The sequence below is a fragment of the Acipenser ruthenus genome, chromosome 1 (assembly GCF_902713425.1).
Source record: "Acipenser ruthenus chromosome 1, fAciRut3.2 maternal haplotype, whole genome shotgun sequence".
Taxonomy (NCBI): Eukaryota; Metazoa; Chordata; class Actinopteri; order Acipenseriformes; family Acipenseridae; genus Acipenser; species Acipenser ruthenus.
In genome coordinates, this window is record NC_081189.1 from 62,593,454 (window position 1) to 62,665,542 (window position 72,089).

Sequence of the window (72,089 nt, forward strand, 5' to 3'; positions counted from 1 at the left end):
ATACTTTTGACTTGTAAACAGTGTCAATATTCATCCTTGCATATTGAATAATTAGTTTCAACCCTATGAGGATTTACATTTGGTATAGAAGTAATGTTAAAGACCTATTCGTGGAGAGTAATTTTGAATCCCACAACTTTCCCAAAAATGGAATCTATCCAGAATCTATCATTACGTGCGTAACGTGGTTGCTAAATTTCCCTTGTTTCCTCCCTGAGTTCCATAAGAACATAAGAAAATATACAAACGAGAGGAGGATATTTGATCTCAAACCTTTGTCAAGTTGGGTCTTAAAAGATCCAAATGATTCTCCCTCAACATGACTAGGAAACCCATTCCATACCCCCACCACTCTGTGTGAAGAAATGTCTCTTCCCTCCTTCCGAAGTCTGGTAGGGGCATTTACAAATTGTGTTAAGAATAAATCAATTACCACTTCTCCCATTGCAAGCTCTGTCACTGCACTGCCAGTGGGGTTGTTCCAGTTGATACCTGGGAGGTTGAAGTGCCCCATTATTATGGTGTCCCTTTCCTTGCATGCATCTCTAATGTTGTATAAAAAGATATATTGTTGGCATTTATGGCTGTAGCAAACTGTTCGTATCAGACCTTTTTTTTTTTATCTGATACCTCATATGGGTAAAGCATAGGTTTGGGGTTCCACCTGTGTCCATTGGTGTTACCTCTATGCTGTGTCTAATATACTGCCACACTCTGCACACATAGACTTTTAAAAATGTTATTATTGTTGTGCACCGTGACTTGCAGAGTCTCTACCTCTTTACTAGTTTCTCCCTGTGGTCCAGCAGTGCCTTGTCTACTGTACGCAGCTGCCCTCGGTCCTAGTTTAAACAATTCCTCACTTCCAAGTCAATGCGCTTACCTAGTGCGTTGGCTCCCTCTTATTAAGATGCAGACTCATTTGTATCAGTGCAGTTTCTCTGCCGAAGGTTTCCCCATGTCGGGTGTATCTGAACCCCTGTGATGGAGCAAGGTCCCTCACATTGTAAAACCAGCAATGGTTAATATTCTTTATTTTGCTCTTACTTAAATTAGATTTTATTGTACTTTCATAAATGCTCTTATCTGTATTTTGATATTCTGGCATGTGATATTTTATAATGTGATAACTTGTAATGTGATATTTTATAATGCAATACTTTGTACTGTGATTTTTATAATATTGGGACCACCCCACTAAAAATTACCTTTGGAAGCTATAAACAAACTGGAATGTAAGCGAAGTCTACATTCTAAAAAGTTCAGTGCACAGATAGCTAAACTATGGAAGAATGTCGTAAACACCCATATATAATCAACAATAGTTTAAATATATCTTTCAGAGATTATCTTTTGATAATAAAACTATTCATAAGTACGTTAGTATTTCTCAATTTAGTTGCATATTATTACTCTCATTGTATACTGCAATGGGTAACTTGACGACATATTATTATTATTTATTCAGCTGCTGCCTTTTCCAAGGCAACCCATCTATTTATTAATTATTGAGTATTATTTATTTATTTTGCTTCAGTCTCAAATAATTCAAGATATTTAAATACATAGACAAAAATATTTGCAATGTTGGATTTATGCAACACACGGGAAATGAAAAAAACTAAATGAGATTTATACTGTATAGAGAGCAAGTAGCTGAAGCTGCTTCTGAATAATATAAATCTACACTGTACTGTTAACAGTAAAAGAAAAGTCTCCAGTACAGAGTGGTGTCAAAGGTATCTTGTCTTTTGTAATAAATCAAAAGCAATATTTCTAACAATTTGTGCATTTAACAAAGACAACACACTTCAAAAATATTTTTGCAGTATTCAATTTCTCCATCTTTTTTTGTGGACCCGGCATAACAAACCTACCGACAAGTACGTTGACATGAGCTCAAGTTTTCAGAAAATTGGTTTCTGAAAATGACACACCAATGTGCGGAGTTAAACAGAATCCTGCATCAAGCCAGACGCAATTTTATATATATATAATTAACTTTTTAAAAATGCTGGATTTCGGTATTAATGAAAAGTACAGACATGAACACAAACTGCCATAAGAACTGCCATGTTCTGACATTCACGCGAACAGGGAGTAGTAAATTAAAATGTTGTTATTTTGGATATAAATAACTTTAATGAGATATTTAATGAGAGCTCAACAATACACATTTTATACAATAACTTAAAAAGCACTGCATTCTGAGTAAATTTCCATTTTTTTAAACATTTTCAGGGAAAACTAACAAATACAATGTGGGTTTACTGAAAATTATAATGCCTGACACCTCTTTTTACCACATGCCACATTAAACCATAAATCCCCTTGATTTTATTAGGTTGGCCAGCAGTGTATTTCTTCTATCAGTTTCTTTGTTGCCATTTTGTCCTCGTTACTTTACCCTTTTAAAGCCCCTTAATTATTTAGACTACTGTCATTATTCATGTGAAATTTTATGGTTTAATTTTAGCTTCTGTAGTGTATGCACGGAAGGTTAATTGGGTCATGTAGTCCCATTATTTATGGTACCACCAGGACTTTATATTTAGTGTTTGTGTTACCTTAACCAGTTCCCCAGATGATAGCCTATACAGTTTGTATTATTTAAAATATGTGCATATGCCATCAACCTTATCATTTGTGCTAGTCTGACCATCATGTGCTTGACCATGGTATTCATTGCTGTGAATTATCACAAGCACTTGATTAAAATCATTCATTTTTTTATCAGCATGTTTTATCATCATGTGCCACCGTTATTCATAGCTGACAATTGTTAGAAATATGTTGAAAAGACAACTGGGATAAATGTGAGTAAAGGGAGGAATAGCATTCACTTATCATAATGCTGTATAAAGGAGGGGGTGTTTGTCTCTTACAAGTTTACTGTTTTAAACCATGGTAAAAGCCTAGCACTGTAAAGCCATGAATATATAAAGCAAAGTGAACTGATGGTAAATGCAGGCCCACATTGAAAAAAAACATGGCTATCCGTGTTAAATAAATATTATAGATATTATTAAAAATTACCAAATGTACTTTAAATTACAGTAATCCGTCGCGTATCCACCCGTCACATATCCGACATGATCAACCTCCTTAGTTTATTATTGAACAGAGAAAATTAGTTCAGATGTGCTCCATGTGCTGCGATTGCTGGTAGTGTCACGTGAGCTGTTCATTGTGTTGACTTGATATGTAAATAAATCATGTTCGCCTGCGGGGCGTATCAACTTCAACCTCCGTCTCGATCTCCTGTCTGTCACTCAACAGCGAATGCACGCACCCACATGGCAGATGGCTACTCTATCACAAGCATTAATATTATTATTATTATTATTATTATTATTATTATTATTATTATTATTATTATTATTATTATTATTATTATTTATTTCTTAGCAGATGCCCTTATCCAGGGTGACTTACAATTGTTACAAGATATCACATTATTTTTACATACAATTACATTATTTTTTACATACAATTACCCATTTATACAGTTGGGTTTTTACTGGAGCAATCTAGGTAAAGTACCTTGCTTAAGGGTACAGCAGCAGTGTCCCCCACCTGGGATTGAACCCACGATCCTCCAGTCAAGAGTCTAGAGTCCTAACCACTACTCCACACTGCTTCCCCATATCTAATACCATGTATCTTTCTAAAGAAGGGATTTAGGGGAGCTCCCTAATAAGCTGAATCTCAAAACAATAATTGTGTGAATATAGTAATTGTTACAGTTGTGTATAATGGTATTTAAAAGAAGAAACGTTTTACTCTGGTCCCACCACAGTCAGATATGCGACGGATTACTATACTTTATATTATCAGATCTTGGTGAGTAGGTGACCCTGGCATATGTAAAACTGCAAGTCTTGCAAATGGTTTAAAGTGCACAGAATTATTCAAGTTGCAGATTTACATTAAACAAGAGTTGGAGGCTAAAAAAGTTCATCCCAGCAGTGTCATTAGGGGAAGCAGTTGGTTGGGCACAGACAGGAAAGTGTATCTGAAAGCAAAGCTTGCAAACAGAGATTTCTTTAACCTTGTGTAGTACAAGATATATTATGAAAATGAAACTGAAAATGTATGTTTTCTAAAGCATGTTTCTTTCAAAGCAGAAAATATGAGACCTATATACTGTATGGCATGGAAATGGCACGCTACATGACCACACATATTTGCATCCATTGCAGGATAATGCAATTTCAAATTTTACTTAAATGTGCTATTTCTTTAGCTAGTCGGTGTATTTAATAATGCTTCCGAATGAAAGCTGGGTTGCCTACACTGCTATCACATGAAAATGTGACGTGAATGTGCCTAAAGTTTTTGGAAAGATAAGCAATGCTTTTCGAAAACCACAGACTATACATTGCTTACTGTATGTTCTTTTTGTATTTAATTTATGTAAAACTGACGCATTAACTCATACAGCAACCATTATCCAGCAAATACAATAATCCATGTCTTAAAAGTGAGCAGCACTAATGCAGATCATGGGAAAATAATAACATAATGACCAATAAACTATAACTAGATCGTTTTACAGATGCAAGCACAAGCTCCTGGTTCTGATTGCATCACAACCGTGACACATTCACCACCTTGTGGTTATTGAGAAGTATAGCAGCTACTTACAATAAGTTGCATTACAATATATATATATATATATATATATTTTTATTTTATTTTTATATATATTATTTTTCCACTTTTCTTCACTTATTATAGGGAACACTATTTAAATTGGTAGTTGTTTTACCTCATGTTTGCCATTCGTCTGAAAGGTTGAAGCTCTGATTTTTCACAGTAGTTTTTGTTCCTGTTTTTAACAAATTATATATATAAAAAAAGACTAAGTTTAAAATCACAAAAACAAGCTCCAAAATCAAAAAGTAGCACAAGCTCCTTGTAACTTCACATACACTGAGGATGGAAAATGTGTATTTGCCTTTGCACCTAAAAAGATTAACTGATTTTCATGTAAGATTGGTATATGTAGGCTTGTCACATCAGCAGTAAACAACATTATACCTTGAGGCAGCTGGTTTGGTGTATTTCGCTCATCCTATAAAATCCTAACTGTTACAGAAAAAAAAAAATATTGCAGCTGTCAAAGAACAGAGTTAAACACCAGATATCCCCAGAGACAGCTGGTCTCCCCAAGCAAAGCAAACCTTCTTATACAACATCTATTTATACTAATGGGTTTTTTTATATTCAGGTGTTTGTATGTATCGGAATCAGCTAGCAGTAAATATGCGACTGTGATGAAGAGTCAGATTATTATTACAAATTACTATTGCTATTTCATTCCAATGTCCATTTGTATTAATTGAGAATCGCCTTTCCTTTCATTAACTGTAAACTAGCAGAAAAATCTTAATGTCTCCTCAATCGACCCTTTGTCAGGGATTGAAATTCATATCCAGCGCCCAATGCTTGTTTATCAGCCCCCTGCTAAATCTGCTCTGAACATATCCCTTTACTAAGGGGTACCAACAAATGTGTCCAGGCCATTTTAGAATATCTTTGTAGAATAAGCAATAATTCATCTCTTTTCACAGCTTCTTTGCTTTATTCTATGACATACCAAAGGCATGCAAGTATACATGATAAAAATAGCTTTTAATTTCATCACTTTTCAGGAGGAATGAAGCATTATTTCAATGAGCTGTAAGGGTACCAACAAATTTGAGCACGTCTGTATATATATATATATATATATATATATATATATATATATATATATATATATATATATATATAGTAATATGGCATGGGGTAGGATAATTGATGGTCGATATGTTTCTTCGCCTTTCCTGTCATTTGTTATTCAGCACTAACGAGCTCAACAAGAGACAGGTGCCACGAATCAACGCACCTGTATATAATACGCTCTGACCGGCAAACTGGGTCTGTGTGTAGTGGAGGAGAAAAGGACTTGGAGGACGGCGGGCGTAGAGCGAGTGAGCGAGAAAGATAAAGGATAAAGAAACGAACAAAAAGGATTACTTGGCAACGACTTTGGAACGGAATTGGACCTCGATTAGTGGATTGGATTATTGGACTGCATGAGAACCCGAATCCGGTAAAACGACCCGTTTTCTGAACCTGAACCACGAGACTGCCAATGATTGTTTGTTTTGGTTAATTATACGAGTTAAAGATAATTTCATTTTGTTTTATTTTTTTGTTATTAAAAAAGAAGTATAAACTGCTGCCTTATTGGAAGGCTATAAAAACCTGAAAACAATTAAACATACAGAAACCGTGCTGTTTGAAATCATATTACAATCTCTCTGCATTCTACCTGCATTCTCCACCATATTACAGTGGTGGATAATGTAGGTATAGATTGGGTGGATGTGAGCAAACACCAGTACATAAAGCACAAGTGAATACATCATGGAGGAACTAATAAAGCAATTGATCACAGCCAACCTGACTCAACAGGAGACAAACCATCAACAGACTGAAACCAACAGACTGATGATAGAAGAGCACCGAAATACACAGCAGTCAATAAGTGTAGTGATGCAGAGACTAACCACGGAACTGGCTGCAGCACGGACAACTGGGAAAACTATTTCGGCTACGCGTTACAGAAAATGACAGAGGAAGACGATGTTGAAGCCTGTGGCAAACATGACATATCGGTACTGTACGTTTAACAGAGAGCCACTTGCGTATAAAAGCTGAACAATTAGCTTGTTGAGGAGGCTTGCTGGAGGTCACTACGGGTGCTGTATGGAGGTTGGCGGTTCCTGTTTGCTATGCAGTCTGGGATGGAAGGCATTGTGTGATGTTATCAGGAAGTTTGGAGCTGAGTGCTGTGACTGATGGCGTGTTCGAACGAAACAATTTTGAAAAGGAAAAAGTTTTCTATATTATCAGCGGCTGCATGAGGAAAACGTTGACTAAACTACTTGCCAAGTATTTGGAACAAACTACGTGCCGGAGGCCAGATGAACAAACAAGGTTAACTAACCTGTTTGTTCCAGCGGAACAGGTCGTACAGCTTTGAAATTGGGGAGTTTGGTTTTAGGTCATTGAAAGGATTCCCGCATCGTTGTTTCGATTGCTAAAGGGAAATTGACATTTTTGTGACTGGTGCAATATCCAATTCAGTCGCTGTAAGGAAGAGAAAATAATTCGAATATAACTGACTTGCAGCATATTAAATGAACATTACTCTGTCTATCAGAACTGCTATAGAATTACCGCCAATCCTTGTGTGTTACAGACTCGTGTGTTATTTTCCGTACTTTATTATTTTTCTTCTATTTATTTATTTTGTTTTGACCAGTAAATAATTATAAATATTGCTTTATAGTATACTGTTGTTTTTTTTGTTTCTGTATTTTATTTTAGTAAATTGTTAATTAACTTTTGCTTTGTTGATTCATTGTTGGGTATGTATATTGCGTTGTGTGTGTTTGCTGAGACTATTGAAACCCGGCTTGCAGTTTAATAGTAAACAGTAAATTGGCTCGTGAGGGTATATTCCCGCAACCACTGGCGTTGATTACTAAAGAGGTGTCTTTGGTAACACGATGGTAAAGTTAGTTTGTCTCTTGGAAGGACCGTATTTAAAGCAGGTTTCCAATAGGGATGAAAAGCTTTTCATTGTTGTGTACTGTTTGTTACTACCATAGCAATTAACTGTTATTTTTATGTTTGGTTAATTAATATTTTGTTCTGTACATGTTTTGTTTCTTTGTTCTGTAAAACTTGTTTTTTTTTATTTTGTTTATAATTTGGTTTCATTATTTTGGGGTAAATGGACTTAAAGCTGGAGCCACCTAAATATATATATATATATTTTACCTCATAAGCAACTTGTTTGATCATTCAATTAATTACTAGTCCCCTTTTTCTCTGGTCGATATAGGACTTGAATAGGATAATGGGTTTTCTGGTCTTCTGGTCCTGGTAATGTGGTTAAGTTAAATAATTTGATAGGACATTTATTACTATCTGGCACCCCAGAGCTTGACGCCGTTACAAGCCTACCTGAAGACATTTGAGCGCACCGCCGAGAGAGAGGGATGGCCAAAGGAAAAGTGGGCTGGAACCCTGGCACCATTCCTTTGTGGAGACGCACAGAAGGCCAGTTCGGATCTAGAAGCCGAGGATGCCAGGGATTATGAGAAGCTAAAGAAGGAAATCCTGGCCAGGCTTGGCGTCACCACAGCATTAAGGGTGCAAAGATTCCACGCCTGGACATATCACACTGAGAAAGCACCCTGCTCACAGATGTATGACCTGATCCACCTGGCCAGAAAATGGCTGGAGCCGGAAGTCTTATCCCAAGCCGAAATTAACTTACGGATTGTGCTGGACCACTTCACAAGGAGCCTTCCATATGAACTGAAAAAGACGATGAGCCAAGGGAACCTAAGTACAGCAGAGGGCGTGGTAGACCTAGTGCAAAGATATCACGCCACTATGGAGCTCTTAAGAACCAGCAGGATGGAAAGAAGGACACCAGAGAAAAAAACCCACACGAGACGCAGACCGCCGAATTAACCCTTTACCACCACAGAAAGGGTGGAAGGAGGAAACTAAAGGACAGGACGAAGGACCAGTTCCAAGAAAACAGGAGTTCAGATTCGAACCAAGACGTGAAGCAAGGGGGCTGGTGGAGAGAGACACCCGGAAGTGCTACATATGTGGAGAACAGGGTCACCTGTCTTGGAGCTACCCTGTAAAAGACGAACCGATGCAGACAGAGCCTGCACCAACCAAACAGTGCAACATCACCACTGCGCTCGTCAGGGAACCCGGTCAAGGTCCTCACATAAGTCCAGTGAGAACACAGAATCAGGAAGTGAACGCACTTCTTGACTCTGGGAGCATGGTGACGTTGATTACGCCAGAGTTCGCTCCCAAAGCTTTGAACACGTCATGCAGACCCATGGCAATTACTTGCATACATGGTGACACCAAGGCTTACCCTACTGCACAGGTGGAAATTACCACCCAAGAGGGAAGGTTCGCAGGAACAGTGGGTGTGGTCAACCAATTACCATATCCAGTACTGATTGGACGTGACTGTCCTTTCTTCCAGAAATTGTGGGCAAGTCCGGAAGATTCCAGAGAGTGTTATTATTCACCCCCCCAGAAAATAGAAAAAGAAAAAAAGAAAGAGAGGTGTACCTGGGTGAGGAGGAAGTACAGGCAAGGCCGGCTTTTGAAGGAGATGAAGGAACTCCTGAGATTAACCTGCTGGAAGAGGAAAACCAAAGCACGGAGTTAAATAGAGTAACCATGATCGATGTCAGTACTCCAAACCCTCCCCTGATTCAATACAGGGGCCACTTTGGAACAGCACAATTAGAGGACCCTACACTTCAACACGACAGAAGTAAAGTGCAAGTAGTAGACGGACGCCAATTCAACCCAGACAGAATGCTTACCTACCCCCATTTTGCCCTCAAACAGGACTTGTTGTATCAAATAAGCAATACAGAGACGGAAGTAATCGAACAATTACTTGTACCCCAGCCTTTCCGAAGAACGGTGCTAAACCTCGCACACAGTCACTTGCTCGGTGGACACCTGGGCATGGACAAAACAAAAGAGAGATTGTTCAAACGTTTTTTTTGGCCTGGAGTACATGCTGATGTAGAAAACTATTGTCGGTCATGCCCGGACTGTCAGCAACACACTCTTCTTCCTTCCTTCAGGAATCCATTGATTCCACTGCCCATCATCGATACCCCTTTCAAACGTATTGTGATGGACCTAGTGGGACCGCTGCCTAAATCAGCGAAAGGGTATCAGTACATACTAGTAGTGATTGACTATGCCACACGATATCCAGAAGCCATACCTCTACACACCAATGGCCACGAAAGCGATTGCCAAGGAACTACTCCAGATGTTTTCCCGGGTGGGCATACCCAGAGAGATTCTGACTGACCAGGGCACGCCATTCATGTCACGGATCATGAGAGACCTCTGTCGGCTCCTACAGGTCCAACAACTGAAGTTTACCATCCACAGACGGATGGATTAGTGGAGAGATTTAATAAAATATTAAAAAGCATGCTTAGGAAAACAATGGAAAAAGACGGGCAGATTTGGGACCAACTACTGCCATTTTTGCTGTTTGCCATTCGGGAAGTACCACAGGCAGGATTTTCACCTTTCGAGTTGTTATGTTCTTATGTACCCAGGGGACTGTTAGATATAATGAAGGAGTCATGGAAAAAGCAGCTGTGCCCCCACCAGACCGTCACTGAACATGTGGAAACAATGCGCGAGCGCATAAATACAGTGATGCCCATTGTGCGCGAACACCTGCAACAAGCACAAAGGCGGGTGTACAACCGCCCTGTTCCCCCGAGAGAGTTCCTACCTGGTGATAGGGTATTAGTATTAGTACCTACATCAGAGTGCAAGTTTTTGGCAACCTGGAGGGGTCCTTACGAAGTGATCGAAAAAATAGGACCAGTTAATTATAAAGTACGCCAGCCTGGGAGGCGAAAACTAGAGCAGATCTACCATGTCAACCTCCTGTAAAAGTGGGTAAACAGAGAGGTGTTATGGAGCCACATCTCCTGCATGCCTGAAGAAGAAAACCCCCAAGACGCAATAACCATTGGGGACTTGGCTCCAGAACAGAAACAGGAAATTAAAGAATTCTTGGAACAGAACAAGGACGTATACTCACCGCTGCCAGGGAGGACCCGTCTCATCGAACATGACATTGTGACCCCACCTGGAAAAAAGGTACACCTAAAACCATACCGAGTACCAGAAGCATGAAGAGTAGCTATCAGAGAAGAAGTGAAGAAAATGATAGAATTAGGAGTGCTAGAAGAATCACATAGTGCCTGGTCTAGCCCGATAGTACTGGTAGCAAAGCCTGATGGGAGCATCCGCTTTTGCAATGATTTTAGGAGACTCAATGAGGTGTCTAACTTTATATATATATATTTTTTGCTCATCTTTATCACCCTTGATAAAGATGAGCAAAAAATGCTGTATAAAATAAACAACACAGGTAATGAGCTATATTTTATGCTCAAATATATGGGAAAACCATATTCTTTTATTCAAATACAATTGCTCAGAAAAAAAGATTTTTATTAAGTAGTAATAAAATATTTTCTCAAAAAGATAGGTGTCAGAATTATTGGCACCCCTAAAGATTCTTATAAATAAAATCAAACAAAATTAAACCTGCATTAACATTCTACTTCTTTAAGTTCTTCTCAGTCTTAAGGAACTGTATTGTGGCCTTCCATGGCTTCCTGTTTCACTGGGGTATAAAAATGAGGTAACACGCATATGAAATCCTCTATTTCTGGGTCATTATTTTAAAGGGCGAAACGAACCCAAGCCGCAAGGTTCGTTTACAATATATATACACACTGATGCACAATGAAAACAAAACAGTCTAAGTTTTACATCAATAGCTCAATGGACACATATATAATGTTATTTGCATTTTAAATAGTGAGCAGATAGGTTTGTTGATTGTTTAAGTAGTACTGTTCCTTGGGATAACAAATTCCTGAGCTCAAGTGATGTGAAATGGCAGGTGCTCAGTGTTTGTTATTTGAGTTGAGTTAAAATTGCCAAAATGAGTTGATTAAGAAACTGTATAAATAGCCATTCGAAAAGATATGATTTTAATTAACGCAAGAACAGTGAAAGATACGACCAGGAAGATCGCCTGGTTGCTATCGGCATGATTAAACGCAGCCTGTCTGTGAGAGAAGTTGCCTGGAGAATGCAATGTTCTGCTTCAACAATCAGCAGAGAAACCAGGAAACCGGTTCTGTGAGGGACAGGCCTCGTCCTAGAAGGCAGAAGGTCACCACAACAGCCCAGGACTGTTACGCTGACTGTTGCGTTGTTCAAGCCAGCCAGTGGGGCAACCGCGACCAACCAACCTTCGCCAGCTGGCTGCAGCTGCAGAACATCTCACAACAGTCTATCCAGAGGCTGATCAAGTCTATGCATCAACGCTGCCAGGATTGTGTTAATGCTCAGTGAGGTCATACCCGATACTAACCTTGTAATGTTTTCATTTTTACAGTGTGTCACTTTTCATACTGAAAACATCATGATTCTTTGATCTGTATTTTTGTTCACATTTTCCGTGATTTTGTTTGATATCTCTGTTTAAAATATTTTATTAAATCCATCAGACCTGAGTGTTGCGTTTCTTTTGTATTTCGATTGTATTTAGTGCTTCTTTTAATTAACGGGCAGTGCAAACCACTTGCCGTGAATGTGTATTCTAGATCTGCCCTATTTGTTAATAGACAACACGACATAGTAGTGTTGTCTAGTTTATATTTTCCTTCTGGTATTCTGCCTGGCTGATCCCACCTTGATCAGAAGTAACGAGTGCCCCTCCCGGGTGTTACATATGTTCAGCAGCAATCTGCCACATAAATTAAAGTGATTTTTTTTTTTATAAATATAATAATTTATTCAGCATATGCAATTGACATATCCAGATCCGATCATGATTTCATATTATTTCATCAACAGTATACAATAGAAAGTATCAACAATATATATGCATGTTAAAGTTGTGTGCAAAAGTATGTATGTATGTTCAATAAAGTTTGCAATATAAACCCTGTGTGGGAATCGAACTCAAGACATGCTTCTAATGCAGGTTGCAGACGCGGTAGCTTTCACACCACGAAGTAGTATGCAAGTTTGCAAGTAGTATAGCAGTAAAGTTACAGTTTTTATAACAACTAATGAGATAAGATTTTGTAAATAATGATTATGTATTATCCCGACTGTATTGAACGTTTTCATCTAATTTTGCAAACTATCATAATAAGCTTGATTTGTTAATTTAGTATATTGTAATGTGTTCATGTTTAGGAAGTAGTATTCAGGGTAGGGCTGCATTTTTTCCACAGACCAAACCCGGACATATTTCTCAGTCAGCAGTGGTCTATCAATACTGCAGTATACTGGAATACAGTTTACAGGTTGGTGATTCCCAGTCCTTAAATAAAATATGCCTTTACCATTAACAGAATGCATTATGCTACATGTATTATTTTACTGAACTAATATGAAATCACAGAAACATTACTAATAAAATATTTAAAAGTACAATAATTGCAAAATGCATCCATCTACCTGTAATTGTAGGCAAATTGAAAACTGAACAGAAGTCTCCTTGGCTTATCTTAACCGTTTAGCTGTCACTTGCCGAAGCTGATTTTACAGGAAATAGACAGATTCTAGTTACTGACGCTTCGTAGAACAAACGTTTTTCTTTTTTTTTTTTATCCGCGTACAAAGTTATGATACTCTTATACCAAACATGCTGTATACCTTGTTTTAATTGTGCGTCTATTTAACGAAAGATGTTACACATGTGTCACAAGGCTGGCTGAGTGGTGACACGTCAGACCCGGAAGAAACAGACAGAGACAGCGAGGTTGGTGAAGCTGAGCACTTGGTTGTGCTCAGCATTTAATAAACAAAACAAGAGAACACAAAAACAGGACACGGCACTCTACGCCAAAATAAAATAGACAAACAAAACGTACTAAACACTAAACAGACAAACGAACAAACATGGTGAGTAAAAACAACTATCAATTTAATTTACTTTATTTTACTTTCTCCTTCTCTCTCTCCCGTTCTCCACTCACCGAACACTCAACCCCGAGTGAGTGAAATGTGCATCTATATATACTGTTGTGCTGGGATTCAATTACTAATTAATTATTCACTTGAATCCCAGCACGTGAATTAATTACGTGCAACCTTGTGCTTAAATACAATTACATCTTAAATAACTCTGCACACACCCATTTATATCCTGTGCAGCCATCTCTATACACCAACATTTACACACAACACGCAACATATAACATATAACACACAAATGCACACAGGGGCGGGGCACATTGCCACATATACCCCCCCTTGTGCGCAGCACACATGGCCTCAACGACCACCTCCCCCCTTAAAAACCCAGCAGTCCAGGACAAAGTCTCGGGCTGGGAAGGGAGGCTTCAGTGGGTCCATGGCTGGCAATGCTGTCAGCACACCTGCCGGTAGTGGCACGGCTGACAGCATGCTGGTCCATTCCTGCAGCGAAATTGCTGCGGGGGATGCTGGTCTCCTGACCTCTCCCCTTTTTTTCGTAGCCGGTAGCTCCCCTTTCTGGGGCTCCGGCCACTGTACTCCCTGTGGTGGAGGTGTGGGAAGCAGAGGCAGCTCCTGCTGTTCTGCTCCTGGCAGTGGCGGAGGCAGAGGCAGCTCCTGCTCCTCTGCTCCTGGCAGTGGTGGAGGCAGAGGCAGCTCCTGCTGCTCTGCTCCTAGTGGAGGAAGCGGTGGAGGTGGCAGAGGCAGAGGCAGCTCCTGCTGCTCTGCTCCTAGTGGCAGAAGCAGTGGAGGTGGGAGCAGCGTGTAGTCTCCTGGCGATGGAGGTGGGAGCAGCGTGTAGTCTCCTGACAATGGAGGTGGGAGCAGCGTGTAGTCTCCTGACGTTGCAGGGGACTGGTGCGGCTCTGCCTCTCTTGCAGGGGACTGGTGCGGCTCTGCCTCTCTTGCAAGGGACTGGTGCAGCTCTGCCTCTCTTGCAGGGGACTGTGGTGGAGGCAGTGGCGATGGGGCTGATGCAGGCCACTCAGAGGGAGGCTGTGGCGGTGCTGGCTCCCTCTGCTGTGGCGGCTGGGCTGGTGTGTGCCGTGCTCCCTTCATCAGCATAAATAGAGGCTGCTGGGGGACACCAGCATCCTGCCCTTCTCCCCCCCAGAAAAATTCAGGGGGTTGAGCCTGTAACTCCTCCCCTTCTGGCTCTCGGGATGGCAGCGATGGCTCCTCCCCCTCTAGCTCTCGGGACGGCAGCAGCAGGTGAACCAACAGGCATGCTTCCTCTGCTGGTGGACACGGGGACAGCAGACATTCTTCCTCTGCTGGTGGACATGGGGACAGCAGGCATTCTTCCTCTGCTGGTGGAGGTGGAACCAGCAGGCATTCTCCTTCCGCTGGCAGCTTGGGTCCTAGGGCTGTGGAAGCACAGACTTCCCCCTCTTGGGCTATGCAAGCACCGACTCCCCCCTCTTTGGGCTGTGGACGCACCGACTCCTCCCTTTTGGGCTGTGGACGCACCGCCCCCTCTCTCTTGGGCTGTGGACGCACCGACTCCTCCCTCTTGGGCTGTGGACGCACCGATTCCCCCCTCTTGGGCTTAGGACGTTCGGGCTCCCCCCACTCAGGCGTAGGATGTTCGGGCTCCTCCCACTCAGGCGTAGGATGTTCAGGCTCCTCCCACTCAGGCGTAGGATGTTCGGGCTCCTCCCCCTCAGGCGTAGGACGTTCAGGCTCCTCCCCCATCTCTAGGAAGGTGCAGCTGGCCATGAATCCTCCTGCTGGAAACCCTGCTACCTGGGTTGCTGTTCCACTTATAGCTGCCTCCAGGTAGCTGAGGACCAAATCCACACCTTCCTCCAAGGTGTTTGGGGTGTTCCCTCTCATAGGCCTCCCATCTCTCCCTGTCCATCAGCACTTGGTTGTGCTCAGCATTTAATAAACAAAACAAGAGAACACAAAAACAGGACACGGCACTCTACACCAAAATAAAATAGACAAACAAAACGTACTAACCACTAAACAGACAAACGAACAAACACGGTGAGTGAAAACAACTATCAATTTAATTTACTTTACTTTATTTTACTTTCTACTTCTCTCTCTCCCGTTCTCCACTCACCGAACACCCAACTCCGTGTGAGTGAAATGTGCATCTATATATACTGTTGTGCTGGGATTCAATTACTAATTAATTATTCACTTGAATCCCAGCACGTGAATTAATTACGTGCAACCTCGTGCTTAAATACAATTACATCTTAAATAACTCGTGCTGCACACACCCATTTATATCCCGTGCAGCCATCTCTATACACCAACATTTACACACAACACGTAACATATAACATATAACACACAAATGCACACAGGGGCGGGGCACATTGCCACACACGTTTATATATATACGAACAACACAGAAATACTATATATAATTCATATTAGTACTGTATTTGGTAACAAACTTTTGAAAATGTATTTTTTCTTAATAACATGTACCAGTAAGTACGTTTTCTTAAAAGGAAAATAATCACGTCAAAGTGTGCTCGGTCACCGGTGGTGCACAGTAGGGGTCACAAATTCCAAGAATCTGGCACATCATAAATTATATCTGTGATGGAAGGTATAAGAAAAATACTCAAAATATCGACAGTATGTAGCCTGCTGGGGCCTGTTGGGGTCACGTGACTGCAACTTGGATTGTTTACATCACGTGGATATGTTCATTGTCTTCAGCATTATTCAAATGCTGGGGACAAAGTAGAATGTACAGATCAGTACTAAACAGTCTAAATAAGATAGTGGAAATCGTTTAAGAAACTAATGTATGTCAAAGAAAAGGAGACAGTGTTGAATTCTCAAATGCTCTGCAACCCCCGTAAACAACAGCACACATTCTCCCCATTCACTAACGGCATGAACCATCCTGTTCCCCTTACAATACAGACAAGACAAACTGAACAGACAATATATAGGAGGCTGTGTGGTCCAGTGGTTAAAGAAAAGAGCTTGTAACTAGGAGGTCCCCGGTTCAAATCCCACCTCAGCCACTGACTCATTGTATGACCCTGAGCAAGTCACTTAACCTCCTTGTGCTCCGTCTTTCGGGTGAGACGTAATTGTAAGTGACTCTGCAGCTGATGCATAGTTCGCACACCCTAGTCTCTGTAAGTCGCCTTGGATAAAGGCGTCTGCTAAATAAACAAATAATAAATAATAAACAACAAGTCCTGCAACAAAGCAATTGTCTGGGTCGTTACAATGTATTTTTTTAAGAATTTGAAAGTAAAAATATATGGAAGCATGACAACCTTTGTTTACAAAAATCTTCACTAATATACAATTGAAGAAGAACTGTTGAATATGTGGGACACATGCCCTGAATATGATAATACATGAACGTGTATTAGAAATGTAACTGGATTCATTAATGAAACTGTGTATCTTGAGAAACAGGGCAAACTACTGTGTCTTGAGAAGGGGGCCTCTGGCTTGCAGACATACTGAACTATGTCACCTACTGATGAGAGGACTGGGGCCTGAACTGGATTAGGCTGAGTGGACAGTTGAATTATGTACAGATAATTCACACATGCAACAACAACCGTTTTGACGCAAGGAGGACATAAACTAGTGATGTCCCAGTGGAAAAGGACATTAAAACATCAAAGGACTGGGAGTTTTTAAAAAAAAAAAGCAAGATACACAAATGATCTCATGAAAGTGGCTATTTAGCAGAGTAAAAAGACTATAAATATCCAAGCAAAACTCAACATTTTGAGCTCCACATCGAATGCTAAACAAGGTGCTGTCACTCCGCTAAGCAAAGCTGCAACTCCGGGACTGTCTAAAAACGGAACCAAGACGGGACTCTGCCTGAAACGGACCCAAGAAGAGGAAGCAACCTGCAAGCGAGTCACTACCACAAGCAACGAGACTTAGGCCCAGTTGGAGGACTGCCGTAAAACACACAGTGACTGTTATCAGACAAACCAGTCTGGGTCTGCTGTACACCTAAAACCACAGTATCCAAAAGAAACTGTGCCCTGCTACCGGCGTAGCTAAAGATTCAGTGAAGCGGACAGAGCAGACAGGCGCTGTTGGACTGAGTCGGTATATAGTTAGACTGATATACCGAGGACTGAAGACTTTGTTGCAGCTGGTTGTTGATTCTATCGAGAATTGAAAGCTTTGTTGCCAAGTTTGATCCAATGTGGTACTGAAGATTTTGTTGTGAGAGGAGAGCTTTTTGTACTAGACACTGGACTGTGTGTGAGCAAGGTACTAGCTACCTCACAGCCTGCTTGCTGCTGAAGCTGCTGTTTGTGTGTGAGGAGACAGGCGGTGTCATATTTCAATTGCCTGCTAGCCAGCATGAGTGTAGTGTGTTTTTTTTATTGTGTTTTGTGCTTAGAGACTAAGAGATTTACTTTCTAGCTTTTCTGATTTCTGTTTATTACTTATGCACTTAATAAAATACTATTATTGATGAAACATTCCTTGTGTCTGCGCGTGAATGTGTGTTCATAGTAAATCCTCGATCTTTGTAAGATGTCAATTAAATATTGTTAGTAAGAGAACTAATCAACCCAGATAAACTATTAAACTATTAACTATTAAATTATCAATTATTGAATTGTTCCTACAAATATTTATTTTCGGTACAGTATTAAATTATATATGAAGATATATAAATAAATAAATACATACATTTTTATGTATTCATTTATTTCAATATTTATATTAATGTATTTATTTATTTATGTTTTACCTTTACCAAATATATAGGTTATCCTTCAGCATAGCTAATTCTCAGAAATGATGTTCCTTTTTTGTCCAGCGGGGACCACAAATAGCGTTACTCTCATCGACCAGTATAGAGACAGGAAATTGTACTTCTTTGTGCCAATAGGGACCAAAATGAGCGTTACACTCACAGGAAACCAAAAATTTTCAGAGCTCCAGCTCAAAATCTCAGAATCCGTCTCCTGACAGATCTTGTTGGCTGAAACAGCGCTAGAATGCTCTCATTCGTTTAAGTAACGGTCAATCATCAGACCACCTGTGCACTTTCATTTGCCAGCTGTCATTCAAAGCGCCTACTTTGAAATTAGCGGGTTAAGGTGTACGTAAGCTTTTGCTATTATAGGTATATACGGTTACAGTTACTAGTTTGATTTGAAAATGGGGCGCAAAGTCTCTGTGGCAGGACAAAGCGGGCCAGTCTGCCTTTCCTCCAGTGAGTCCAGCTGTGCTGAAGCAGGAGAGGGGCAGAGCTCAGAATAATAAGTGCAAGTTAGATCTGTTTTGTTCTGTGCATATTGTTTTTACTTGTAAATGTATGCTATAAAAGTCTGTGTAATACACTTTACATGCTGCATTTTCTACAGTTTATTTGAGACATTTTTTTAAAAATTTGTGTAGGATCTACAGTATATCTATACAAGGTATAGCTTCGCTGTGACCAAAAGTTATTTCAATTAGAATGTTGGTAACCATGGTTTTGTTGCGTGTTGAAATAGTATAAAGGGGTTTCTCTAAATGAGACAATTCTCAATGGCACAATGGCATTTTTTTTTTAAGCATAAAAGTCGATTTCACCCATGCTCTGCTTGAATTGAAAAATAAAGATTGAAAAAAGTGGTAAATTCTTTAAAAAATAAACGTCTATATTAATCATCGATTTGGCAAAAAACAAAAAATTGAATAGTAGCAAGCCGTAATCCAAATACCTGTTTCAGTGTTCGTTTACCAGTAAATCAATAACAAATCATTTCCTCCAAACTCCTCACATTCTCCCTCAACCAACACTTAAATGCTAATCAATTACATTGTTAATGACAATTGACAAGACATTAAATTGAATAATTAATTAATGTGAACTGGAACCAACCCTGACTCCAGTAGCTTCCACATGGCCCTAATGCCCCCATGTATTGTCCCTGCACCATAAGAAGTATTTATTTTAAACTGGACTTTTTTTTTACTTTCCCTTATTTGACACACAGTTATTATTTACAAAGCATATTGTTAACCCAACTTAAAAAAATCTAAATCAAACTCCCTATGTATTCAAGTAGGTTGTCTTTGAAGTTCAGATCTATTTTTGTTGTCAAATGCTATATAAGCTGCTGAAGTAGTTTCAATGTTTATTAAAAACAAAACTCAATATGTCCAGTAATACCCTGTGTAGAAAACGGTCACTATGTTTTTGATTATCTAGTATTGGTTCTAGAGTACATTGTTATCACACTGATTTCAAATTGACCGTTTGTCTTAACAATGTTAAAAAGCAGCACTCCAGCTAGTTGCTATAGTGACAGAAACACTGCTGCCACAACGCTCCACTAAAAAGTAATATGTGTTTATTTACAGTAACCTATGATCTTCCCAGTCTCAAAGTGCATAGTATGAGAATAAAGTGACTGTCTGAAATGCAGATACATCTACAAATATAATCTCACCATTTCCAAGGTGAGGATCCCTGTAGTGTTTAGGGATTTTATCACAGAACACTACCAGCATCAAAAGAAAACCATAATGTGTTTATACTTTAAACAATTTTAGAAGGTCGTCAATTGAAACAACTGTGCTAATAAACACATTTTGTACACACCATAGCATTGATGCCGGTTTTTTTAAAAGGTCTTTGACAATTTTTAATACACAAGAACAAAGCATATTACTAAAACACACGTTTTTAGGTTACTTCCAGTGGTTTAAAAAAAAAAACCCCACACACACACATTTGGATTTCATTCTGGCTATAATGTCATTTATCAACATTATGTTAGCACTTTCTGGCCAAATTAAGGAGCAAGTATTTTTCTAAGTAAAGATCAGCATGAAAAAACAAAACAAAACAAAAAAAACTGCTGTCTGTGACAATAAGGATGTAATGAGGAAATGTCTTCCTCATACAGGTACTGTGATCATACTGGGATGATGTCACTGTGGGCTAAGCTAAAACTTGTGGTACTGCTTTTCATTCTGAAAGTTACCTGTCATTTTTAATTTTAACATTTATTTAACACAGATTTTAGCTCGCTGTCACTAGGTTTGAGACTGACATTCCCATTTGTGACCTGGAGCTAATTAAAAATAAATGTAGGAGACCTCATTTAAGATACTGCACAGTTAAGTGTGGTGTAGTAAATTAATGGTAGATGCTGTAGCATCATTAAAAACATTTCTAGGGAACACCATGTCAAATCCACTGCTCTATAACAGCTTTTCCCTATTCATCCCCATGTTTGCATCAGAAGAACCTATTGTCTGCAAGAACATCACAGCCTACACAAGAGGAGATTAATGTGTATACAGTTATTGTTCTAATCACATACTTCAATGCACATCATTTCTTCATTTTAATGAATTGTTAATAAGCAGGGGCACCGGTGTATTGCAGTCACCTCCGTGTTAAACTGCAAAACATTTACATTTGTTACATGATAATTATGCATTAGAAGTAGCTGCATTTTATAATGATAATTGCATTTTCAATGAAAACCCAAGTGGCAGCATTTTTTGCTCTACACCGTGTTCTGCAGATGCTGATGAGTGAATTATCTATTAATTTAGTACCATGATGCTTTGGATTTACACAAGTGATTGTGCTGATTCAACTTCTTAGTCACATCAAATGCTGAAATGCCACTTCACGCAGCTGAGGCGTGAACATAATAACACCATAATCGTGGAAGTCTGGAACCAATTCCCCAGTAATGTTGTTGAAGCTGACACCCTGGGATCCTTCAAGAAGCTGCTTGATGAGATTCTGGGATCAATAAGCTACTAACAACCAAGCGAGCAAGATGGGCTGAATGGCCTCTTGTTTGTAAATTTCTTATGTTCTTATGTTCTTATACTCATTTGGTTTGGCTGTTGCAATTTTAGGCACCAAACAGCATTGAGAGCCTTATGCTATGAGTAACAAAAAGGTACAATTGATGTTCGATGACTGCATGCTATTACAGCCTAAAATCTGTCAATACAGGCAGTCTTCTGAGAATTTAATTTAGAGATTAATTTGTGCATCTGGGAATAGTGGTAATTTTCATCTGAAAGCCCAGCTATAAAGAACAAAAGATAGCAGAAAATAATTAAAATAAGATGAGAAAGTTTAGTTTCTTTCTATAATTTTTAATAAAGCATTTAACCAGCAAATATTTTTGTTCTGAATATTTTTTCAGTTTTCCTGTGATTCTTTTTGTATTGTTATTACTTTAAAATGCCAGGCTGTGATGGGGTGCCAGCTCGCCTCTATAATTTGTGTTGTTATTATTATTATTATTATTTTTACTGTTTTTATTATGTTTTTTATTATAATTCTTGTTTGGTTTGGATCGGTGGGGAGGGGGTTAAATTCCTCCCTGCGAAAAATACATGTGAGAATGTGGCTAGAGCCTTAAGTGCTTAATTGTTAATTATTGGTTGATTGGGCTCCAACCACAGACTATAAAAGGCAGGTTAAATCCTTTGTTTGTGGAGTGTGGTTTGGAGTGGTTTTGTTTGAGGAGAGACACAGAGAAAGGGTTGTCTGTAGAAATACTTGTTTAATTTGATTTATTTTATGCCAGTGTTTTGTTTGAAACCTTTTGTTTAGTGTTTATAACTTTTGTTTGGCCCTTGTTTATTTGTGTTTTTTTGGTCAATTCAAGTATTTTTATTTCACTGCATTGTCTGACTCCAAGTCTTTCCTCTGCGGCTATCCTGTCACACAGACAGATTCAGCAAAACCCCCAACTATCTAGCCTTCTGTCAAGTGCAAGTTAGGTTTGTTCAGTTATCTAATGTTTTGTTCTGTGCATATTATTTTTATTTGTAAATCTATGCTATAAAAGTCTGTATAATACACTTTTATATAGTGTTTTCTACGCCTTACTTGAGACCATTTTTTAGTTCTCAATGGCATAAAAAGTTTGGTGGGTTTTTTTAAGCGTAAAGGTCGATTTCATCCATTCTGTTTCAACTGAAAAATAAAGATTGAAAAAAAAACAGTAAATTCTTCCAAAAATAAACATCGATATTAATCGTCGATTTGGCAAAAAAATAAAAATCGAATAGTAGCAACACTAATTATAACTAATGCCAACCTAAGACTGTTCACGTGGCTCTGAACGTTAGTGAATAATAAAGATGATCATCAAAAAATGAAAACCTGTGAGCTACGACGACGACTCCTACAGAAGCTTTCTGTGATTTGGGCCATTGAAGGCTGTTGCTTGTCACAATGCTTTGTACACTTATGTGAGATATATCTATAATGACACACTTGCAACATGAAGTACTTTCCCAGTGGTGTTATTTTGCAAAACTTGCCATTCCAGGAACACCCTGATGGACACGTTGGTCAATGCAGCCAGCCACTCTTTTGAGGGACAAGCCGATTGCATGGGCATTCACTGTAAAGTCACAGAGATCCTTTGCCTTCCTATAATTGTTGTTGAATAGTTGCGCACAACTAGCAGATTTTCAAATGTTACTTACATTCACATTTTTTTTGTCCAGTCAGTGTATAATGGAATAAAATCTCCAAAAGTCTATTTTGCCTGTTTTTAAGGTTATTTCTGAATGGAATGACCAAGTAAATTAACATTTTTTGTTATATCCCCAATTGTTACCATTGTCGTCAAGTGTTTCGGGCCTGCAGGTTTTCTGAACATATCCCATTTTGTAAATTGACACACCACTGTGGACAGAAAAAAAAGCCCCAATGAAAGTTTGAGCTAGACACCTGAAATTTGAGGGAAAAGTCAGTTTGTATTAAATCAACATGACTATAAGATCATACTACAACACAACACTGTAATTCATGTTTAAATTCTTGACTTATTCAATATTTTCAATATCCACTCCATATTCTCCTTTAAAATAGTACTGTGTTTGCTCTATAAATGGCCCTGATTACAGCAGTATCTGAATCTTTTATGTTTTCAAAAAGGGATTTTTCAGAAAGCCACAACCATTGTTGCAAAGAGAAAAACTGCTTGGTCAGTCCAATCTGCAACAACACCATGGGAAATTCTCACCTCTAAATTGTTAAATGTTGTGTTTAGCTGGAGGCTTCTACTTTATTGATATTGCCATTATGTTTTCTGTACAATCCATTCATCTGCACAGACAGAACACCCCCCCCCCCAAAAAAAAAAAAAAAAAACACCATAACATATGTAAAATACCAGTAGCTTTAATTAATTTAATATTCCTATGTCTTGTAAAAATGTAAGAAAATTAGCTATGTTTTATTATTACTATATTGCAGGAATTACACACTACTGACAATAACCAGTAGAACACTGCGTTAAAAAGCAAATACATGCAGTATTATCTGTAATCGTTGAACACAATTGAATGTTAGTTTTTATGTACTGTATGATATTGTAATCAGATACTACTGAATGTTAATTTGTTATAATTATGTACAATACGATTGAATGTAAGAAGGCAAAAGCATTAGTCACACACGCTACGGTACACTTGACAACCATCTAGTCGCAGCATGACTCCCCAGACTGAGGGGCGCCAAGCTCTGTCTGATTTTGACTAATCGGAGAGTTTTGATAAGGAATCCTTACTTTCTATAGGTTGCCTACTACAGGGACTAGGGGCGGAACTAGGGCTATTTAACCCCGGGAAATGTGAATGAAAAGTACTGAGCTCGGTGCCTGGAGTCAGACGCAGGGATCCTTTTGATTCCTGTATTGAAGATTGTTATTTTGTGTACCTTTTTACTATTTGAATAAAGCATTTTAAAAACCAAAGAAGACAAAGAGATTTCCATTAAACATAAGCGTGCAAAGCAGAGTTTCAGAATCCAGCGTTTCCCGAGTTAGAGACGGAGCGGTGCGGCAGTAGAGGGTCCAGCGTGTAAGCAGAGTAAGCAGCCAAAGATTCCTGAGTCAGAGACTGAACAGGCGGCGATGTGGTTCTCATCAGCAATACAACACATAACACAATAAGCAGCAGATCCAGCGTGTGAGCGGTGAGGTAGCAATTCCGGAGTCAGAGACAGAACGGTGGCGGGTCCAGAGTCAGAGACGGAACGGTGCCGGTGCGGGTCTCAACAGCAACACCACGCAGTAAAATAATATAACTAAATACACCACATCCAACATCCGACTACAAAAAAATATTGTTAAATAAATTCAGTTGGGTTATTAAAAAATATTTAGTTTTGCCACTGTTTAAAATATTGTTTAAAAAAGCATAAACTCAGAAAAATCAACTCCAAAAAGGCTGCTGCGCTGTTTTATGAAGAATATGCCACCTATGGTCCCCGAGGTGAAATGGCACTTGAAGTTAAAGCCTAAGGAAATATATAAAAGTCTAATTTAAATTATTCTTGGTCATAACTCGTTAGTTGTCTTTAGAGCAGAAAGAACCCTTCTGAAGTGAAGCCTTTTTTTATAGTCGGCTCAGTGGCTAAATATAGTGACTTCCACAGTTTTCCATTAATATCTCATACTTTGAGGTCAATACAAAAGACACGAGGCTTAAAGATAAAAACATGTTATTATTATTATTATTATTTATTTCTTAGCAGACGCCCTTATCCAGGGCGACTTACAATCGCAAGCAAATACATTTCAAGTGTTACAATACAAGTAATACAATAAGAGCAAGAAATACAATAATTTTTGTTCAAATGGGACAAACCACAATTCAATAATATAGCAGATTATAGTGATAGTTACATCAGGATATGATTAAATAGTGATAGTTACATCAGGATATGATTAAGTACAAAATACTACAGGTTAAACACTTGGCAGATTACAGTATTCTGAAGTACAGGATTAAATGCAGTAAAATAGGGGGCAGATAAGAGCAAAATAAAGCACATTTAAATGAAGGGTGATAGTGTCCCAGGATACAACAGAGGAGTTCTACAGGTGCTGTTTGAAGAGGTGAGTCTTAAGGAGGCGCCGGAATGTGGTCAGGGACTGGGCAGTCCTGACATCTGTAGGAAGGTCATTCCACCACTGCGGAGCAAGGGTGGAGAAGGAGCGGGCTCTGGAGGCAGGGGAGCGTAGCGGAGGTAGAGCCAGTCTTCTAGTGCAGGCAGAGCGGGGAGGTCGAGTGGGGGTGTAGGGAGAGAAGAGGGTCTGGAGGTAGCTGGGTGCAGTCTGGTCAAGGCATCTGTAAGCTAGTACAAGAGTCTTGAACTGGATGCGAGCGGTGATCGGGAGCCAGTGGAGCTAGCGGAATAGTGGAGTAGCGTGGGCGAAGCGAGGCAGAGAGAACACCAGGCGGGCAGCAATGTTGTAACATTTCTACTGACTGACAAATTATTCTATGCATGTAAGAGCACATTATACAATAGAAATGATAAAAGCGGCAGTCTCTTGAGAATCGTTGAACTCCTATCTTAATTATGGTTCTTGTGCAGAGTGTGCAATTTTTTTTTCCTGTTTTGGTATACTATACTGTTTGGTTGTTGTGAGTCAACGCTTTCAGTGCAGTTCAAGGATTTGTATAGCCATGCTCAGTGGGCTCTGGTGTCTCCTTCCTAGATGCTACATCTGGGTGCACTAGTAGTCTCATATAACTAAAATACTCAAAAATAGAAAAATGTTACATCACACTTTCCATTCATTTTTTGTTTGATGTAGGCATGTGTATTTTAAAGTATCAGTATGTATATATATATATATATATATATATATATATATATATATACAGTATATATATAGTAAGAGATGGTCACGGGATGATGTGAGGGAAAGGAATCAGAAACATGGGGTTACTGATACGTTCTCCTCACATCAGAAAATACGTACTCGAACATTTGTTAATAGCAGCCAGAGAACAGAGAATAAAAACTCAATTTCCCAGTCAAGAAAGGAACCTGTTTGTCTAACAGCTTTCAGTATTGTGCATAGGGTTACAAGGAAAGAAAAGTTACATACTTGTGTTGGTTTGTGGAGAGCTGGAGTACATACCATGGTGTGGTAAATAAAATAAACAGAGTAGCCAGGACAGTGATAAAGTAATCTTGCCAAAGCAGAGTGCTTACACTGGGTCAGCGATACTGTGAATGGGAAATAGAATTGCAGCAAAGTACCCGTGTTGAGAATCAAGTAAAACCAATAAGTATAAAAGGACCAAAGGACTGTGTTATTAACAGGTCGGCACAGCGTGTCTAAAAACCACGTGATACAAGACGTTTGTTTTGCCTTAGTTTTAGGCAGTGTAATTCCCTTTGGACTGTGCTGATAAAAATAAAAAGGGAACACTGTAGAATTGTATGAAGTAACAGAAAAGACCACACGTTTGCATTTAATGTGAACTGTTTTATTTGGTGTGGTAGTATTATACAGCAGTACACAGGGTGGACTCCTTCAGTGCTGCAGTACTTTGGCTATTCCAGGAGTGGTGCTGTTTCACCTAAAAGAGAAATGGCAAGGGAAGATTGTCAAGGCAGAGCAGAGCTCACTTGTGGATATAAAGTAGAGAACTACAATCCTTTATGATACTTACCTTGTGCAACCTGGAGGAGGACACCTGAGTGGCAGAAGGGAATGCTGGCTGGGAAAGACCTGTGAAAGAACAAGCAAAGTACGGTGGATTACACATTGTGGGGAGTGTAGATGTGGAGACTGAAGATATGTGACTTACCTGGGTGTGATCGTGGAATACTGCCAGGAGAACAGAGACTGGGCCAAAACAGAGGTTTGCAGTATTATGTAGTAAATAACTACAGATACTGCACTGTTGCGGTAGACCCACTTCAACTGCATTATTTTACCTGTGGAAGGCAAGTTTCTGCAGGGTTAGTAAGGGACAAAAAGAAAAGTTATAGCTGGTGCCGGGACGGCCAGGTTTTCTTGTTTTATTTTGGATTCTGAAAGTATTATTTAATAAAATTGAATTAACCTTTTCATCGAATCTGCTGTCCACATTCATTTTCTGGAAGACACAATTGGCTGCCACATTAATTATAGAGCACATTTTGTTCACTATATATATATATATATATATATATATATATATATATATATATATATATATATATATATATATATATATATATATATATATATGGTTGTTTAGTTAATTTTGTTGACTACAACAAATATCTATGCTACATAGGAAACCTTTCGGCTACAGATATATTGGGGGTTATGTTAATGCTAGTTCTATGGAACAAACGAACAACAATATTTAAGCCCTGTGACCAGGCTGGTCACAGGGATGATAATTATAAAACAAAAGGTTTAACAAAACAAACACTTCACAAAACATAATGGCACAGTGGCCAAAATAAACAGACAAAACAGACACAGAACCAACAGTCAATAGAACAAGTATCGTTCTGGTGTCAAGCCAGCACGAGTAGCAATTGTTATGATCTCTTTTTAGTTCCCTTTCACTCACGTCTCGTTCTGCCTCTGAACACACTAACCAAGTTCAGCCAAAGCTGCAGGTTTTTATATTGTGGTCGAGGGATTAACTGGCTATCAGTTACCTAGTTTATCCCTCGACCACATTCGGCACAGGTTTTATATGCATGGTTAACAGCCAGTTTATCAATAAGCACTCACTGCTGACCACGCATTCTCATGATTTTATCTGGATGGGGCATTTTAACCCCATCCCGGCTGTCTAACTATAATAATGATAAAACAGTTTTTAACACACTAAACCGTACATTTTATTTATTATTAATAATATTTTGTTATTTATTTATTTTTAAATGTAGTCATTGCCAATTATTTTTTTTATTATTTTCTCCCAATTTGGAATGGCCAATTATTTTTAGGCTCAGCTCACTGCTACCACCCCTGCGCTGACTCGGGAGGGCAAAGACAAACACACGCTGTCCTCCGAAGCATGTGCCATCAGCCAACTGCTTTTTTTTAAAACTGTGGACTCACCATGCAGCCACCCAGAGCTACAGCGTCGGAGGACAACGCAGCCCTAGGCAGCTTACAGGCAAGCCCGCAGGCACCCGGCCAGAATACAGGGGTCGCTGGTGCGCGGTGAGCCGAGAAGACCCTGGCCAACCTAGCCCTCCCTCCCCTTGGGCGGAGCTCGGCCAATTGAGCGCTGCCCCCTGGAAGCTCCCGTCCTCGGTCAGCAAAGGAATAACCTGGACTCGAACTCGCGACGTCCAGACTATAGGGCACATCCTGCACTCCAAGCGGAGCGCCTTTACTGAATGCGCCACTCGGGAGCCCCTAAACCATACATTTTAAATAATATTAGACATACACACAGGGGCGGGGTGTACCCCACCACAAGCCCCTATTGTCATTAAACATACATACTTTGTACAGTCTATACGTAAACTAGATAATCAAAATAATACATAACATTTCATTAATTGCTGTATTCATTGGTAGTACTGTACTTAGTTGAAGACTGTACTAATCTTCCATTACAATTCTTACCATGCCATTGACAGTTTTGTTCACCCTTGGAGAAGAAATACATTATAAACAAGCAGAACATAATTACTTCCCAGTTTAAAATGTGCACACATCTGCCCTGCAAGTGTAAAAAAAAAAAAAGTATAAAAAAGTATAAAAGAGTAACATGCTTTTATGCTAGGTTGCAATGCAAAGTTTTAGTAATGGTCCCATCAGTGGTGAAGCTGAGAGAATTCTCTTCAAGCTGTGTCGCCCTTAGCTTATGCTTACAAGAGCTTCTAGTGGGTAGGTTACATCTAAAACTAAAGCAGATATGAGAAGCTGCAAAAATTGTGCAACTTTCCAGTTTGCAGTTTCTCTATATAGCAACATCAAATCAAACAATTCCTTAAATGCAAGGCTGCACAAAATGGAAGGGGGATATAACGAAAGGATGTTTCACCTTTAGGGATTTCACAAATCAGACCAGCTTTTACTGGAAAAAAGACTTTTCTATTCAGAGCGCTTGAGTTATCTGGGACTTCAAGCACACCCTGACATACATATTCAGTAGGATTCTGAGAAGGAGAAGCCAGAGACCTCACAGGACCCATAACTGTGCAGAAAGCACTGAATCATAATAACCAAATGGTATAGGATACAAATACAGGAAAATAATGTGCATTCTCTACACAACCACAATTAAGGTTTCCAATGTGTCTGGCACATAATACAAACTATAACTGGCCTCTTGAATTGCAATTGCCTCAGTCTTGCTGATTTTACAAGCAATTGTTGATTTATTTCTTCCACACTAGGATCAGGCACATCCAATTTGCCTTCGGACAGCTGCAATAGCCCAGTAAGGATCCCACTTACCAGCCAAAGGTAATCATCTTTTGGCATCTTCACAAGTCTCACTATGTGACTTGACAGCTATGACCTTTTATGACTGCACATTCATTAGTGGTTCATTACATCTTGCCTTGATACCATAGATCATAGAATTCTTCCTGACCACCTTCAGAAGTATGCTGGGATCTCTGGAACCTGTCTCTCCTGGCTGTCCTCTTATCTATCTGGACACATGCAGTCTGTTTTCTATGATGGAAGCAGTGCTGACGCAAACCCGGTCACGTGCTGTGTCCCTCAATGGTCTGTACTCGGGCCTCTTTTCAACATCTACATGCTTCCCTTGGGTCACCTAAAACCTAAAACTAGACCCTGGATGTCCCTCTGCCATGGTCCGGCTCTCAGCTTGCATCCAAGACATCGAGGCCCCTCAATCAAGACCCATCCACATTCCACATGTGTATGTGGTAGGGATGGAATTAACTCCACAAAATACGCAACACACTATGCCCTGTCACATACCTCCCCCTTGTGCATAGCACCAGCCACCTCTCCCATTGAAAAATCCCCCTCCTTTAAACCCCAACCATTTCCCTATGAGTCCCAAATTGTGAATTTTTATTTTTTTGTGGGCGGTGTTGGAGGGCAGGTCGGTTTTGGTTTTGGCGCCTCTACCACGGGACCGAGAACCGGCGACAGGGGACCCTGATGACTTAGATGGGACATTGGGAGCACATGTGCCAACCAGGCGGGTGCAGCAGCAGGCAGAGGTTTGAGCCCCAGTGACTGTGTAGCAATGTCTGGGCCACCAGGGGGAGTGGAGCAGGAGCCCAAGTGACCAACTGTGCCAGGTCCAGACACGAATGCCAGGTGTCTGGGAGCCCGGGTCGAGGGCACTGAAGGCAACAGCGGCTCCTCTCCTTTTGGCCCTGGAGACAGCAGTGGCTCCTCCCTCTCTGGCACTCGGGATGGCAGCAACTCCCTCTCTGGCACTCGGACAGGCAGACCCTCCTTCTCATGCACTGAAAATGACAAAGGCTCCTTTGCTCGCCTCCGGGAATGGCCACTAGTCCCCTTCCATTTTTGGTCAGGAGTGCCGTAGAGACGGTATCTCCAGCTGTAGCGAGATAGTGGGGGGAGGTTATTGTCAGTGCTGAAAACCCACAATGTGTTACACAGAGTGAGAGAGAATTGAGAGGGGATGAGAAAGAATATGCTGATGTAAACAATGACAAGGCTGACAGGTGAAGGGCAAACACACTGGGTCAGCAAAGCGCATGCACATCTCTGAGAAGGTTTGTCAGACAGAGGGCACAGAGAGCTATAGTTCTCTATTGAGGTTTTTCTCTATTGAGGTGCCCAGGGCAGTCGTAAACCCCAGATCAGGGGAAGGTGTAACGTCAGACAATGCTCTGTTCATATGGGCATGCACAATATTGGTTTCGGTAGTCCCTGTCTCACTCTTCAGTCCCGCCTGCTTATTTTTTGGCATCCCAGTTAAGAGTGGCCCTTTTCTAAAAATGTAAACTAGCAAGATTCATTTAAAATAGTACTGTATTTCCACAAGTTTGTCTGCTATTTTGTGCTGTAGGATAATAATTTTCATTATTTCTATCAATTTTTATTATGTGATAGCTTTTTGCGTTAGCCAGTATAACGTCTCTCCATGCTCTCAGGCAGATAGCGGCTGGCTGGATACGGGGCAATTTTTTAATTATTATTTTGTATTATTTATTCATGCTGGACCACCAAGTATAATAATACTACTACAACTAGGTTTACTACGACTACTACTAATAATAATAAGGAGGCTTCGTTAAATAAAGGGGCTTGATACCAGGTCCCTGGTTCAAATCCCGGCTCAGCCACTGACTCACTTTGTGTGACACTGAGCAAGTCACTTAAGCTCCTTGTGATCTGTCCATCGGATGAGACATGAAACCTGAGGTCCTATTGTAAGTGACTCTGCATCAGCAATTGTTGATGCATAGCTAACCTCCTAGTCTCTGTAAGTCGCTTTGGATAAAAGTGTCTGCTAAATGACAAATTAATAATAACAACAACAACATGTTTCAGTGGACCACATGAAGACGTGATTAAATATCAGTATAAATGCACACACATCATGTCCTGTTTATAATTGTAGGGGGTTTGTATTTCTATGTAACTATAATTGGGTGCATTTTCCAACAGGGATGCAAAATTCGATATATCAGAACGTCAAAAAATTCTACAGGGATGCATATTCTGACGACGTGTTGGGTTGTACTAGTAGAACAATCAGCACTAATCCTGAGCTCAGTTTCGGGTCAAGATCTGGTCCTGTTCCAATCTTGCTTCGGAGCAGGGTCAGATCAGATGTTGATCTGATGTGTTTTTATTTTTATTATAAAGGCTTATTTGAACAGCCCTTTTTATATGCACTGTATATGCTTGCACCACGTCCTGTTGCAGATTAGGCCTATTCAAATATATAAAGGTTCATCCACGTGGTGTTGCAAGAGATGCAGATGTAGCTTGAACCTCAAACCTTAGTGTAAATGTAAACAACACCAAGCTACAGATATTGAGTTCCAAGCTTTTAACGTGTTATGAAAATATTGTGTTTATTATGTTTTCGGCAACATATTACAATAATGATCGCAATGGTAATTGTTTATTTATTATTTTAAAAATGTTCAGTAAAACAAGGCTGTTGTGGGTTATGGGAGGAAGTGACGTGACCCGGAAGTGATGGAGACAGGAAGCACGTAGTTGGGGGTTGAATTTTAATTACAGCACACAAAAAATACAAACACAACAAAATGGGGTTCGACCATGAGGTCCTGCCCCAAGTTAAGATGGCTGCCCCCACTGCGGCTTCTGCCCCAATCATGACTCAGCCTTTCTCCTCGGTCTCGGTCCATCCTGCACAGCGCTGCCAGTAGTTGGGAGGGCGAATTACAAGAGGGACTCCTTTCACTCCTGTCACAGAGGCCTACAGTTTTTGGAACGGTAATATATATACACATATATATATATTAGTAAGACAGCATGGAGGGGGTTAAAATCCTCCCTGCATAAAACACGTGCATATGCCCAGTGGCTAATTGTTTTATTGTTTATTATCCCCTGCACCCGGTGGTGATTGAAAGTTAGAACCGGGTGCAGGGTATTTAAGACGTGCAGCCAGTCTGCACGGGGCGGCTGCTGAGTAGAAGGCAGATAGTGTGCTCTGTCTTAGCCGTCGTGAGGAAGATAAGTGCTGTATTAAACCTGTGTGGTTTTTGTTTTGTGTTTTTGTGACAGGTAAACGGCTTAGCCGTCCTGCGAGTTAGTCAGGGACTTACCTGTGTAGTCAGCGCTCCAAAAACGGAGTTAGGTGTTTGTTTCTGTTTTACTTTGTTTTGTTTTTGTTAATTAAAAATAGCGCAACAGAGCGAGAAAATCCATTTCTGTGTCCTGGGTCGATTTTTAAAGGGGCAACGAACCCGAGAGTGGTGCAGTCTTTTGACTATATATATATATATATATATATATATATATATATATATATATATATATATATATATATATAATTAATTGTGGAATGTCAGCCATGTTACAGCTGTGTAAACATTGCTCCTTGTTTTATAGAATGATGGTTAGATACATTGATTGATACGGTATATAAATAAATACTGCAAAATGTAATGAGCCTTCTTTCTACATGAAGTAGAAAAGGTTGCTTTCTGAGGCATGTTGTTCACGCGACAGCTAATTAACTCAAAGCATTTAAACACGTAATGTAAAACATGCCCATTCAGACCTCAAAATGTCAGGCCATGCAAGTACAGTACTGTATGTCTATTTATAGGTGCCTGTTCAAAGCTGCTTGTGAGGAATGCACTTTTGTAATGCTGGCAAATGCTGAAAACTGCAGAATTTACAATATATCCTTGAGTCTGCCAAATAAATAAAAAACTTGATCTCTCAAAAACTGTTATAAAGAATCATGAACTTTGAAGACAGAATAAGGTTTTTCTGTAATATTCTATTTTATGGGTTTTCAGTGTTTTCTTTGTGTCAGACAACTTGCTCTCACTACAGTAGCACCTTTCAAAATGAATGTAAACAGTACTGATGTGACGTCAGCTAAAAACATGACAGCTTCATCTGTAGTGTTAGCATACTTACAAATGAACTCCTGTTTCAATGATACGTTTAACTTGAGAGTTTATACTCCTTGCTTCTGAAGTTTACTGTTTGTGATCATCTGTAACATACCATAGTAACACTTAAGAATGCAATGTAGTGGCCATCTGTCAGTCAGCTTTTATCAGAAATCTAATCAACACAATAGTCAATAAAATATACAATTGGAAGCAATTATGTTCATGAGGAAAACCTTCAATTGCAGAAGTGGTCAAAGTAACATTGTTTTGATCAATCTACAATCCATTAAACCTCACATAATATATTTATAATGCAAATATATTATGTGAGGTTTCCTGGATTGTAGAGTTGTTTAAAATAATGTTTAAGGAACATGGATGAGGTGGTAGTATTCTGCTGGTACTATACAATTTAGCTTGTTGATAATGATGGGTGGTGGTTTAATCAGCCATTTTTAAACATTATTATTATTAGTTTATTATTATTAGTTTATTTAGCATTAGCCCGATGATTCAGTGTTGGTTCCAGTTACACCAACAAGTGGTCTGCATAAAATATATATTTTCCTTGGATTGCAAAGTACACTAACAGGGGTGCTTAATGGACTTCCTCAGATGAGCACATATTTTATTCCCAATAGTCCTGCATACCATATTCATGTAAGTCCTTCACATGAAAGGCAGCATGCGAAGCCTTTGAGGCTTTCGGTTTCGTGGTTGCTTTGCAGAGAACAGGTTACACAACACATTTAAAACATATATATTATTTGTAAAGCCTGGTTTTAAATTGTGGAGAGTGTGCATTTAGTGCTAATGACTGGTCAGGGATAATGGCACTGCCTAGACAGGCACTTTGGTGCACCGCTGCCATTAGTCTCCCAATCAGATCTATAAATTAGGGACACATACTCTATGGTTTCTAAATGTGGTACTTGTGATGTAGGTCAGAATTACTCTGATGGTCAAATCAATCAAACCATAGAACATACACAAAAAATGCTTAGTTACCTGGAATCTATAGTGCTGTAGTTTTATATGAAAATCTACATATCTTGAAAAAATAATAATAATTAAACGATTTTCAGCAGTCAAAGTTGATCATGCTACAAAACATTGTAAAACCTTTGGTTATGACTCCTTTAAGCCAAATCTGATTGATATAAAACCTGCAAAAAAACATAGTTGTCTTCAGGATGACAAATCCCATTGTTAAAAGCAAAACTTCCGAAGGTTTTTATTTTTTTTGGTCTGGCTGCTGTATTAAATGCCCTTCAGTTATTTAAGTTGAATGAAACTGGGAAGGGAACTTCCTCAGCTTTGTAAGGTCCGTTTTTTCGACAAAGTGTTTAATCAAAAGTAAGTTTTAATTCAAAAAGAGGAAAAAATCAAAATAAAGTTTCACATAACACACAGTGGGCGTCAGTGGATGGTGTTCTGCGCTGCGCCCCGATTTTACATGAAGAAGTAACGCTGATTTTCCTGTTAAACTTATCTGATGTGAAATGTTATTCGATACCTACCATGTTTCTTGTGTATTTTACCATTATGAGAAGGGATTTTTAAAACATCATGTCAGGGTTCTCCCCAGGCCTTTTCAGCCCGTCTTACAGATGCCACGGTGCCTTTAATAATAAGGATTGATTTTGCTTCTAGCAGACTAGATCAGTTGAGGGTTGCTGGGTGAAAAAAAAAATTGGAACCACATGACAGCTGTGTTACATCTTGACGCAACATTTAACCAATCAATGAGTTGAGGGGCAGGTTTTCTGTGTTAAGCACTTCGAGAGGTTAAAACATTAAAAATGCCTGCTAAAAAAATAACCAATTATTTTCAAAGCAAAAATAGTGACAATTAATGCATTATAAGTCTGCTACATTAATAAATAATAATAATAATAATAATAATAATAATAATAATAATAATAATAATAATAATAATAATAATAATAATAATGCATCACTCACCTAATGTGTGATCTGCACCTGCTTGCCCTCAGTTAGTTTTTTCCAACGAGGTGTTATGGGTGAGATGCTAACTCTGAGGTTATCCCCGATGTGAAACTTGCTCCTGTATTTAGTCTTTATTGCAGCCATGACAGAAAATCCCCTTTCAACTAAATATGTTGTTGTAATAGCAGCAAATGCTTAATGGTAGTCCTGGATATTCACATTTAACCAGGATCCAGAATTTCGAATCCACTCAAGAAGTAGGATCGCCAGGGAAATACTGGTCAAACTGAGCTGTGAGAGCACAGAGGTGATGCACAACCTCTGTTCGTACCCAACTGAAACTTTGGGCCTCATTATTATCAAAAGTATCAGTCATGAGAGGTCATGAAAGATGTTAGTACGTCCATCAGAAACTCGCTTCCCCGCACTTTCAGCTTTTTTTAAAAAGCTGTGCTTTTGTTGTTGTGCTCAAAAATGTTACCTCAGTGTCCTTGCAGTGATACATTTAGTTGGTTGTGGTGACTGCAGATGTCCGACAGGTGGCCAAGTTAAGCAAGCCACTCTGTGTCAACAAAATGCTTTGCTAAATCAGACTTTTTATCCATTAAAAATGAATGCAGCACTTTACCCCTGACAGCCAATGAACTTCGTGTGCCATAAAAAACAATGGTGCCAACTACAGTTTTGCTACTCACAAAATCCGCTGAACTACCCCTGACTTCATGCCCGTCATAGCGGCTGCACCATCGGTAGAGACTCCCATACAGTTTTGCCATTCCAATCCGTTTTTAATTATAAAATAAAATAATTATAAATAGGGCAGCAGTGTGGAGTAGTGGTTAGGGCTCTGGACTCTTGACCGGAGGGTTGTGGGTTCAATCCCCAGTGGGGGACACTGCTGTTGTACCCTTGAGCAAGGTACTTTACCTAGATTGCTCCAGTAATAACCCAACTGTATAAATGGGTAATTGTATGTAAGAATAATGTGATATCTGTAAAATGTGAAATAATGTGATATGTTGTAACAATTGTAAGTCGCCCTGGATAAGGGTGTCTGCTAAGAAATAAATAATAATAATAATAATAATAATAAATCCATCCAAAACTTTGAAAATCTCCTCTGCTGTTGTTTTTGTAGGTAGTTCTGCACTAAAGAGCAAATCCTCCTGCAATTCGTCATTAGAGCAGTAACGTACTGTGACAAAGAGAGAATTAACTCTTGTTTTAGATCTCCCTCCCTACCGGTGAAGGGGCTAGGGAGGAGGAGCAGACATCCCCAGGAAAGGTGGAAGTCGGCCACCTGGAAAGGGGGGCGGGACCACGGTGCATAACATCACCAACCCAGATGGGAAGCACTGTGGCAATCGCGCATTGGTCAACAGTGGTTGCCCTCGCTGACCAATGGGGATGGGATGGAGTGTACAAAAGGGGGCGTGGCCCAGGGTTCTGTTCCTTCTGGCAAGGTACAGCGAGAGAGACGGCGAGTGAGAGAGAGAGAGAGAGAGAGAGAGAAAGACAAAGCATATTCAGGGGAATAAAAGGAGGTTGTGTGGCGTGGATAAAACTTGCTAACCCCTTGTCTTTGTGTTATCTGTTGGTAGAGCACTAACGGGACGCTCCGGAGTTTGGAGGAAGGAGCGTGAACCCGGAAGTGCCGGACCGGTTACGCCCTGTTTTCCCTTCCGGGATTAAGGAGGAATGGACTGTTATTTTGGGGGTTTTTCTGTCCTCCGTTATTGGGATTTTTCAGTTCCTTTCCCCCTGTTCCTTTCTTGTGCTGTGGTTGCCGGGTTACACATCGTTGTGTATCCCGGCGCCATTATTATTATTATTTTTGGGCAAAATAAAGCCATTGATTGCAAACGGGACTGGTCTATTGTTTTGTTTCCCATCACACACTCAGCCAACTTGTCACACGTACATAAACGAGCAATTTTGCACAGTCAGCTATATCTGTAGACTCATCTATTTGAATGGAAAACAACTTGCTTGATTTTACAAGTTGCTCTTTAATGTAATTTGAAATGTCTGTTATCCCCCTGTGCACAGTGTCATTCAACAGAGGGATATATTTAAGTTTCTTGGCAGCAGATTCCCCCAGCATTTCAGTACACATATCCACAGCAGCTGGTAATATCAACTCTTCAGCTATCGTGTGGGCTTTCTTACATTGAGCTATACACTGTGAAACTAGAAAGGAAGTTTTCAAAGCACTGAGACACAGTAGAAGCACAGCTAATTATTATTCCTTTCAAAATAAGCCAAAGGTTTACCTTTGTCACCCAGGTGGTGTGTTTGGGTTCAGTTTCCAAACCAATAAAAGTGAAGCCCAACTGAAGGTAAGATTTGTCATATTTACGTTTAACTCCACTGGTTTTTCTTTTTTTTGTTGTGCTTTCCGTTTCTGTTGCCCTTGTCATTGAATTTGAAGTTGATGCAGCCTTAGGGTCGGGCCCAACACGTTTAAAAAAATGATCCATTGTTATTTGATTTACTAATCAAATACATTTAACTGTAATTATTTTCAATTTTGTTTTACCTGAACTTATCTAACTTTATTTCTAAACTATTCCTTAACAAGTTTTTTCACCCCCACTTTCTGTTAGCCTTCCAACTACACGTGTGCGCTCTGCCTCAAGTTCTAAACCTACTGACTATCTTGCACTCAACATTTCTGGATGCTTATCTTCAGTGTTTACAATTGTACAGTATTGGATTGGGGGTTACTCATTATTTGGCAAGCAAATTACCTTATACAATGTGGAAAAAGTGCTTAGACAGTAAACCTAATTATGTTGGGAAACAAGCATTTGCGACCCACCTAGACCCACTGGTTGAGAAACGCTGATATATAGTACATAATAGCATATATGCACCAAAAAAAAAAAGTGTGTTCCTTTTGTTGTGATATCGTAACAATATGTACTCAGGTGCTTGTGAGAGATATTGTGGGTTCATATATAGAGGCTGTATGCCTTTAAGAAGAAAGGCATGATGGGATATAGGCTGAACACTTGTCAGCTGACATACAAATGCTTAAGTACAGAGGTGCTGGATTATTACACTCTAGTTTCATGATCAAACGTGTGTGAGTACTGTTGTGATAAAAAAAAATGGTTAAAATGAACAGTTGCATTAAAAAAATGCACCAATTCAGCTGGCTTTGATTCAACACAGGAAATCCAATGTTTCCGTGGTTTTGCAGCATGTGGCGGAGTGTCCCGCCCCTATATATATATATTTATTATTATTTGTATTTTTGTTTGCGGCGCAGATCAAAGCGCAGCGTATTTGTTATTATTTGTATAATTATAATCCTTGTGAGGATGTGTGGCTGATCAACTATTGATTATTTAACTCGCCCTGGATAAGGGCGTCTGCTAAGAAAATAAATAATAGCTGACAGTCACGCATCCTTACTAAACTCGTGCAGACTGTGGCCAAGGGGTAATAAGATAATAAACAGCTAGTTAACCCCTCGGCCAGAATATAATAACCTGCAGCTGTCCGTGCTTGGGGGAGAGTGTATTAGGCGTGAGAGCGGAGAGAGCAAGGAGAGAGAAAACAAAACCAAAACCAAAACCAAATACCTGCTAAAACTTTATTTGTTTGGTCAACGCGCCTTTTTGTTTGTTGTGTTTTGTGTTGTTTGTTTAAACCTTTTGTTTTTGATATATTGAATAAATACGCTGAGCGCCGTAGCGCTGCAGCTTCACCCATTCCATCCATTGTTTCTGGTACTTCCTGGTCCTTGACATCACCACACACGCCACTTAACAGCTGCTCAGCCACATATGGTGTCCTCCGTGGGACAAACAACGCCTCCAAGAGCCGGACCAGGAAAGAAAAGGACGGTTTTTTTTTTTTTTTTTTAATAGTGTTTTGTTTTTGAAAAAAAAATAGATGCCTACATGAAGAGGTGGTATGAGCATCAGAGGGAGTTGATGGAAGGAGGGGCTACATGGTGCCTCGTCTGCCTGAAGTATGGGCACCTCCCTGATGTGTGCCCATACGAAGACCCCCTCTTTGTGCAGGCCTTCGATCGAGGTGAGGTGGAGACCGCGGAGGAGTGGATCCACCTGAAGGCCATACCATCACCACAGGGGGATCAGGAAACCTGCCTCACCTGCCTCAAAGGGGAGGAGTGGTGCTTTGCCGTTGGCAAGGTTGGGCACAATGCACCCGACCAACCCCCTCCATGGCGAATGTCCACAGCCCAAGGGGGGGGGGGGGAGTCGGTGTGTCCACAGCCCAGAAGGGGGAGAGGTAAGCAGCAGCAGCAACAGCAACTGCAGCAACAGCAGGAGGAGGTCAGGGATGATGGCTGGGAGATTTATGTTACAAACCTCGTGGCGGAGTTATGCCCTGGCTGTGGGGCATATGGGCACATGTTGGCCATATGTCCCATGCAATACGAAGAGGGGGAGCCCGTGCATCCAGCGCCTGAAGGGGGAAGCTCATAGGTCCAGAACCTAGGCCTCCAGCAGCAGAGGAAGAATACCTGCTGCCTCTGCCTCCGCCACCTCCACCGCTTCCACCACCAGGAGAAGAGCAGCAAGAGCTGCCTCTGCCTCCGCCACCTCCACCGCCAGGTGCAGAGCAGCAGGAGCTACCTCTGCCTCCGCCACCTCCACCGCCAGGTGCAGAGCAGCAGGAGCTACCTCTGCCTCCGCCACCTCCACCGCCAGGTGCAGAGCAGCAGGAGCTGCCTCTGCCTCCGCCACCTCCACTGCCAGGAGCAGAGCAGCGGGAGCTGCCTCTGCCTCCGCCGCCTCCATCGCCAGGAGCAGAGCAGCAGGAGCTGCCTCTGCCTCCGCCGCCTCCACCAGCAGGAGCAGAGCAGCAGGAGCTGCCTCTGTCTCCACTGCCATGGGAGGACTGCTTGCAGCTCCCACCTCCACCAGCAGAGAGTGAATACCTGCTGATTCCGTCTCAACCGCCGTGGGAGAACAGCTTGCCCCTCCCACCTCCACCAGCAGAGGGTGAATACCTGCTGTTTCCGTCTCCACCACCATGGGAGGACTGCTTGCCTCTCCCACCTCCACCAGCAGAGGGTGAATACTTGCTGGTTCCATCTCCACTTCCACCAGCAGAGGGTGAATGCCTGCTGGTTCCACCTCCACCACTTAAGGATGCCTGTTGCTCTGCATCGCCTGGGGTTGCCTGTTGCTCCACATTGCCTGGGGCTGCCTGTTGCTACGCATCGCCTGTGGAGCCACCAGTTACAGGGTACGAGGGAGAATTGGAGCTCCCGCTGCCGCCTCCATGGCCAGGGGCTCCCCTCCCGAGTTCGCCTCCGGAAGGTCCGCTGCTGCTGCAGTCGCCTCCCGAGGGTCCGCTGCTGCTGCCGTCACCTCCCAGGGTCCGCAGCTGCTGCCGTTGCCTCCCGAGGGTCCTGCTTCGCCTGGGGTCGCTACCAGTCCTACCATGCGGCAGGAAATACTGTGGCTGGAGCCCCATGAAGGGGAGCTGCCAACCACAAAGAAGGGGGGGGAGGTCAGGAGACCTGCTCCCCCAGCCGCACTTTTGCTGCAGGAGAACGGGTGTCCAGAGCCCCACGGAGGGGAGCTGCCGGCGATGAAGAAGGGGGGGGGGGGTACTGATCAGCTACTGATTTAACTAGCTGACAGTCACGCACCCTTACTAAACTCGTGCAGACTGTGGCCAAGGGGTAATAAGATAATTAACAGCAAGTTAACCCCTCAGCCAGAATATAAGAACCTGCAGCTGCTCAGGGGAGAGTGTATTAGGCGTGAGAGCAGAGAGAGCGAGGAGAGAGAAAACGAAACCAAAACCAAAACCAAACAACTGCTAAAACTGTGTTTGGCCAACGTGCCTTTTTGTTTGTTGTGTTTTTGTTTTTGATTTATTGAATAACTACGCTGAGCGTAGGAAAATTACACAATGTTTAGAGACAGTCTTTCAATGATTTCTCACCCCCTCACCATTCAAATAGGCACATAAGCAAGGTTGCATAATGGAAAGGAACAAACGGCTGATGAAACAATAAGAGCTTGTGCAATTTAACTGAAACAGAACCATGTATACACCACCCCACACAGGGTGCATGTTTATCAGAAAAGCCTACATGTTCAATTTGTATAGTGTGTTATTATTTCTTACAGCTGGAAATGTGTCTGCTTGGTGTAAAGATAAAAATGCTTTAGGGACAATATCCTTCTATTATCAGGTATGAACAGAAAAATGGGATCATTTAGAAGCAGCACTTAGTCATACCATAGTAAAACCTCCAATAAGAGGAGGAAATATAGATGAGATGGTAAAGAAGAGAAAAGCTTATTGGATTCATACGCTACAGGCTCTAAAACCCAAAGGCCTCTTTCATCTGCGAGCTATGTTACAAAAATATTTTTCTACTTTTTGATTAAATAAGTTATGGAAAAGTTTGAGTAGACCCCATGAAAATGTATTTTATTTTTACATTTTTTGTAGATGCACTTTATTGTCTTATATAGAAGGCTTTTTCGAACCAACGAATTATAGCTTTAATGAGGAATGTAACAATTACTTTTGAAGGGTTACCAATTGGACTAACTGTTACCTTGTAATGCACTGTGTAGCTTTTATAAAAGTGTGGTAATGTTTTAGAATTTTCACAAATGAGTATTTATACTTGTATTTATTAAATAGGTACTCTTTTGGTAATTTAATACTAAGATATTCCTTTATTATTGCTGATCAGTTAGCAACAGGTGCATTGCTTGGATAACACTCTGCAAATCATATGTTTTATTTTACTATTTGCCTTTTGGAAATGACAAATATACTAATCTATTAAGTTTTTTGTATTTGATTGATTTGTAATGTAGTATATCCTCTTAAAAATGTAATCTGTTTGTTCTTCAATAAGTGGAAGCCTATGACTAGTTCTTAGAAGGTTAAGTGCTAATTATGGGCTTGAATGTAACTTTGTATTGCTGTTTTTATTGTGCTATTATTGCATCATTGTGTTTTATCTTACTACTATTATTTTTATCACGTAAAATTGTATATATGTATGTCTACATTGGCACCTATATTTATATGCATTTATTTATTTTATACTATTATTCTACACTGTTATTGTTATCTAACAGTGATAGATGTATATGTATTATGTTATGTTAATGTATTCTTTTATTTTAATGTACCACTCTCTTTGCTATGTTTTGTACAGTGCTTTGAGATATTCCTATAAATAAATAAATAATCAATCAACTGTGCTAAGTGATTGTTCATTTGTGACACATGCGTGTCCTCTATTAATATGTGTCTACAGCTTGTACAAGTTGTCCTCTGACGAAGGCCTTGCGACCAAAACGTTAGTTTCTATTTTCTTTTAAAGAATAAAAAAAGTGATATTTGGCAAAATACATACAGTGTGCAGGAGTATTTTATATATTTTTTATTTTATTATTTGGTCCCCTACACACCAGGAGTCCATTCAAATAGATGAGTCTACAGATATAGCTGACTGTGCAATGTTGCTTGTTTATGTACGTGTGACAAGTTGGCGTGTGTGATGGGAAACAAAACAATAGACCAGTCCCGTTTGCAATCAAAAACTCGGCTTTATTTTGCCCAAAAATAATAATAATAATGGCGCCGGGATACACAACGATGTGTAACCCGGCAACCACAGCACAAGAAAGGAACAGGGGGAAAGGAACTGAAAAATCCCAATAACGGAGGACAGAAAAACCCCCAAAATAACAGTCCATTCCTCCTTAATCCCGGAAGGGAAAACAGGGCGTAACCGGTCCGGCACTTCCGGGTTCACGCTCCTTCCTCCAAACTCCGGAGCGTCCCGTTAGTGCTCTACCAACAGATAACACAAAGACAAGGGGTTAGCAAGTTTTATCCACGCCACACAACCTCCTTTTATTCCCCTGAATATGCTTTGTCTTTCTCTCTCTCTCTCTCTCTCTCTCTCACTCGCCGTCTCTCTCGCTGTACCTTGCCAGAAGGAACAGAACCCTGGGCCACGCCCCCTTTTGTACACTCCATCCCATCCCCATTGGTCAGCGAGGGCAACCACTGTTGACCAATGCGCGATTGCCACAGTGCTTCCCATCTGGGTTGGTGATGTTATGCACCGTGGTCCCGCCCCCCTTTCCAGGTGGCCGACTTCCACCTTTCCTGGGGATGTCTGCTCCTCCTCCCTAGCCCCTTCACCGGTAGGGAGGGAGATCTAAAACAAGAGTTAATTCTCTCTTTGTCACAGTACGTTACTGCTCTAATGACGAATTGCAGGAGGATTTGCTCTTTAGTGCAGAACTACCTACAAAAACAACAGCAGAGGAGATTTTCAAAGTTTTGGATGGATTTATTATTATTATTATTATTATTATTTATTTCTTAGCAGACACCCTTATCCAGGGCGACTTACAATTGTTACAACATATCACATTATTTCACATTTTACAGATATCACATTATTCTTACATACAATTACCCATTTATACAGTTGGGTTATTACTGGAGCAATCTAGGTAAAGTACCTTGCTCAAGGGTACAACAGCAGTGTCCCCCACTGGGGATTGAACCCACAACCCTCCGGTCAAGAGTCCAGAGCCCTAACCACTACTCCACACTGCTGCCCTATTTATAATTATTTTATTTTATAATTAAAAACGGATTGGAATGGCAAAACTGTATGGGAGTCTCTACCGATGGTGCAGCCGCTATGACGGGCATGAAGTCAGGGGTAGTTCAGCGGATTTTGTGAGTAGCAAAACTGTAGTTGGCACCATTGTTTTTTATGGCACACGAAGTTCATTGGCTGTCAGGGGTAAAGTGCTGCATTCATTTTTAATGGATAAAAAGTCTGATTTAGCAAAGCATTTTGTTGACACAGAGTGGCTTGCTTAACTTGGCCACCTGTCGGACATCTGCAGTCACCACAACCAACTAAATGTATCACTGCAAGGACACTGAGGTAACATTTTTGAGCACAACAACAAAAGCACAGCTTTTTAAAAAAAGCTGAAAGTGCGGGGAAGCGAGTTTCTGATGGACGTACTAACATCTTTCATGACCTCTCATGACTGATACTTTTGATAATAATGAGGCCCAAAATTTCAGTTGGGTACGAACAGAGGTTGTGCATCACCTCTGTGCTCTCACAGCTCAGTTTGACCAGTATTTCCCTGGCGATCCTACTTCTTGAGTGGATTCGAAATTCTGGATCCTGGTTAAATGTGAATATCCAGGACTACCATTAAGCATTTGCTGCTATTACAACAACATATTTAGTTGAAAGGGGATTTTCTGTCATGGCTGCAATAAAGACTAAATACAGGAGCAAGTTTCACATCGGGGAGTTAGCATCTCACCCATAACACCTCGTTGGAAAAAACTAACTGAGGGCAAGCAGGTGCAGATCACACATTAGGTGAGTGATGCATTATTATTATTATTATTATTATTATTATTATTATTATTATTATTATTATTATTATTATTTATTAATGTAGCAGACTTATAATGCATTAATTGTCACTATTTTTGCTTTGAAAATAATTGGTTATTTTTTTAGCAGGCATTTTTAATGTTTTAACCTCTCGAAGTGCTTAACACAGAAAACCTGCCCCTCAACTCATTGATTGGTTAAATGTTGCGTCAAGATGTAACACAGCTGTCATGTGGTTCCAATTTTTTTTTTTCACCCAGCAACCCTCAACTGATCTAGTCTGCTAGAAGCAAAATCAATCCTTATTATTAAAGGCACCGTGGCATCTGTAAGACGGGCTGAAAAGGCCTGGGGAGAACCCTGACATGATGTTTTAAAAATCCCTTCTCATAATGGTAAAATACACAAGAAACATGGTAGGTATCGAATAACATTTCACATCAGATGAGTTTAACAGGAAAATCAGCGTTACTTCTTCATGTAAAATCGGGGCGCAGCGCAGAACACCATCCACTGACGCCCACTGTGTGTTATGTGAAACTTTATTTTGATTTTTTCCTCTTTTTGAATTAAAACTTACTTTTGATTAAACACTTTGTCGAAAAAACGGACCTTACAAAGCTGAGGAAGTTCCCTTCCCAGTTTCATTCAACTTAAATAACTGAAGGGCATTTAATACAGCAGCCAGACCAAAAAAAATAAAAACCTTCGGAAGTTTTGCTTTTAACAATGGGATTTGTCATCCTGAAGACAACTATGTTTTTTTGCAGGTTTTATATCAATCAGATTTGGCTTAAAGGAGTCATAACCAAAGGTTTTACAATGTTTTGTAGCATGATCAACTTTGACTTTTCTCCCTTATATTATGCTGAAAATCGTTTAATTATTATTATTATTTTTTCAAGATATGTAGATTTTCATATAAAACTACAGCACTATAGATTCCAGGTAACTAAGCATTTTTTGTGTATGTTCTATGGTTTGATTGATTTGACCATCAGAGTAATTCTGACCTACATCACAAGTACCACATTTAGAAACCATAGAGTATGTGTCCCTAATTTATAGATCTGATTGGGAGACTAATGGCAGCGGTGCACCAAAGTGCCTGTCTAGGCAGTGCCATTATCCCTGACCAGTCATTAGCACTAAATGCACACTCTCCACAATTTAAAACCAGGCTTTACAAATAATATATATGTTTTAAATGTGTTGTGTAACCTGTTCTCTGCAAAGCAACCACGAAACCGAAAGCCTCAAAGGCTTCGCATGCTGCCTTTCATGTGAAGGACTTACATGAATATGGTATGCAGGACTATTGGGAATAAAATATGTGCTCATCTGAGGAAGTCCATTAAGCACCCCTGTTAGTGTACTTTGCAATCCAAGGAAAATATATATTTTATGCAGACCACTTGTTGGTGTAACTGGAACCAACACTGAATCATCGGGCTAATGCTAAATAAACTAATAATAATAAACTAATAATAATAATGTTTAAAAATGGCTGATTAAACCACCACCCATCATTATCATCAAGCTAAATTGTATAGTACCAGCAGACTACTACCACCTCATCCATGTTCCTTAAACATTATTTTAAACAACTCTACAATCCAGGAAACCTCACATAATATATTTGCATTATAAATATATTATGTGAGGTTTAATGGATTGTAGATTGATCAAAACAACGTTACTTTGACCACTTCTGCAATTGAAGGTTTTCCTCATGAACATAATTGCTTCCAATTGTATATTTTATTGACTATTGTGTTGATTAGATTTCTGATAAAAGCTGACTGACAGATGGCCACTACATTGCATTCTTAAGCGTTACTATGGTATGTTACAGATGATCACAAACAGTAAACTTCAGAAGCAAGGAGTATAAACTCTCAAGTTAAACGTATCATTGAAACAGGAGTTCATTTGTAAGTATGCTAACACTACAGATGAAGCTGTCATGTTTTTAGCTGATGTCACATCAGTACTGTTTACATTCATTTTGAAAGGTGCTACTGTAGTGAGAGCAAGTTGTCTGACACAAAGAAAACACTGAAAACCCATAAAACAGAATATTATAGAAAACCTTACTCTGTCTTCAAAGTTCATGATTCTTTATAACAGTTTTTGAGAGATCAAGTTTTTTATTTATTTGGCAGACTCAAGGATATATTGTAAATTCTGCAGTTTTCAGCATTTGCCAGCATTACAAAAGTGCATTCCTCACAAGAAGCTTTGAACAGGCACCTATAAATAGACATACAGTACTGTACTTGCATGGCCTGATATTTTGAGGTCTGAATGGGCATGTTTTACATTACGTGTTTAAATGCTTTGAGTTAATTAGCTGTCGCGTGAACAACATGCCTCAGAAAGCAACCTTTTCTACTTCATGTAGAAAGAAGGCTCATTACATTTTGCAGTATTTATTTATATACCGTATCAATCAATGTATCTAACCATCATTCTATAAAACAAGGAGCAATGTTTACACAGCTGTAACAAGGCTGACATTCCATCAAGGTCTCTGGTGAAATATAAACCACAACCGCACGATGGAATTGCATGCAGTTTATTTTATCTGTTGTAGATAAGTATGGTATTATTTTTTAAAGTGTACTTTAAAATGTTTTAACTTAAGACAGGGAGATTGTGCTTCTCCCTGTCTTAAGGTAAAATATGGAATATTGTAATTGTTGTTTATTTTGATACTGTAGTGACTGTCAACGTTGTTTTGGTCTATACCAGTAACAGATTGTAATTTTTTTTTTTTTTTTAAAGCTGATGACCAACTGACCATTTGCAGTAGACCTATTAACCAAGCTCCTGACAAGCTTTTTTTATTGTCTTATATAGAAGGCTTTTTCGAACCAACGAATTATAGCTTTAATGAGGAATGTAACAATTACTTTTGAAGGGTTACCAATTGGACTAACTGTTACCTTGTAATGCACTGTGTAGCTTTTATAAAAGTGTGGTAATGTTTTAGAATTTTCACAAATGAGTATTTATACTTGTATTTATTAAATAGGTACTCTTTTGGTAATTTAATACTAAGATATTCCTTTATTATTGCTGATCAGTTAGCAACAGGTGCATTGCTTGGATAACACTCTGCAAATCATATGTTTTATTTTACTATTTGCCTTTTGGAAATGACAAATATACTAATCTATTAAGTTTTTTGTATTTGATTGATTTGTAATGTAGTATATCCTCTTAAAAATGTAATCTGTTTGCTCTTCAATAAGTGGAAGCCTATGACTAGTTCTTAGAAGGTTAAGTGCTAATTATGGGCTTGAATGTAACTTTGTATTTCTGTTTTGATTGTGCTATTATTGCATCATTGTGTTTTATCTTACTACTATTATTTTTATCACGTAAAATTGTATATATGTATGTCTACATTGGCACCTATATTTATATGCATTTATTTATTTTATACTATTATTCTACACTGTTATTGTTATCTAACAGTGATAGATGTATATGTATTATGTTATGTTAATGTATTCTTTTATTTTAATGTACCATTCTCTTTGCTATGTTTTGTACAGTGCTTTGAGATATTCCTGTATAAAAGCACTATAAAAATGTAAGTAAATAAATAAATAATCAATCAACTGTGCTAAGTGATTGTTCATTTGTGACACATGCGTGTCCTCTATTAATATGTGTCTACAGCTTGTACAAGTTGTCCTCTGACGAAGGCCTTGCAACCGAAACGTTAGTTTCTATTTTCTTTTAAAGAATAAAAAAAGTGACATTTGGCAAAATACATACAGTGTGCAGGAGTATTTTATATTTTTTTTATTTTATTATTCGGTCCCCTACACACCAGGAGTGCAGCTGTTTAATTTATTTTGATAGCTATATTATATGGTGACCATTAATACAATGTAAAGGTGATCATGAGCACATCACTCGACTTTACCAGTTCAACTGAAGTCCAGATTTAGATTCTCAGGTAATTTAAGCTGAACCCCAGCGAATTAATTGATTGTATTTTCTGGTGTACTTGCAATTACTGATTTAAGCTTTCTTGGAAGTTTTCCCTCTAAAGTTCTCCAACTGGTGGTGTGGACATCATTCTGTCAATCAATCTCAGGATGCTTCTCTAGGCGGTTCCTGCTTTAAAAAGGAAAACAGATCAATAGGTTTTGCCTCTCACTGTCAAGCATTCCTTTCAGATCAGTGTACTCCGAATTAACTGAGCTATTCGATCAATTGAGTGCACCCACAGAAGCTCAGACCACATTCATATCTTGAATGCAATTTCAGCCAGAGGAAATATTTACCCTAGTTAAACTTGATGACAACCCTTAATGTCATCACTGCTATGGCTCATAATTGCCTTAGTAGATGGTAATTATTTAAAGATTAACCACTTATAACAGCTAAATTGGATGCAGTGTGGAGTAGTGGTTAGGGCTCTGGACTCTTGACCAGAGGGTTGTGGGTTCAATCCCCAGTGGGGGACACTGCTGTTGTACCCTTGAGCAAGGTACTTTACCTAGATTGCTCCAGTAAAAACCCAACTGTATAAATGGGTAATTGTATGTAAAAATAATGTGATATCTGTATAAATGTGAAATAATGTATAATGTGATATCTTGTAACAATTGTAAGTCGCCCTGGATAAGGGCGTCTGCTAAGAAATAAATAATAATAATAATAATAATAATAATAATAATAATAATAATAATAATAATAATAATAATAATAATAAATGGTTGGGGTAGAGATTGGAGAATACAGCCTAACATTGTTTGGTGGGTCAGTCTCAGCACTCCTTGTTCTCCTGGTGGAGCTAACAGTACCAAGGGAGGATTCCCTGGATGAGGCACATGAGAGGAATAAACTCTGGTATGCTGAGTTAGCCGCCGAGGTAGAACAGCGGGGGAAAAAGTCCAGTTTATCCAGTAGAGGTGGGTTATCGGGATTTGTAGCACACTCCATGACCTGGCTTCTCAGAGATATTGGATTTGGTGGACAGGAATTGCGGTATATAGTGTATGCTCTATCCAAGGAGGCAGAGGCGACCTCAAAAAAGAGGTGACGGACGAAGTTAACATCAATGAAAAGGAATGGATGGCTAAGGCATGTGATGAAGCTTAACATCAATTCCAGACAGTTGCCATGCTGAGGTGCTTGGGAGGCCACACTTAGGTTGATCCCTGGAGCCAGCATTGCTACCATTATGTGTGCTGATGTGCCAGGGAGGCTGCATATAAGCTGATCCCTGGAGCCATCATTACACTTCAGCCATCAAAACCGGGTCAATAGGAAATCCATGTTACTTGGCAGAGAAAAAAACACTAAAAGCTCATATATTACAGCGAAGCAACATCTTGGTTGGTCCCCACCCGTACTATCTCATTTTATATTGGTGAAAGCAGAGTCCAATATTAGCATGAGTCCAATATTAGTAAGTAACAGCTACTCTCATGTAATGAAAATCAGAATGGTTACATCACAAACGGGATCTTCACTGCTGAGGTCTAATGAACATATATTATGGCTTTCGGATTTGTTGTCATGCAGCTTTTTACATGGAGAACATGTTTAATAACAGTTTCATAGCTTACTCCTTATTTAACCCTGAACTAGGTATTAAATAATGGAGCTAAATTGACTCATGCTCCTCTTTTCTGACTGAAAATTTGACCTCAGCAACAGGTGCAGTGAGGTAATGAGGTGCATAGGAGGAAATGGTCCAGTGGAGCAAGTTATTGCACGGTTAAAAATGGCTTTTGAAAATAGTATTTTGGAGCAAAGCTCTGAAAAGTGGAGCAGTGCAAAATATACTCACATGCAATACAACTGAAAATTGTCCTAAAATGAATCTGCATTAAAATGTATGCAAAACAAGGCTCTAGTGATGCAGTGTCCAACACATTACTAATGCAACAATAAAGGCATTTGATGTACAAGGTGCAATAGAAAATGCACATATTTGTTGGGATGGGATGCAAATGTATCTTTTATAATTTTTTTTTTTTAAAAAAAACATAAATCAGTCTGTAAAAGTCAACCCTTTTTATGGTTTCATGCCATTCTTTATTTCCTGAAGTACAATTATTTTAACCCAAGACAGGAACATATGGAAGTATGAAATTTAAATGACCCCTTGCTCTCAAAACAGTTAAAGACTACAATATTTTTGCCACATTAAGCTAATTTTGGCCGACAGATTCAGTTCATGCTTCAACTGTTGGAACAATTGCGACCACTAAACTGTTAGTGATCTTGACATTGCTTTGAGCAAATGCAATATCACAAGCTCCTTGGAGTTTACTGGAGTTATAAAAAGACTTTAGGGCCCATTGAACATAACAAAAAAAAACATAAAAAGTTTACATTCTCGCATGTAAGATATGTAAAATGTATTTCTTTTGATTAGATGACAATAGAAAGAAAACAAGTTGTGATCTGCAATAAATATACTCCATGTTTAATTTTTTAATTACAATTGTGTTATTTATGGCTTTTAACAGCTTCAGAGTTGCTACGGCATCAGTGAATTGAAGAAAAAATATATGTTCTAATTTTTCACTCTGGAAATCTGGTAACCCAGATGTGAATATTTTTATAAGCACCAGCTTCAGGTCCAAAAAGAGTTTACTTTCAAACAAACGACTGTATTCGCTGCCTAGAAAGAAATCATCGATTGTACTGTGATGCATTGTTAGTACAGTCGCCACCGCTTAGAACGGACGTGTTTGTTAACGTGATTCACCCGCAGTAAGCGATGGACGGTATAAACTCCCACACAATAACCTGACATTCAAAATGTCCCCCAATCACCAGTACATTAATTAAAACAAACAAGCGTGTATCTTTATTAATACACTCATTGCACTAATAAAAGATACATATTAAAACCTACGAATATAATAAAAAGTACAGTAATCCGTCACGTATCCGACTGCGATAGGACCAGAGTAAGGGCGAATATTAAAATGGTGGATAAATGAATCATGTGTGAGCAACATTATATAGAAATTCTACTTCTAGCATATATTCTGCTCCTGATGTCTAGCCTGATACAACATCATATTGGTACAATTAGGGGTCTACTTAAATTGCGGAAAATATACATATTTTTCACGGGTAGGTTGCAGAATACAATTAGGATTTCACTGATACTTGCATCCTTACTAAAACAGAGTGCTTTCATTTGTTAAAGGTAAGCATGTAGCATCCCCCTGCAGTTGACTTGCCCATACACTGAGAGTGCACATTCTGCATCCACTGAATTTGTTGGAACTTAAGGCAAAGCTTTGCCAAGTTATACAGATGTGGAAATCAATTAGAAACAGTCCCAAAACTTGTTTACCCAAGGGAATCTGACATACTTTAATAAAGGCAATATATACAGCACATTCGTTGTCATGTTATTGGTCCCATCCTATAATTTATTTTATTAGTACTGAGTCAATTAAACAAAGAAAACGTGGCTATTCAGGTCTAAAATTCCAACTGCGAAAAACTAAGCAGCAGGTTGAAGCGAGGTGGCTGTGCTAGATTGTTGCAGTACTGATTTAACTTGCTGACAGGAATACTTTTTGTCTGTGCTGACTTTCCAGTTTGGTTTCAGAAAGCTGTTTATTTTACGTTCTGTGTAGCAGCCTCTGTAGTACTTTTTGTTTAATGTGTGATTCTGAAGCTAAATAGCGATTGATCGTATTTTTTTCCAAAGACACATTACGATATGCAAAACAATTAGCTCCATCTGCATGTAAACTTTCTTTGGGAAGTATCTTGACACGATCAATCCCTGAAATAAACATTGCTTTTTTTGCTTTGTAGTCCATTTCTACTATTTTACCTCCTATGCTGAAAGAGAAAATAACCATCAAGGTATGGGATATCGTCGTCAGGCAGTAGGAATTGGGTGAGCTTTATAGCAAAGCTGCCGATAGGCCTCTGTGCGAGGTGACGTGTAAGCCCACACCCCTGGAAGCTTACGTTACGCCGCGAGCAGAACGCACTTCCTCTTTTGCTTCAGGCCGTGAAGGCTTCCAGAGTGACCTCGTGGCTTGATGGTTATTTTCTCTTTCTGGGAACCGGGGTTGCATCCGCAACCTGTCGTTCCCTTTCAAGTCAAAAATAACCATCAAGGTATGGGAACAGTGTACCCAAGCCGTCCCGAGGGAGGATTCTCGGCAGTAGGACAGACTTACGCAACTGCGTAGGCAACACATCTAGGCATATGCAGAGCCGTGCCTCAGCATCTACGCTCGCATGACAATACTCAATATGACCGCCAACTAGGGCGTCATAGAGTGTAACACGGATGCTCCAAATGATGGAGCAGAGGATTAATGCAGTGTAACCTAACTGGCTGCAACGCAAATGTCATACACCGGCACCCCTCTAAAGAGGGCCCAGGATGTCGCCATACCCCTAGTGGAATGCGCCTTCAGCTGCCCTGGCGGCGGAAAGTCCACTGATTCATACGCTAACTTAATAGCATCCACTATCCAAAGGGAAAGGCGTTGTTTAGACTGAGGATCGGTATCGGTGGAAAAGCATATAGGAGCCCTGGCGGCCACTTGTAGGCCAGTGCATCGACCCCTAGGGGGCTGTCGAGGTCCTTCACTGAGAACCACAGAGGGCAGTGAGTAGTCTCTCGCAAAGCGAAGAGATCTACTCGCGCTGTGCTGAACCACTCCCAAATGCGCTCTACCACCCGAGGGTGAAGGTGCCATTTGCCCGCTAGGGCACCTCCTCTGGACAGGAGATCCGCTGCGTGGTTGACTCTGCCCAGTAGATGAACTGCTCGAAGAGAGGTCAATCATGGTTGTGCCCATAGCAACAACCATGCTACCATCCGGTGAAGACCGGGGGACCGTAGGCCGCACTGACGGTTGATATACGCCACTACCGTGGTGTTGTCTGACCGCACTAACACGTACTTGTCTTGAAGCACTGGCAAGAAATGCTGCTGGGCAAGGTCCACCGCTCTGAGCATTGATGTGGGCTGACCTCCAATGGTCCAGACCACACTCCACAGGTCCCTGTCCCGTTCCAGACTGCTCCCCAACCTTCGCTGCAAGCGTCGGTAGTGATCACTTCCCTCCAGAAGATGGGACCCAAACATACGCCCTGGCGGATGTTCAAAGGAACTTTCCACCATCGTAGAGCTTCCCAGCAGGTTTTGGAAATCCTCAACCTGCTGTGTTTGTCTGTCCGAGGATGTAACGCAGGCATTGAACCAGGCCTGTAGAGGTCTCTGGTGTAGTAAGCCCGAGGGAAGGGCTTGCGAGGTGGCAGCCATCAACCCTAACATGCGCTGACACAGCTCCATGCTCACTGTTTTTCTCAACCTGAATAGGGAGAGACACCGCTCCATCGAGGCAGCTCTTTGTGTCGACAGGGTCGCTTCCATGGACACTGAGTCCAGATGCAGACCTGGCACGAGGCGGCTCTTTTCTGATTTCACCCTCAGACCTAACTGCTGAAGATGGTCTATAACAATCACTGTGTGCTGTGCCAACTGCTCCTTTGACTGCGAGCAGACGAGTCAGTCATCCAGATAGTTCAGCAGTCGGACGCCTTGAGTCTGCAAGGGAGCCAAAATGGTATCCATACACTTCGAAAAGGTTCGAGGAGCCAGTGACAGGCCGAATGGAAGGACACGGAATTCATATGCCTTGCCCTGAAAGGCGAAACGCAAGTACTTCCTGTGACCTGGACAGATAGGACCGTGAAGGTACGCATCTGTTAGGTCCACAGTGGTAAACCAATCGGCGCAACGGACAGACTGGATGATGTGCCGGTGCGTAAGCATCTTGAACGATAACACCCGTAGGTATTTGTTCAGTGCTTGCAGGTCTAAAATCGGGCAGAGCCCACCGTCCTTCTTGGGCACTAGGAAGTATTTTGAATAGAACCCTTGCTCGATTAGAACAGGGTCTACTTGCTGAATAGCACGCTTGGTGAGCAATGCTTGTATTTCCACATTCAGAGCTGAAGACTGAGCGAAGTCCTTCACTGCAGTTACCACCACTCCCTGAAAGGGGGGGGGGGGTTAACCGGAATTGAAGGGTGTAACCGGTGACAATGGTTTTTTGCACCCAGATGTCGTTGGTGGACAGTTGCCAGAATTGGAGCTCTGGGAGAGTGTAGGGGTGGGTTGAAAGCTGCCTGGGTGTCTCAGGACTGCTTTGGCTGTGCTCACTCACGAGAGGCCTGACCGGAGCCGCGAGCGTGTGGTCTACTGCCTCCTCTAGGACGCCAACCTCCACGCTGTGGCCTTACAAAAGTAGGCTGCCCGTGTTTTCCTGTACTTCCAGGAGAGGTCTTAGTACCCCCTGGACATGCTTGGTGCTGTGGTGGTGTCCTACGCCACTGTTGTTCTTGTGGACGTCTGGGCTGGAAAGGCTTATGCGGCCACATTTTTGCCATCTGCTGCGTGTGCCCCGATGTAATGGGAGCATCAAGTAGTGGAGCTTTATCATGCTCTTGGACTGTCGCCTGCGAGAGCCAGAGCTGCCTTCTGGCCACCACCACGGACGCAATGCTCCTGCCTTGAGCCCACGCGTTTAACTGGACTAACTTAACCAGGATTTGGGCAGTTAGTCCCAATTCTGTCCTGAGGGACGCTGAGGGGTACTCTGGGAGGTCCTTAATAAGCGCCGCCTGATACAATGAAAGCAGGCTGGCCACGTTGGACAGCCTAACTGCCTCTGTAGCCACTGAGTATCCCTTTTTAAGGTGCACCTCAGTGATCCTGCATTGCCTGTTCGGACACACAGGATCCTTCGCCAGCCCAACAGCGTTGGTGTCTTCACTAGGGCGGCGAACGCAGTGTCAACTGGCGGGAAAGAAGCCAACCCTGCTTCGCTAGCTCCCTGCAGAGCAAAGCTTTCGCGAAGTTGCAGTGGAGGAAGCCGGTGTCCCCCATGTGGACTGCACCTCCTTAATAAAGTCCGGAAAGGCCGGGAGCATCCTGGGCTGCTGTAATGGTGCCGAGGGTGACTCAATAAGAGATCGCCGAGGTTGCTCTACCGTTGGCCAGTCAATCCCCAGATGGCGAGTTGCTCACTCCACCAATGACCATAAGGGGTCATTAGTGTCCAACACCTCCAGCTCAGTCTTATTCTGAGTGGTGAGATACCACCTCTGCCTCTACCCTGTCCTCTTCCAGAAGAGGCTCCCCCTCTGATGCATCCGTAGAGATGCATCCATATCCCACTCTCCTTGGAGTTGCATGACTGGGACAGACGGAGGCTGCTGGGGAATCGTGGGCTGGTTGACAATAGGCCCCACGAGTTCATCCGTTGCTTGTGTCTTGGCTAGAGACATGAGCAGTGACTGTTGACCCATCATGATGTCCATGAACTGGGACATCTTGGAGGTGAGCTCCGTGACGCTTGACCTCTCCCTGTATCGCCTGTCTCGACAATGGGAATGAGAACGTCCCCTTCGGCGAGATGACACCGAACGACATCTCGAAGTCCGGCAGGGGCATCCCCTGCTAGGGGAAGGGCCTTGCGGCTGCAAAGGAGGGCTACGGGGATGCTCCTGCGCATGTCTGGTGTCCGGAGATCTTTGGCCAGCAGTAAGCTAGGAAGAGGGACCCCTGGACAGCCGTAGCTTCACTGGCGGAGTGACCAAGGAAGACGGCAGGGCCGATAGGGTGTGTGAGGACCCTGAGGAGGGGGAATGACCCCCAACCACTTTCTTTGCCCTCCGACACAGAGTGCGCTTCTGGAAATTTCAGCACAATGAGCACAACATCCCCCATCCTGTCCGCTAAGGCAGACGCAGCATGTTCTGGACCCAGGCACGCCACGCAGTCCTAATACGGGTCGGTCGTCTGCAATTTTGCCTCGCAGGTGATGCAATGGTGGAACCCAGACATATTTATAACACCCTGATTGCAGCAGCGTCGTGTGTCGATGGGTTGAGAGCGCCGATACTGCGTGTTGAAATGTTGAGCACCGAACGCCTAGAATGCGTGCACCAAACGCCGAGGCGTTACCGAGCACCAAGCGTCGAGCACCGAAGCGTCGAGCGTGTACCGAGCACCGAGTGTCATAGCCTCGACCGTCGAGGTGTGTGTACCAAGCGTCGAGGCGCCGAGCGTCGAGATGCGTGCACCGAGCACCGAGCGTCGATCACCGAAGCGTCAAGCATCGAGGTGCGTGCACCGAGCACCATGCACTGAGCATCGAGGTGCGTGCACCGAGCACCGAGCGTCGAGTGCCGAAGCGTCGAGGTGCGTGCACCGAGCACCGAGCGCCGAAGTGTCGAGTGTCGAGGTGTGTGCACCGAGCGTCGAAGCACCGAGCCCCAAGCGCTGAAGCGCTATGCACCGAGCGCCGAAGTGCAAGTACTGAGCGTCAAGACACTATGCACTGGACCCCGAAGCGTCAGCTGACCTGCAGAGTGAAGACGCTAAGTGCTAGTACAGTGTCTTAGTCTAAAAAGAAAATGGTGCTGTGCTACACTTACCTGCTATGTTGTTAATGGGGCAACTGTATAGATGCACTTGACAGTTGTCTTCCTTATGTGTTGAATGGGAATTTTTTTTTTTTAGGAGGCGCTGCAGCAGCACTGTAACTAGTACAAATAATCGCTGGAAAGATGGGCTAGAGCCCTACAGCTACCACTCAGTGAGATGTTACACAATCCGCGAGTGGTATTTGTTGGAGTGACTGCAGCAGCAGACTCCACACTGGGTCTAACTGTAGGCGAGACCGAGGCTGCAAAAAATTGCGCGGCCAAAGGCCGAGCGCACAACGCGTCCTCTAAACTCTATTCTACTACTCTAAAGGGAAAGAACAGACAATACAAAAAACCCAAAGAATATAGTATTATGTATAACATTATAAAATATAATATATACAAAAATATTAACACAATAATAATATGTAAGGAAGACGGGTGCCAACGCGGACAGAACGCAATGCCGAAGCAAAGCGTGAGAGTGAAAAATAATATATACATAAATATACACTACCGGTCAAAAGTTTTAGAACACCCCCATTTTTCCAGTTTTTATTGAAATTTAAGCAGTTCAAGTCCAGTGAATAACCTGAAATGGTACAAAGGTAAGTGGTAAACTGACAGAGGTTAAAAAAAAAAGTTTAGGTTACCAAAAACTGAAAAATAATGTACATTTCAGAGTTATACAAAAAGGCCTTTTTCAGGGAACAAGTAATGGGTTAACAACTTACAGCTCTTCTGCAGCAATGGAAGTAAATTAAGCCTTGAAAGTTGATGCTAACAATTCCTACAGGTGTCCCAACTTTTGTTGATTACTTACAAACCCTCTGTCTGTATAAAAGCAGTGTTGGAACAGACTGTGTTACTACACCCTCTTAAGCATTATTTGGACAGTATTGTACTGCAGGAAGTAGTATATTGCTCTCATAATGGCGAGAAAAAGGCAATTAACAAAGGAAGACAGACAGACCATTATAACCCTTAAAAGTGTAGGTCTTTCCTTTAGAGAAATTGCAAAGAAAGCCAAGGTGTCAGTGAGTACAGTTTCCTACACCATCAAAAGGCACATGGAAACTGGAGGAAACTCTGACAGGAAGAGGTCTGGCAGACCCAAAGCCACAACAGAATCAGAAGTTTCTGAGAGTCAACAGCTTGCGTGATAGGCGGCTCACAGGACAACAGCTTCAAGCACAGCTTAACACTGGTCAAAGTAAGCAAGTCTCAGTTTCAACTGTGAAGAGAAGACTTTGAGCTGCAGGTTTGACAGGTCGAGTGGCAGTAAGAAAGCCATTGCTAAGATGGCAAAATAAGAAAAAGAGGCTTGCCTGGGCCATGAAGCACCGCCAGTGGACTACTGAAGACTGGAAGAAGGTCTTATGGACCGATGAATCAAAATTTGAAATCTTCGGTTCATCACGCAGGGTTTTTGTACACCGCCGAGTAGGCGAAAGGATGGTTCCTCGGTGTGTGACACCAACTGTCAAACATGGAGGAGGAAGCGTGATGGTCTGGGGCTCTTTTGCTGGATCCAGAGTCGGTGACTTGCACAGAGTGAGTGGCACCCTGAACCAAAACTGCTACCACAGCATTTTGCAGCGCCATGCAATACCCTCTGGTATACGCCTAGTTGGTCAGGGGTTCATCCTACAGCAAGATAATGACCCAAAACATACCTCCAGGCTATGTCAGAACTACCTTAGAAAAAAAGAACAAGACGGTAGGCTTCAAATCATGGAATGGCCAGCACAGTCTCCAGACTTAAACCTCATCGAGCTGGTTTGGGATGAACTGGACAGAAGGGTGAAAGCAAAGCAACCTACAAGTGCAACACATTTGTGGGAACTTCTGCAACAGTGTTGGGAAGAACTTTCCGAACAATATTTGATTTCCATTGTAGAAAGAATGCCAAGAGTGTGTTCGGCTGTTATATCTGCAAAAGGTGGCTACTTTGATGAGTCAAAAATTTAGATTAAATTTTGTTAAACAAAACGATTGCATGATTTCTTTTTTATCTCCAATTGTTTGTTTGTTCTATGCTTTAATTTCAGAGTACATTGAGACATTAAACTGCGTAAATTTCAATAAAAACTGGAAAAATTGAGGTGTTCTAAAACTTTTGATCGGTAGTGTATATATTTTAATGAACAACAGAGCGAACACTGAAATAAACTCGGAGAAGGGGCGATAGCCAGCTTCTCAAGCTTAAAAAGCTAATGAGTACAGTGTAGTAATGCAAGAAATTCTCAGAGAGAAAAACTTACCGGCTCAATGTCCTACATAGGCTGAAGGCAAAAGAGGAAGTGCATTCTGCTAGCGGCATAATGTAAGCTTCCAGGGGGGGCGGGCTTACACGTCAGCTCGCGTAGAGGCCTATCGGCAGCTTTGCTATAAAGCTCAGCCAATTCCTACTGCGTGACGGCGATATCCCATACCTTGGTGGTTATTTTCGACTTGAAAGGGAACTAGATTTTAGCAACCTAAATCAAAACAATGCACTTTGTCCCACCCCAGACTGCACAGTACAGGTCACAGAAAAGCAGTACAGATGCACTGATAGGCTGATTAAAACTTTGAACGTTAACTGTTTTGGATAATTTTTTTTTGTCAATGTTATTTGTGGACATTTTTTGTTGGTTTGGTTTCTGCTTAAGTGCAAAGCACACAGGACGGCGAAGGAATACAAAAGGTATATCTACAGAAGGTACGTAGTTTGCGTTGCTTGCGTAGTGCAGTAGTTCATAAACAAGGTTTCTTTTTTTTTCCTCTCCGTACTTGTCTGGTATGCATTGGCCACTAAAAGAGGTGAATTTCGCGGTGACACCTCAATTTAGGTAGGCCGCTAGGTATAATGAAACAAGCCTCTGGTCCCAGATCGAGAGCACTAATGCAATCTAAAGCCACATGGTATTTTAATACACTAATGAAGGTGCTTTAAATCGAACATACAGTATAAGGAGGACCTGGGTGCCAAGATGTTCACAATTGTCAGTGAGACAACAAACGCTGGGACATTCAAGATCAAGTGAATACACTTTGAAAGGTAAATAAACATATACTGTTGAATTCCGAATTTAAAAAAGACAACATCATCATTTGTAAAAGGTTTTTATTAAAATGTTTGACAACCAAATCTGAATGTTCATTTTCTTTTACAGATTATGTGATGTTTAAATTATGAATCATTTTGTTGATACATTTGCAAGTGATCTATTTTTTTCCCAGCATATTAGACTTTTATGAACCTGCTTAAAAAAAGATACAAATAAAGCTAAACATAAGAAAGATACCAGCAGTATATTCAGTACCTCCCAAAAAATGAATTTGCATCACCAGCAGGTTGTTATTATGTCCTATTAATCTTGACTGCAAGTTAAATATATGGTACAGTAGGAGGTTTGGGAAATATATTTAAACCTCGTTCTGGTTGGATGTCAATCGCAATGCCGACCCATAAATATTCAGATATTCCTGAGATGAAAACTGAGCAAGACAGATCATAATTGATCTTTTCAAAACCTGTCTGTCTTCTGATAAATGGAATGTGCACCAGACAGACTATGAAAAATAATGTATGATTGCAAGCTTTATTGCGCACACCCAATTTCTTAACCTTTATTCTGCTGTAGAAACTTCAAAGTGTATTGTGAATACCACACTTAGAATTACAGTAGAAGAGATATATTGGTACTGGTTCCAGTTGTACTGGTTCATTGTCATCAAAAAGGATGTCAAATTAATGTACTTGCATTCTAATTAAATTAGACAGACCATGTAACGTGGTTTGTTTCAAATATTCAGTTTATAATTTCAGGGATAAACAGGCTTCTTTTTAATTATTATTTATTTTAATACCCCTTGAGGCAGGATGCCAGCAGGAAGCTGGCTCAATCAGTTTGCATGGGTGAACACAGCAAGCTTTAAGCCATGATTCACTGCACTTACAGAAAACCTGTAATAAAAACAGGCATTGGTATGTGGTCGCTTCATGATTATTGGCTTTGGAACTGTTGTTAAAATCAATGGTTTCAATAAAGATTATTATTTATTATTTGTTTATTTAGCAGATGCCTTTATCCAAGGCGACTTACAGAGACTAGGGTATGTGAACTATGCATCAGCTGCTGAGTCACTTACAACTACATCTCACCCGAAAGACGGAGCACAAGGAGGTTAAGTGACTTGCTCAGGGTCACACAATGAGTCAGTAGCTGAGTTGGGATTTGAACTGGGGACCTCTTGGTTACAAGCCCATTTCTTTAACCACTGGACCACACAGCCACAGGAGCAACACTGGATAAAATAAGCACCCAGCTAATGGAAATAGGCTTATGTTTTACGTTTATTGTATGAAAATGTAGAGCTCTAAAAACTGACAGCTAAAGAAATAAAAATATATATAACTTGTATGATTAGGGTTCCCACCTCGGAGACACAAATAATTGGCCACTGGTCACATGTGACAGGGAGCGTGAGGATGAGCTGCAAATCTCCCTCCCAACCCAAGAGGGCGCTAAGCAGAGGTACTTGCACTCCTGTACAGAGACGGACCGGCTTGGAGAGAGGGGCGGAAAAGGAAGTCGGCCATCTTGGTGCAGGGCAGAATGACCATATTAGGGGACAAGATTACTGTGATCAGCTGTGCTGCATTAGACAACTGGCAGGTGTGCTGAGTCACGCTGATCATGGGGTGGAGTCTCCTAGTATATAAGGGCTGTCATTTTGTAAGTGCAGGGCCTTTGAGGTAATACTGAACCTGAGTTGCTGAGCCGTGTGTGTGTTTGTTTGTTTGTTTGTTTGTGTTCTACGTGTTGTTGATTTGTTTATTGTCAGGACCGAGGTCAGAGTGATCCCTGACACCAAGGAGCTGCCGCACTACTGTACAGTGCACTTCCAACAGACTGCCTTATTGCACACGGCACAGCTGTCTTGCGTCTTGTTCCTGTTGCACTTTGCAACCTGGCACTGGCGTCGCTGGCATTTTGCAGGGCAATCACCAACTTCTGCTGTAGGGTCTGCTACAAGCTTTGCAATTTGTACTTTTCTAACATGTGCCAGTTGAAGTTCTGCTGCAAGCTGCGATATGTAGTTTCTCCTACTGATCCACTTGCATGTGGTTTCCTTGTAAAGGATCCAGAAATTGATGGTTGCTAAATCCAGGATGTTGTATGTTACACGTGCAGAATGAGAACACCGTGTAACAATTTTTTTTTTTTTTTTTTGGTTCCTGGGTAGTAAGTGTTATTTCCTAATTGCTTATGCCTCAAAAGTATAGAAAATGGCTATTATTCCTCACAAACTTTGCTTTTGTGACCAGGACAGTGATATTTTGAAATTTACCTATTTTCCAGAACATTCCAGATAGATTCAGTGCTGAGTAAACTTGGAGTAACTTCTACAACTCTCTAGAACTTTCCAGTAATATAAATAGTAGTATATATACAGGGGCCTAAAGCCCACCAGTTCAGTTTAGTTCCAGCTGCCTAAGTGGATACATATCTGCATTTTTCTGAGATGGCATCAAGGTCATAGGAGACTTCAAAATGGTCGCATTCCTGATGGGTTTCCAAGGCGGTTTTACCAAGTTTCCCTGCTATCTTTGCCTTTGGGACAGCAGGGACACCAAGGCGCACTACCACAGGCGGGACTGGCCACAGCGGACCGAGTTCTCTGTGGGGAGGAACAACGTCAAGTGGGAGCCACTGGTGGACCCCCGGAAGGTGCTGATGCCACCACTGCACATCAAATTGGGCCTTATGAAACAATTTGTCAGAGCTCTAGATAAGGAGTTGGCAGCCTTCAAGTACCTTCAAGACTTCTTCCCTAAGCTGTCTGAGGCAAAGGTCAAAGCCGGTGTCTTCGTCGGACCACAGATAAAGAAGATCCTGGAGTGCAATGAATTCCCCAAGAAGCTCACTAGTAAGGAGAAAGCGGCTTGGAACAGCTTTGTCGCAGTGGTTCGGGGCTTCCTGGGCAATCACAAGGCCGAAAACTATGTGGAGCTGGTTGAGACTCTGGTGAAGAACTACGGCACAATGGGCTGTAGGATGTCCCTCAAAGTCCATATCCTTGATGCCCATCTTGATAAAGTCAAGGAGAACATGGGAGCGTACTCGGAGGAGCAAGGCCAGCGCTTCCACCAGGATATACTGGACTTTGAACGCCGCTACCAAGGACAGTATAACGAGAACATGATGGGAGACTACATTTGGGGGCTGATTCGTGAAAGTGATTTACAGTATAATTGTAAATCTCGAAAAACTACTCACTTCTAAATCTTTTGTAGTCATTTTTGTATTAATTTAGTATAAATACATGTTAATTTGGATTCATATGTTGTTTTTTTCTGACTTTATGTGAACGAAAAGACACAAATTCGCCCGTTTTCTCATTGGAAATAGGTAAATTTCAAAATATCACTGTCCTGGTCACAAAAGCAAAGTTTGTGGGGAATAATAGCCATTTTCTATACTTCTGACTCATAAGCAATTAGGAAATAACACTTACTACCCAGGAACAAAAATTGTGTTACATAGTGGAATCAACTTCAATTCAGGTGCAACATATTTATTTTGCTTCCACTTGTTGTTCTCTGCAACATAATAATAAAAGTTTGGTTGAACTTTACACAATACAGCAGCCTGTCTTCATATAATCACCATTGAGTTTTCTAACATCAACAGTCTATGATATTTAAACAGTATACAGTACTATGGTAATACTGAGACATGGCAGCAATACCTATAATCACTTGCATTCATGCACACCTTTGTAAATAATTAACAAGTAATAACTGATTGGCTTTACCTATTAACTTTCACTGTCATCATTTCCAGTTGTTTCTTTTCCTTTACATTTATAGTGCATTCATTTATTCATTGTTTAATGCAACAATCTAATTATTTTTTGTCATTATTCACTTACTAAATCATAGTACTGTGCATTTTCTGTTTAAATCATAGCAAATAATATTTTTACTGTTTATCTTAAGCTTTTACAGATTTATTTTAACTTACACACATAACAATCTTACTGATTTACCATTCAACCATAACATCCAACAGTAAAACTGAATTATAGCAATAACTTAGCACAAATCGGTTCGCCAACTTAATTATTCACATCCACATTGTTTTTACACATCTATCAGAATCCTTAGTCATCCTTTGTTAATATTCTAAAATAATCATCATCTGAATTATATATGCCATAAATACAGTTTATATTCTTATTTTCTACATTTATTTTGGTATTTTTTGCAACGATGATGTTTATTTATTCAGTTCAATGCAATTCCACCTAACCGTTATTTCTGATATTTTCCACTTTAATCCCCAGTTTTAAACATCGGTCAAATCAATATAATTGTAATCGCTAACTTTATTTATGATTCAATCTTTAGATTATATTCAGATCTGAATTCTTACCTGCAACATAATAAAAGTTCATTTGAACTTTACGCAATACAGCAGCCTGTCTTCATATAATGAAGGCAGGAGGCTGTGTTGTCCAGTGGTTAAAGAAAGGGGCTTGTAACCATGAGGTCCCCGGTTCAAATCCCACTTCAGCCACTGACTCATTGTGTGACCCTGAGCAAGTCACTTAACCTCTTTGTGCTCCGTCTTTCGGGTGAGACATAATTGTAAGTGACTCTGCAGCTGATGCATAGTTCACACACCCTAGTCTCTGTAAGTCGCCTTGGATAAAGGCGTCTGCTAAATAAACAAATAATAATAATATAATCACCATTGAGTTTTCTAACATCAACAGTCTATGATACGACTGCCAGTGAGCCTTAGAGCACCACCTACTGACAGGATGCCACCATTGCAATTATTTTATTGTTTAGTTTTTTTTTAAGGGATACCTATTTTCCTGGCAATTCTGTTTTGTTTCTACACAACTTACTTTCTATGTGCCACATGTAGAACACTTGAACAGGCCACCTGAGAGTTCCAGCTTTCACAGAGTACTTCCGAACCATCTGGTCTAGTGTATCAACTCCAAACTTTGTGGAATTATAAAACTGTACAGTCTCTGGGATCTTTGCATCATTCCCGATGGCAATGGAAGGAGGAAGCATTCTCATCAAAATCATGTATATTCTTGGCTTGCACTTGTAGACTGTTAGAGTGTAGCCAGAGTGCTTCAGCAGTCTCTAGAGTAGAGCTCTGTGTTCAGGTCCAGTGCTGATGGCGGAAGTTCTCTCCTGATGCTATTTAATGTGCTGACAAGGCTTGTCTTCCTGTCCTGTAGCTGTTTAGCCAATTTTAATGGTGTGAAAAAGTTGTCAGTGGTAACGTTCCTGCCTTTTCCTATGTAAGGTTGTATTAGGCGAAGAACCACACTTTCACCTAGCTGTTGGCCAGCTGGATGAGTCTCATCCTTGCCCAGGTAGGGGAAATCATTTACAATATATTTTGACTCCACATCTGCTGCAAGTCAAAACTTAATGTCAAATTTGTCTGGTTTGTTGGTCATATACTGCGTCCACCAACACCTTGCTTTAGTGGGAAAAAGTTGCTCGTCACCTGTGATGTTCTCTCCCGGTTTGTAGCAGAGAATGCTGTTATCAATAAACCGGTTCCATATCTCCGATGCCAAGGCAAATTTGTCGTTATGAAGACCCTGGCTTCTGGTTGTCTTCAAGTCAAATCGCAGAAACCTCATGATTTCAGAAAATCTGTTTCGCCCAGTATGCCCCTGCCAGGATCCTTACCAGATGTAAAAAACATGATCACATCACCACCCGTCTTGCCCAGCTGCACTGGCTACCTGTAAAATTCAGGATTATTTTCAAGACTCTCCTGCTCACCTGCAATGCCCTTCATCACACAGGTCCCAAGTACCTCCTCAACATGCTGACCCGCTATATCCCTGCCCGCAAGCTGAGGTCTTCTGACTGGCCTGTTTGTTATCCCCAAGCATAAGTGTACAACACTTGGAGAACGCTCATTTAGCTTCATGGCTCCAACTCTTTGGAACTCTCTCCAAGCTTTGGTGCGTGATGCTCCCACCATTGCTCGCTTTAAATCAACTCTCAAGACCCACCTGTTCTCTCTTGCTTTCCATGCTCTTTAAGCCTGAAGTTTGCTATTAGCTGCTGTGTTGCTGCTGCTACTATTTTATGTATTATGCACTTTCCACTGTATTTAATATACTATTACATGTATTATACTACTATCATGTATTATGCACTTTACACTGTATTTAATGTATTATGCATTGTTTTTTGTTTGTTTGTTTGTTTTTTCCCTGTATAGCATGTATTATGCATTTCTCTGTATTTAAAGTATTATGGATTTTCTTGTTACTGCATCTTGTAAAGCGCTTTGTGATGGTGGTCCACTATGAAAGGCGCTATATAAAATAAAGATTGATTGATTGATTGGTTTCGTCCCATGGTTTCTTGAAAAAACGCTGGCCACCACTTACTGGACCACAAGCTTTCCACTGACAGATCGAGGATGCCACGAGGCTGTCGGCCGTACAAGAGCTCGAAGGGGGAGAACCCTGTCGAGCTCTGCGGCACCTCTCTCACTGCAAAAAGGAGGTAGGGAAGAAGCGATGCCCAATGTTTTTGCTCTTGTGTTACAAAACGTCACAGCATCTGCTTCAAGGTCTGATTAAATCGTTCCACCAAACCGTCCGTCTGTGGATGATAAACAGATGTCCTGCTGGGATGTATTTTTAATATTTTATATACCTGCTGTAACGTGTTAGACAAAAAGTTGGTTGCATGATCAGTCAAAATCTCCTTGGGGTTCCCTACTCTAGCCATAATCTGTACTAGTTCTGTGGCTATTGCAGCGGCACTAGTGGACCTCAATGAAACTCCCTCCGGGTATCGCGTTGCATAATCTACCACTACTAATATATGCGTATACCCAGAGTCAGAAGGTAGCAAAGGGTCCACTATGTCCATTGCAGTGCGTTCAAAAGGAGTGGAAATAATTGGCAGTGGAACCAAAGGGGCGGGGCGCACTCGACCCAGTGCTCCTCGTTGGCAGTCGACCCAGTGCTACTCGCTGGCAGTGGCATGTGGCTACATATTTCAACACATCAGTATGAAGACCTACCCAATAGAATCAAGCCAATATCCGCTCCCTTGTCTTGTCAGCTCCAAGGTGCCCCACAAAAGGGATATCATGTGCCAGCCTCATGACCTCGAGCCGACAAGACGGGGGAACCAATAATTGTGTTACAGGCTGTCCTGTGCCCGCGGTTAGATTTACCCTATATAGTAATTGCACCTTGATACTGAAGTGTGGATATACTAGCGCTCCAGCGCCATCAACATCCTTACCTTCAATAGACCGGACCTGCCCCCAAGCATGCACTAGTGAGGGGTCATTATGTTGGCCCCACACTATGTCCGCACTTGAGTACCACATGTCCGGTATATTGAGAGGAGCTGGAGTAGCATCTGCCCTGGATGGCCCAGTAACCTCACCCTCTCGGTCACACTGCGTTCCGACTCCTTTTGACTGGCGTGTGTTACCATCCAAGCACTCTCCCACCAGACCCCAGCCTTGTCTCAGTGATGCTCCGTCCCATTTTGCGGTTCTTCTCTCTTTATTCGTTTTTCTAGGACGGAAAATAGGAGAAAACATTTCAGCTTGAAAAGGAAACACATCACCAATTCGTTCCCTTTTCTTTTTTTCTGCCATGTTTACGTGTGCAGCTGAGACTGCCATTATTTGCATTAATTATTTGAATTTTGGCCAGTCTCTGCCCAGAATAACTGGATGTGGCAACCTTTCTGCCACCCCTACTACCAGGTGACTTTTTATCGGTCCTACCGATGAGTATACTTTTAGTGTGGTGTATGCCACCGTGTTTTCATGGATACAGGAGATGGCCACTTGACCTCGTGGCCACCAATCATATAAGGCCCCTCCCGACCATTTCCCCCGCGCTTACCTATCTCAGGTGCCCAATTACACGTGACCACGTCACACTCGCAGCGGGGCATGACCTGGCCAGATGTCCCAGTTGGTTGCACCTAAAACAATTTGGGGGGACAGAGGGGACAATGGTTAGATATCTGTCCCGTTGTTGGTATGGCAACGGGGCAGGGGCAGCACCTCTACCTCAGCTGGAGGCCAACCTTGGTCTCCATGAAGGGGAGGCAAGATGGCCCATTGGGGTTGGCAGTCTCGGAGGTCTGGGTCCTGAGGCTGATGCTGGTGACGAAGGAGAGAGAGGAGGGGCTTGGCTGCTCCAAAGGGCGGGAACCGACAGTATCGTTGTCCGGGCGGAGACTAGGGAGTCGTCATAATCCTCGGACATTCACTGCATCTTCCAGGGTGTCGGGGTTGTGGTACCGTATCCAGGCTTGGGTATCGGCACCGACCACATGGCAGAATTGCTCCACAACCACTGCTTCCCTCATTTGCAGGTTGGTTTTCTTCTCGGGGGTCACTATTCACTGAATAGTCTCCAAAACACAGTACATACACAACTTACCAGCCCTCCTCTAAAACACCAACTCCAAACAAAGGATTTTCTTCCTGTTTTTATATATGTTTTTTTATATATAGGAGGCTGTGTGGTCAAGTGGTTAAAGAAAGGGGCTTGTAACCAGGTGGTCCCCGTTTCAAATCCCACCGCAGTCACTGACTCATTGTGTGACCCTGAGCAAGACACTTAACCTCCTTGTGCTCCGTCTTTCGGGTGAGACATAATTGTGACACTGCAGCTGATGCATAGTTCACACACCCTAGTCTCTGTAAGTCGCCCTGGATAAAGGCTTCTGCTAAATAAACAAATACTAATAATAATATGTTAGTCAGGGATTCAGACAGACTAAATATTGAAGGAACTGACACTCTTTGCTACAATTTGCAGGCCAGTGTTTTATTAAAGTTTAGACCCTCAGGGATAAGAATTAAGAGTCCTTCTCGGATGGAACTCTTGGCCATTATAAGAAATTAGGTCATTTTGATGAAATCGTCAAGTTTAAAGAAATTGTGAAAATACCAAAAATAATATGAAGCCTTATTTTGTAGCTAACTAGCTTTACTTTTGTTTCAGCATTATTTTACTTAACAAGTACAGTGGCTCTCAAAAGTATTCATCCCCCTTGGACTTTTCCACATTTTATTGTGTTACAACCTGGAATCAAAATGGATTTAATTAGGAGTTTTTGCCACTGACCAACACAAAAAAGTCCATAATGTCAAAAGTGAAAAATAAAATCTACAAATTGTTCTAAATTAATGACAAATACAAAACAGAAAATAATTGATTGCATAAGTATTCACCCCCTTTGTTATGACACACCTAAATAAGCTCTGGTACAACTAATTGTCTTTAGATGTCACATAATTAGTTGAATGGAGTCCAACTGCAAATCCGGAATAAGGTTCTTCAAAAGCACCAATCAGGGGTAGGATATAAGAACATTTCCAAGGCATTGAATATCCCCCGGAGCACAGTAAAGTCCATTATTAAGAAATGGAGAGAATATGGCACAACTGTGAATCTGTCTAGAACAGGCCGTCCTCAAAAACTGAGTATCCAGGCGAGAAGGGCACTACTCAGGGAGGCCACCAAGAGGCCTATGGCAACTCTAAAGGAGTTACAGTCTTCCACAGCTGAGCTGGGAGACACTCTGCATATGGCAACAATAGCCTTTATGGGAGAGTGGCAAAAAGAAAGCCATTGTTGAAAAAAACTCACATCAAATCTCAGCTAGAGTTTGCCAGAAGGCATGTGGGAGACAAATGGAAGAAGATTCTATGGTCTGATGAGACCAAAATAGAGCTTTTTGGCCTCAACGCTAAGCGCTATGTTTGGCGCAAGCCTAACACCGCACATCATCCTGAGAACACCATCCCTACCGTGAAGCATGGTGGTAGCAGCATCATGCTATGGGGATGCTTCTCTGCGTCAGGGCCTGGAAAGCTCATGAAGATAGAGGGCAAAATGGATGCAGCAAAGTACAGAGAAATCCGGGAGGAAAACCTGCTGAAGTCTGCAAGAGACCTGGGACTTGGGAGAAGATTCATCTTCCAGCAGGATAATGACCCCAAACATACAGCCAAAGCCACACTGGAGTGGCTTAAAAACAAAAAGGTCAATGTCTTGGAGTGGCCCAGTCAACAATCCAATTGAGAATATGTGGAAAGAGTTGAAAATTGTTGTTCACCAAAGGTCCCCATCCAACTTGATGGAGCTTGAGCAATTTTGCAAAGAAGAATGGGAAAAAATTGCAGTGTCCAGATGTTCAAAGCTGGTAGAGACTTATCCAAATAGACTCATGGCTGTAATTGCTGTCAAAGGTGCCTCTACCAAATATTGACTCAAGGGGGTGAATACTTATACAATCAATTATTTTCTGTTTTGTATTTGAAATTAATTTAGAACAATTTGTAGATTTTATTTTTCATTTTGACATTATGGACTTTTTTGTGTTGATCAGTGGCAAAAACTCCTAACTAAATCCATTTTGATTCCATGTTGTAACACAATAAAATGTGGAAAAGTCCAAGGGGGGTGAATACTTTTGAGAGCCACTGTACACTTGGTTTTGAAGATATTTGTCAGTAAAAACTTAAAATTAACATAGATTGCTATATTAAATGAAATGATTTTTGACATTTCCCTGTATTTTAATTTTTTTCTGAAATTCCAAATTTGAGTGCTTAATGTTTACTAAATTACTTAAACCCTAAATTGATTTTAGTAGTATGCATTCAGAAATAATGTACTTAAGGAAACGAAAAGCATCCAAAATTGTGAAATAGCAGCATTGTGATGACATCATCAATCTAAAAATCAACACCGAATGTTAAATAAAAAAAAACAAAAAAATCCACTTAATATGGTCCTTTTTAAAAATGAATGTTATGTTTTACCATTGGGTACACTTTGTTTCCTCATCACTGGCTACCACAAACTGCCTCTCATTAGTGTGAAATATTTGCAGTGCAACCATGTTTATCAATAGGAGAACGGAACTCTTGGTCAAGATAGCCGTGATGATTAGAAACCCATTAGTCATATATCGTAATGGGAAAGGCAATAATTATGAATGAAAAAAAATTATATTATAAACTAATAAGAAATTATTCAAACTATTTCTACCTATAAGTTGCTTCATGCAATTTAGCTTTTTCCCATGCCCTTCTTGCTAAATACAGCTCCAAGACTTGATTTTAAATTATCCTAAAAGTGAAATAACATCCATTCAAACCGGTCGTAAAAGCACATTTTAAATAATAGCAGAAAACTTGTACATAACAACATTTTAAATAGACAGATTGAGAAAAAGGAAAACTGCTGTGTACCAAAATGATCAATAAGAAAAAAGAAAAA